At 40.7% G+C, this 72,089-nt stretch overlaps 3 protein-coding genes across 5 annotated transcripts in view; all 3 read left to right on the top strand.

The window, feature by feature from the left end:
- The window catches only part of LOC117767584 (neuronal acetylcholine receptor subunit beta-2-like), a 14,428-nt gene extending 11,832 nt beyond the window's left edge, over nucleotides 1-2,596 (top strand). For all 3 annotated transcript variants that reach the window (XM_034595368.1, XM_034595360.1, XM_034595354.1), the window contains 3 exons: nucleotides 31-521; nucleotides 1,212-1,357; nucleotides 2,349-2,596. In XM_034595368.1, coding sequence (XP_034451259.1) covers nucleotides 31-521; nucleotides 1,212-1,357; nucleotides 2,349-2,364 — 653 coding nt within the window. In that variant the 3' untranslated portion in view covers nucleotides 2,365-2,596. The remainder of the gene's footprint in view (nucleotides 1-30; nucleotides 522-1,211; nucleotides 1,358-2,348) is intronic.
- A 14,173-nt stretch (nucleotides 2,597-16,769) lies between these two features.
- Nucleotides 16,770-38,439, top strand: chrna6 (cholinergic receptor, nicotinic, alpha 6). The gene is made up of 8 exons (XM_034594744.1): nucleotides 16,770-17,146; nucleotides 26,989-27,128; nucleotides 28,131-28,175; nucleotides 30,706-30,815; nucleotides 32,178-32,385; nucleotides 33,403-34,005; nucleotides 35,534-35,800; nucleotides 37,806-38,439. Exons 1-8 carry the CDS (start codon nucleotides 17,089-17,091, stop codon nucleotides 37,929-37,931), a joined length of 1,557 nt encoding a protein of 518 aa, XP_034450635.1. The 5' UTR covers nucleotides 16,770-17,088; the 3' UTR covers nucleotides 37,932-38,439.
- Nucleotides 38,440-59,149: 20,710 nt separating this feature from the next.
- Nucleotides 59,150-72,089, top strand: part of chrnb3a (cholinergic receptor nicotinic beta 3 subunit a) — a 13,876-nt gene continuing 936 nt past the window's right edge. Inside the window, exons 1-7 of the mRNA XM_034594016.1 lie at nucleotides 59,150-59,475; nucleotides 66,107-66,258; nucleotides 68,028-68,072; nucleotides 69,131-69,240; nucleotides 69,362-69,875; nucleotides 71,692-71,882; nucleotides 71,961-72,089. The exon at nucleotides 71,961-72,089 is cut by the window's right edge and continues 73 nt beyond it. Of these exons, the coding sequence (XP_034449907.1) occupies nucleotides 59,412-59,475; nucleotides 66,107-66,258; nucleotides 68,028-68,072; nucleotides 69,131-69,240; nucleotides 69,362-69,875; nucleotides 71,692-71,882; nucleotides 71,961-72,089 (1,205 nt within the window). The 5' untranslated portion in view covers nucleotides 59,150-59,411. The remainder of the gene's footprint in view (nucleotides 59,476-66,106; nucleotides 66,259-68,027; nucleotides 68,073-69,130; nucleotides 69,241-69,361; nucleotides 69,876-71,691; nucleotides 71,883-71,960) is intronic.

Here is a 72,089-nt window from a genome sequence, read left to right as displayed (position 1 = left end):
CTTCTTTCTCTATCTGTCCCCCTCTCCTAGGTAAATACTTGATGTTCACCATGGTTCTGGTCACTTTCTCCACCGTAAGCACCGTCTGCAACCTCAACGTACACCACCGCTCCCCCTCCACCCACCACATGCCCGCCTGGGTTAAACGCCTCTTCTTAATCCAACTGCCCACCTTCCTCTTCATGAGGCGCCCAGGCTCTTCCAACATCCGCAACAAACTCCGTCAGAAGTACGCCGACCGAAGTACCGTCAGGAAAAGCCGGTCCCAGAGCTGCACAGAGAAGAAGCAGTACTCCAACATCAGGCTCGGCGGGATCCCAACAGACAGTGACTCTATCTACGTGAACGAGGAAATGGCCCACAGGTTTTGCTGGGGAGTGGGCGACACCCCAGATGGGGGCGGTGGTTTGTCAGACTTGCAGAGGTCTTTGGATGGTCAATGTGATGCAGATCTGGAGGAAGCAGTGGATGGAGTGAGATACATCTCTGAACATATGAAGACAGAGGACTATGATGAAGGGGTGAGAAGATACACAAAAGAGCCGGAATAGACAGTATCAAAGAATTAAAAATAGAAAATAAAGAATATAGGAGGAAGAGAAGACGCACAAAAAGTAGATTACCGAGATGGATGATGACAAAGATGCAACAGGGAGGGATGATAAGGGAACGATGAGACATCTAACATGCCGCGTCTAAAATCATTAAGCTTTTGCTTTTGTCTCCCTGTGACAGTTTCCCAACCTGTCAGTCATCTCCCTTTTTCTGAAAACATCGGATATCCTCAGAAAACCCTGCACACACACGTACCCACATATGACCACACAGTATTTGAACGCAGCACTAACCCTCACCCCAGAACTGTTCACCCCTGGGCTTCTAAACTTCCACAAGACTCCCACATCTAATAAATATTACAAACAAGTTTTGCGGCTGTAATTGCTTGTGGCAATTTTCATCAAGCTTCCTCCTCTCAGTATCAGCCGGCTGCACTGCAGTTAAAAATATAACCTGATACACACTTTGGTGTCCCAGAAGCTTTGTCGCCACGGCAGCAGTTAATAACACACTTCGGCTTACACGCAAAACTTTAGGAACTCTTTCAAAATGTACGCTCTTTTAGTGATCCGATGATTTCCCTCCACACACATACTTTGTAGACATAACTTAATCTTCTCTTATAATAATTCAACTTGTGGCTTTGCTTTCAGATCATTGAGGACTGGAAGTACGTGGCCATGGTGATAGACCGTCTGTTCCTGTGGATCTTCATCTTGGTGTGTGTGACGGGAACACTGGGGCTCTTCATGCAGCCGCTGTTCCAGAGCTATAACACGCCCACTGCTGACGACACTGAGTGAGTTCACACACCAAAGCGCACTGTTACATGCATCACAGCACTGCAGCTAATAGCCTGACAAAGACTCTTCTTTAAATATGTAAGACTACAAATGAACTGACACTGTGCACACTCTCCATTGTGTCTCCATTGTGTATCAAAGTCATGGTCTTTGTTAAGCCATGGTCAGTATGGAGAACTGGTTCTGAATTAAAGCAGCTCCAAATGTATAGGACCTAGAGATTTAATTTGAAATTTGACATCAACAATTGTATTACACAATCATATTTTAGATTTTTTGGGGTCATTTTCTTTCCTTACTAATATAACATTTTACAAATCAAAGAAAGAAATCATGAGAACAGGAGCCAGGAAGAACTGACTAAGGCTATTACTATAGTATTTTAATCTGCTTTAAATTTTCTTTTCATTTACACAGCTCAAACTTTAAACTTGATATTCCTGCACCTACCAGAATGGCACCGTGAGCGCATCCCTCCCAGCAAGGCCAATCAGTCCCTTTAAATTCATTCAAACTGCACCAAATGTCACATAATCATAGACATCAGTTTCTTGAAGGTGCCTAATTCTTTTCTTGAAGATCCATGAAGTATTCCCTGGGAAAACAGTGATAATGTCTCAAAACACCTTACGTAGCAATGTTAGAGAAAGTGACAAAAAGATTAATCCTGCATCAGACCCCTGATCTAGATCCACGCCACAATTTAATGGATTCTTCCTTCACCACAGTTTCATTGAAATCCATTCAGTTGTTTATGTGCATGTTTTCTCACAAACAACCAAACTAACCAATAAACCCACGAACAAACAAACGGACAGGGGGTGAAAACATAACCTCCTTGGCTGAGGTACCCACTTGTTTAGGTCAAATAGTTTAAATGAACTGTGTATTAGAAAAGCGAACCAAATATATTTGTTTGAAAATGCGACAGAATAAATTCAGTATGTCCTCCCTCATATTAAGCACACTGTGGTTTTCTTTCCGTAGGTTTCGCGATTTCTAGGATTTCTTTGGAACTGAAAAGGAAACAGCTGAGTAAGCATCTCTCATCGGAACTTTGACGGAGAACACCAGCTGAGAGCTGAATCAATGCAGCCGGCTGCACGAGCTGTGTTTGCAGCCGTGGACCTTTAATGCTGGAACACTTTTATTTTTATACTGCATGGTTTATTGTTTTTGGACTATGTATTCATCGAAGCTCCACCATCTTCACAAGCATGACAATCTTAAGATATTTTTTATAACATATAACTTCTATCCAGAGGACATTATTGTCAAGCAAAGACGATGTCTGTGCACAGTTTTAAACACAATATATGAGTATTTTCCTTAGCGTTAACTTTCAAAATGTACAGAACAAACCACAAACCTCAAAACTAGAAAAAAACAGCTGGTAATTCTTATCCTGCTGTCCTCTGCAGGATTGTTCATGTGAAAAATAAGACTTTATAAGAGATTATACCAATTATTCATGTTGGCACAGTACAATGGATCATACGTCTCCTCTTCTCTACACTTCTCAAACTAAGTTTCATCATAACAAAGCAAAGGTACTTTGTTTTCTCCACCTTTTTTCTTCATAAAAATATGAATGCACCTCTCCGTTCTGCTTCAGAGCTTCATGCCTCATTTCCACCATCCGTCTTCAGAGCCGTGTTGTTCCCCTTAATGCGTTGTCTTACATAAAAAAAAGGGCATTCTTTTATTTTTTCCTCACTTGCACTCTCTTATTTAAAAAATGTTTTCGCTGTTTTTTTGCCATATAAAATCAGGAGGCCTGTCGGAAAAACCCAGAGACTCCTCGAAGAAAATGTGATGAAATGAAAATGAAAAACGACAATAATGACGTGAAGATGGAAAAGAAACGTGGATGAAGATGTACACACACATATACATATATACACATATTTATACATATACATTGATCCACATTTCACACTGACTGTACTCTAGGACAACATGATGAATAAAAAGCTGTGAATTTTATGTTGGGCTGTTGCTCTTCTCTCAAACATGAGTTCACTAAGTCTTTCATTGTCTTTTCTGGTTTAGGTCATTTTCACACAGACATGTCATCGTAAGAAAAGCACAGATGTAAATGATAAAATCATGCCATTAATAAAGAGGAGGCCAACTCATTTAATTTGAGGTGGAATGTGTCCAATCATTTCTGTCTATATTGCAACATGGAGTTTCATAAGCTCCTTTTAAAATTATTTATTGTAGCACTGTTTGTGAAAACACTGGCTGCCTTGCAGACTGAAAAAGTAGTCTGCTAACTCCATGTTTAAACCATATTCAGTCTTCTGATTAGATCAGGTATGAACTCCTTTGCCTTCTGATATTGATAGAACATCATACAAACCACAAATTTTCTACAATCAAGTCAATGCAGTTCAAACTAGAATAGCACTCAGTAGAGCACATACAAGGGCCAAGAGTCCCCTCAAATTCAATCTAGAATATTTTTTTCAAATCGAGATCCATGCATTACCCATCCTTCCACCAAGTTTCATTGAAATCAGTTGAGTAGTTTGTGAGTTATCCTATTAACAAACAAACAAAACAACCAACAAACAAACAAATGTGATAATTCTGTTCGGAAAAATACTTATGTCTAAAGCCCAGGATGTGGATTCTGTAAATAGTTATCAATTAGAAAGTGGAAAAATATGTTGCAAAAGTAATTATGGATTTAAGGATGGGGAAGGTTTATTGAAGTGGAATGAAATTATTATATTATTTAACCAAAAAAGAATATCAATTATATATCTATTTATTCATTTATTTAGGTTATCTATTTATTAATTCCTGACTTTGTTTAAGTGGTTGTTGGGGATGCAATAACACTTTCCTTGACAACACACTTTCTCAAAATACCTCTACCGCCACAAATCTTTGTAAAGTTCACGTAAACACAAAGCTTTTTTTCAATGTCACAAACTTGAACCTCTCATACATTTTCTGCCACAGACTCACAAAAAGTCATATTCTACCACAAGCTGTGAAAATATGTTTGTACAAGTTCAGAATCTCTCTGATCCTGTGTAGTCGGAGTGTGTGTAGGATGTGAATGAACCCGTCTGTCCAGAGATGAAATAGCAGGTGTTCGACACAAGTGAATCACTCTCACACAGAGAGAGAGGATAGAGAAACTATTAGTGGAGGAAAAATCTGTGTATTCTTTTTGTGGATGGAATAACTGACATTCTGCAAACACTGAAGCTGAGTCCTGACAGTGAGGGATAAAAAGAAGGTGTTCAGCGTGTGGAGCGGGGCAAGCAGAGTCAGTAGAAAGTGACAAAACTATTTTTATACTTTTCAAAATTTGGCGGAATGACTCTGATGTGTCATATGTTTTATGTGGATGACCTCAAATGCATTTTGAACTTTTCCTTTTTCATGTTTTGATCAAACAGCTCAGATTTCGACATTCAAGCAGTTGTGTGTGTTTTGTGTGAGAGGAGGCTTGTAACAGCTGCTCTGCCACATTCACAAAACAGGCATTTGTCCTGTGAAAATTATTATTGTTTGTGAAAGTCATTGGTGAGATAAAATTAACTAGTGAAATTTATGAGCAAACACACAGTGTAAAAAAAACAGTAGAAAAACAGAGTAAAGTCTGCCAGCAAAAGATCCAAACACTTTAAATAGAAATACAAATGCATCGGAAGTGTATTTTTTAAAACTTTTACATTGAATTCAATAGAATTTCACATTCAAGACCATTAAGCAATTGAATGATACTGTAAAAAAAATCACTACACACAACAATTTTCTTATTTTGATTTACCAATTAAAACTTACATTTCATGGTCAACATTTTTAATAAAAGTAATTTACTCTATTTTTATGACATGTAAAGTTGGTTGTGGGAAAAAAGTAAAATAATGCAGTGAATTTCTGTGAAATGACTTTTCTCACACACAAACACTTATGTTAAAACCATTTTTAGGCTTAAGCTGTGGTCGGTGGCTCAGTTTGTGATGTGGAAAAAGGTTGTATCCACACGCAGGGTCAAATCTTGTTAATGGACATTCTGGCTGTGTGTGTGTATGTCCTCAGCCTGACAAAAGAGGAAATGTGTTCAACACTAATGCACTTCGGTTCCATTGACAATGAATGTGTGTGTGTGCCTGTGCATGTGTGCGCGCGCATGCGCTCCAATTTGTGTACTCCATCTGCCAACAAAAAGGTAATTTTCAGGCTCAGGTGAAAATAACATCACCTTCCAACGGTCAGGAACCCATGAAGACAGACCTCCCTGTTACTTTTTATGTAGCATTGCATGAATGAACGTGCACATATAATAGACTATGATAAGATTTAACTTCCACAAATCCTTTATCTCAGCAAAAGTGAAGCTGCAATTCCTGAAGTCAGCACATCAGCAAAAATTCTCTGCTGTGGTGGACAGCTATCGACAACCTCCCTCCCTCCTGCCTTGTGTGTGTGTGTGTGTGTGTGTGTGTGTGTGTGTGTGTGTGTGTGTGTGTGTGTGTGTGTGTGTGTGTGTCTGCATGTGTGTGTGTATGTGACATTTACCACGTGTCCCTCCCTATCAATATGAGGTTGACTGGAGCATAAAGGTGACAGATGTGATGCCTTTTGTGTCTGGGGGAAAGGAGGAGGACAGAGCGGGCCAGCTGTCATACTGTAGTATTAATGTAATGTAATGTTGTTGTGTACAGCCTTGGTAATACATCAGGTGCACGTTACCAAGGGGTCGTGATTGAATTTGTAAAAAAACAAAAACATCACACATGCACAAGTACAACTTGCAAACTAAATATTTTATACGAGAACACATCGAATCACTTCATATGTGAAGAAGCTGATCAAAGTAAAGTTGTCAGTTCAATTGCGTGAAAAAAGTGTTGAATAAGGGCAAACTTTGCGTTTATCTGCAATGAAGCTGTTGTGCTTCCATGATCAACCAAATTCTGTTGTTGGCCTCAAAGTTTCCTGAAACAGAATTTTTTAACCACTGTTCATGTGTGCAGCTCATATATACATTTCACTGGTGGCTAACATGACATGTTAGCTATTTCACAAGGTAACAACAAAACAAACGTGCTTTTACTTTGAAGACAAAGTACCAAACAGGAAGTGATTCTATGAATGTTGCTACCATGAAGGGGATCAGATATTGACCTGCAGATGCAGTTGTTTATCCGAGGACGTAGAGGAAGACATGTTCAACCCGGTCCACAGACTGAAGGCACGTTGCCCCACCCCCACACACTGTTTGCCTGTATAACCATTTTTCATTGATATTGAACCTATCACGTGTTCAAATTGCATCAAATTCTACATTGCACTTCCTCGGGCCATTAAGAATACACATACCAAGTGTGAAGCCGATAAGATGAGTGGTTTGTGAGCTATGGGTACTACATTCAGTAGGACAAAAGACACTCGCAGACATAGGATTTCTTAATTATTCATTTATATATAACATTTATGATTTATGTTCACATAGGTTATTATTGTGCGACATTATTTGTTTTGAATTAAACAGATTCTTATTTTGCTTCGGTGTGTCATTAAAACATTACTATAACAACATCGCTGTTTTCACTTCTGTACCTACAGTGACTGAAGCAGCATTTTTCCAGGACAGTGCATTTTGAACTGATCTCTTTCCATCTCTCCTTTCTGTGCCATCCTCCACCAGCCACCACTCACGCTCACCTCATCCCACCTCAGCTGACCTTCAGCAGTCAAAATTTAAGTGCTTAGCTTTACCAGCTTTGTATATCAGCAGTTTTTCTTCATCACACACTTGAACACACACTGAGTCTTTAGTCCATTTACTATGACTCAGTAACTGTGGTAACTGAAGTCAATTCCTGGTGTTGCCAGGTATATTGTCATGAACATTTTCTAAATGCTCTCTTCTGAAGAGGCAGGGACCTGCACATTAAGTGGTTGATGCTCTGACCTGAAAAAAGAAAACAATGCCAACGTGTCTGAATGGTGTAAAGTGTTTTATTTTATTTTATGTTAATTTATACACAGTTATATGTGTTTTTCTATGGTTTTTAAAAGGTAACTTTGAAGGTAACCTTTTTGTATCAATCGACCCTAAGTTCCATAATACCCACTATTATTTAAACATTCAGTTTTAGTTTGCCTTCTTCCAACTTCAGAAACATGCCTCTAAGGAAATAGGCCAAATTCACATTTAAGTAAGTATGTAGAATATGATTTCTTTACATTCAAATCATAATGTGTCAAACTTGTGCTTCCCTTAGTTGCCTCCCTCAGCTCCTTCTATGACAGCGTACGTCTCCTCCTTCAGAAGCTAACACTGTGCCTTATGTGGGGATCCCACTGGTTAAACCATGTCATGAATTATTAGCACAACCTCAAAAGACTCAACCATAGCCCTCACACAACGTCAACAAAACCAAGCTTCAATCCTAAAGCTACGAAAGATGCTTAGCTTAGCATAAAGACTGGAAGCAGGTGGAAACAATATATCCAAAGATACACAACCTCCAATAGGGACACAACTAGAAGGCAAAGCTCAGAGTCAGTTGATCCGGACATTTTTACATTTTACTTTGGGCCTGACAGGAGAAGTTTTGAAAACCGTCCGGAGCTGACTTCGACAAATTCTGGAACTTCTCTTGCCAGCCCCTGAATGTAATGTTCAGAACGTTTTAGAATGAGCCCATGTGAGAAAAGAGCAGGACAATTTGGGGAAAAAGTGTGGCTAGTTAATGACCTGCAACAAATGGGAAATTTTAAAAAGTGAGAAAACAAGATTGTAAAAAAATATGTGATTTCCTCAGTGAAATTTGTACATAATCTCCCGCCACCAGTCACCTGATTGTTCCGGACATTTTCCTGTTGTTGTGAACTCATCTGACCCAAACTATTTCTATCTCAGGGCTAGTTTCCCCGTCCCTATCGTCTTTCTGATAGCAGCCAGACGTGAAAGTTCATCAAAACTTTGGCAAGAAGGCGAATAAGTCTGCTACGTTTGACTTGTAAATATACAATACATATATGTAAGACTCTTAATTAAGTGTGCAATGTATGCTACGTTTTCTTTCCATCCATCCATATGCCCATTATCCTTGAGGGTCACGGCGGATTTTTGTGTTTTAGTTTTGTACTGTTTTGCATCCTGAGCACCACTAAACGAAAATTCATGAATCAGCTTTCACCGTCAACACTTTTATCATCTTCTTTACCGACATGAAGTGATGCTTCAGACCACACAACAACCAACAGATTGAATTTTTTATGCCCTGAAACATTTGCCCTGTCTACCTCGTGGTGGAAAATTTGGCACCGTCTGCTGCTGAAGTTTCCTAGGGTTGCTCTCCTAAATAAGCAGGGGTCTGTCAGGCGCCCCAGCAGCCGTCCAGAGGGCTCGTTCTGCTCCATCTCCCCGCTCTGGTGCCTGAGGGCGGAAACATTACTGCTCCACACACACACACTCCACCAAACCTGGACACATGCCAAACTCAATCTCTGTCACCCATTCCTTCTTGCTCTCTCCCTCCTCCTTTTATTAACCTCCATTCCTCTCAGTTTCCTTCCTCCATATCCTTCAGTTATTCCCCACTCTCTTTATTTTTTATTTCTGCGCTCAGATACCCCCCCCCCCCTCCTTCAGTCTTTTGTAGATTGCTCGTGGAGAAATGGGAACTAAAAATACAGCGGTGATAAACCCAATTATCTGTCCTTTTTCACGCTACACGCCCAGATAGCTTAGAACATGGGACAAGCTGTGTGCCAGATACCAGTGTTTGTGTGCCTACACCTGCGTGTGTTGGTATCCAGTGAACTGATTCAAACAGCTTCTACTGGCTGCTGTTGCCAGTGAGGAACTACAGATCAACTGGCCGCAGCATTCTTGCATTAGATATGGCACAATCAAACTGTGTGTTCTTCAGTCCTAAGCAAACACTAACTGAGAGAGAGACAGCCAACACAAAGTTGTACCAGTCCAGCATAAGGCCTCTCCAAAATGACCCTGCACTATTTCACTGTCTGACTTCACATTGTCTTTGTGGGTCCTTCAGATATCGTCTGCGAAGCATGATGGCTTGAGTCAGCTTGTCCCACTGGATAACCCACTTTCAGCAGCACACAATATTTGATCGCTCTGTGCGTCACCTAATGTGTGTGTGTGTAAATACATACGCGTGTGGCCAGAGATGACCAAAAAGGACACCAGCACAGAAACACTGCACTGAGAAATAAATGCAATGTGAAAAACCAATGCCCAACAAATGTCAGAGCCATCTTTGAATATTTAAAACCCTGCTCCGTTCAGACACAGTCTGCTCTGCACTGATGCACTGTTCTCCGTAGTTAACTTTTAATTTGGCTTTTCTGTTCATTTTGTATACCCACCCCATGTAAAAACATCCCCAGTGTTGACAGTACATTTGGGCTCTAATTATACTCCCCTTTCCCTTTCTGCTGCAGCAGCGATGAATTAAAGATACCCAGCTCTGCTGACAGTAATGAGTGCGATGCTCTTAGACAGCACTTATGATGTACTAACAGGGGTTTTGAGCATGTTTAAGTATTCCCCTTGCCTTTGGCTTGAGTGTCAGATACTCCTTCCCTCGCTATCACAAGCTGTAACAGTCAAAGTGTTGCCTGGTGAGCTGCCACGTTTATTTCACATTTATACCCATCGGTTTACGACTCATAATCCACTCACTCAGAGACCTGTGGAACTCAGGGATTTGCCTGAGTGTGTGTGTACTTGTACAGATATCTTTGTGAGGACCATTTTGAGCCTACAACCTAGAGTGAGGACATTTTGGGAAAGTGAGGACATTTTCCTAACTTGACCCACTTTCAAAGAGCTGCTTCGGGGTTAAGACTTTGTATTAGGGTTAGGGTTAGAATTTGGTTCAGGCTAGGGCTAGGGTTAGGGTTAGGTTGAGGCATTTGTGATGGTAAAGCTTAGGGTTAAGATAGATGTAGAAACATGTGTGGGTGTATGCGGGTGTATGGAGGGGTTGGGGGGGGGGCTGGGTGTACGCATACATGTACAGGGACTTTAAACTAGTGAGCTTGGGGGGGGTTATATGTAATTTGGGGCAGAAATTTGCATCCCTAACTCAATTCATTGCAAGAACACTCAGAGGGAGCTAACCCATTTTTGAGCCACATGCACCACACCATATGACATTTTACTGTCCCAGGGGACAAACGATTTGCAAAACCAGCACAAAACCATGTCAGCATGAATGTGCACGTGCTTTCTTTGTGTGCATGTTCACTTTGGCTGGAACCTGCCGGTGACGTAAATCATCCTCATGTAGGTCTGGTGCACACTCAGGTGTGTATACAGTCACAGCATATAAGAGAGTTATAGAGCTCTAAGGTTTATGTGAGGGGAGTCAATCAAATCATTGCGTTGCTTAATCACACAAATGAACAGATGTGTTTGTGTGGGCGTGTGCATGTGTCTGTGCTTCCACCTGTTTTTATCTGTACACATGTGAAATAAGCTGATAATCCTTGGCTCAAAAAGAAGATGATTGCTCCTGTTGGCACACCTTATCAAAAAGAAACAACCTGATATGCAGATGAATAGAAATTAATAAATAGCACTTCATAACATAATTTGAAGTTCTGTGTCTTGCTCAAGTATCCTCCAGCCAGGAATTTACCAACTATAACGCTACAATTAATTTCATTCATTAAAGTTAATTTAAGAATAATATTTTATTTACACTTTCTGTTCGGGACCAAGCAGAAAGGCGAAAGACAAAGGTGTAGAAAGGAATTTCACTGGGTGTATATAAACACAGTTGGACTAGTCCAGACAGGCACACAGGGGAAACCTAATCAAACATTAACTACCCAAATAAACTATCAACATACAAATATAAACAACCTATTATAATAAGTAGATACACAAACAAACCGGATTAACTTTCAACAAATAATTACAAAGTCAAACAAGAAAGTTTCAACCCATTCTCAATCTAATCCCCCCCTCTTCAATCATGCTTCGGCCTCCACTTCATGCAGGCGTAAGGTCCAGGGGAGCTTGATGCAAACAAAAAAAAAAACACAGAATAATTAAAGAAAAAGACAGAATATTGTCCAAACTGTGTGCAACCAACTCAGAACATAAACTGTCCGTTAAATAAAGATGCTATGAACAAAGAACCACGTGTTATTTTTTAAATGAAAGGAAATGTAACACAACTATACTAACACTGAGCTGACGGTGTAACTGTCACACTTTCACAGGTTAGATCTTGTTTACTGTCACTGTGTAAAGAAGTTCAACTCTATTAATTTGCCTACAACATTCTCATCTAGGGCAGCAAACGCAGACCTGTAATTATTCCCCAGCTCTCGAGGAGCACTTTGACGTTCAGTCATTTAAATTATGAACTTTAAAACCAAAGGCAAAGAAATTGTCTTTGAAATGTGTTTTACTACATAATGCTGACCTCAACCAGAATGATGTCAGGAGGCCGGAGAAAGAATTACTATCTATGGATGACAGGCCGGGGTCGCAGCAGTTATTCATAAATCCTTCTCTAAGTCAGCATGTGAAGTCCTTCTTCTATAACCCCTCCGACTCCTGTTCTGAGTGATTTGTGATTACTGCCGTGAAAGCAGATGCAGCTCATGGATCAGCTGCTTTGTCAGAAATACAACAGAGGAGTGCAGCCAAAGCCTGTGTGTCATTTTAATTTAAAAAAAGTACTAAAATCTGCACTAGTTTTCTACACACTAAAAAGATATAGTGATGTCAGTTGAAGGTTTTAAATGTGAAGCAGCAGCAGCAGTAGTGATGCTCTGTTTGCATTTTACAGCAAATTATAAGGATAGTTCACCCAAAAATTTAAATTCATTATCTACCCACCACTATGCAGATGCAGGGGTTGGTGATGTATTTGAGTTTCAGGGGTAAACAGCTTTGCAGCCAAATCCAATATAATTGAAGTAACTGGTGACTCCTTCTTCAAACATAATAAAACAACAGAAAAAAAGCGAATTTGGATGTCGGGGCTCGCGGACACTTGGATGACACCACAGGAGCAGTATGGAGGCATATAATGATTTTTTCTGTTGTTTTTTTTACATTTAAAGAAGTGGTCACCAGTTACTTTTCCAAACTGGATTTCCATTTTTCTGCTGTTTTCCCCTGAAACTCCTAGTGGTGAGTAGATAATGAGTGAATGGTGAGCTAGTTGTCTCTAATAGCTAGCTGCTAGCTCCATCTCTAGTTGTTGGTGCATGGTGCCGTAAAGCAGGTGGAAATGATCCAGCACAGTTCGGAACAGTTAATAGTGCAGTTTCAGGCATCCAGGGGACGTTGTGGCAATGGCAGACATGCCATTCTCCCAATTACAAGTTTGTTTATAATCAAACTTATTTTGTAGTTGTTATTTTAAGGTATAAAAATGTTGCTTTAATGCTGTGAATAAGAGTAAGATTAGATTGTGCTGGATAATAAAACAACTTGTTTCCTGTGAATCACTTGTGCTTGAGCAGGCAACTTGAATATAGCAATGCTACCTCTGTTAATCACATTACTGTACAGAGAGACAATCAGTGGATATAAATTGAACACTGGGTATCTGTTGCAGGAAAAAATGCTGACCATAAACAGTATAAAAAACGAGGTTTGATTTAATGACAATCTTCAGGGTCATAGTTTTAAGCCCTGTGATAAATCCCACCTCTTTGAGAGTTATTGATTTTGTTGAGACTGTGTCAGAAAAGTCTTGATTAAACTCTTACACTTTTCAGTACATCCAATACAAAAGATGCTACACTACATGTTACTTGTATTAAAATCAGGAGAGACTTTCAAAGAAAGAAAGGAAAATTACGAAATTAGAATACATTTAAATTGATTGTGAACAGAGGAATAGACTTTGGTACTTAGACCCCAGCAGGAAGTAGCACACCACGGAAATAGTCCTATGAATTAGGTGCTTTAGGTACGGTGAGGAATTACCTTAGACAATGGTGGTGATGGTGAGGAATGGAGCACGAAGATGGAACGCCTGATGGAGGGCTTCTGGTTAGATGCTTAAAGGGAGATGACCTCCAGAGTTAAGGTGGTGCAGGGTGGAGGTGGGTCACTCATTGATCACAGTACTGAACTGAGCTGAAGGACAGGAGGGAGGGAGAACATTTTAAAAATAAGACAGTTTCTAGGTGATGGGCTCAAAGGGAGCATCTCAGGTTGTGATTGGGTGAAAAGCAAGAATAAACTGGTGGAGCCCAGAGGTAGCAGGAACAATGTATGTAACACAGGAGGCATGCACGAGAACGGAACTTTCACCTAACCTCATTAGATTGCATCAGATGAACTATAGCAACATCTACCTCGTTTCCTCCATGATATAATAAGCTTATGTCATGTGTAGCATCAGGTTATAGCCATTTTCAAAGGGGACAGCTGTCTGGTGAATCTGATTGATGTGATTATCTGGATACAGCAGTAAACCTCTAAAAACCATCCATCTATATTGTAACCCTGACCTCTTTACCAGACTATGCTGCTATTCCTCTTCCTGTCGTATAAAGAACACATGATATCCACATCCCTGCCTGCTGGAAGCTTCCAGAAGCCTCGGATCACCTCCGCTCCATTAAACCCTCCTCAGTGAGACAATCATGCCAGTGAGAATAAAAAAAGAGGGCCATCCAGATTTCATTACTTGGGGTTGAAAATAAAAGCACTTCCATCAGGGTCAGGAGATGTGGTGCAGATATGTGGACGTGAATAATTCAGGATGGTCTAAAAGTTCTAGCGAGGGAGATAGATATTTTTATGTGTTGTGTTTCACTCAAGGCAGAGAGATGGCCCCGGTGTGCGTTGTACGAATGCAAGCAGGTGCAGGGATGGAACCATTCTCTGTCTTAAAGCACACGAAGAGGAACCAAAGCAATAGAAGATAAGGACAAGGATGATAGAGACTGATTGATAAAGAAAGTTGATGTATTGTTTGGGATGACGACCGAAGTGAGAATGGACAGAAAAGAAGACGACACTAATGGCTTTTGGAGTCAGTGCATCCAGCTTTTACAAAAAAACCCGATGAATTAAACATCGCCCAGGGCAGAGCAGCCGGGACAGGCTGTGGTGCATCACCTTAAACAATCCTGGCAGAAACATTGATTCCCACCTAGTTCCTCTACTGAACCGCTTCACTGATGAGGCTGGTGAAGACGAGTGTGTCATGACACCACACGGTGAGCTCGCCACTTGTCAGATGGCGACACCGGCAACAGCAAAACCACATTAGCTACATTGTTGTGCTTATTCAGATTTTCCACATCTGTCATTGTATGCAGTGCTTGTCTGCGGAGACAAACCTCTTCCAGCAACTACACTAAAAAGAAGAAGATTTTCACAATATCGCGAAGTTGAAACGAAGGGATACTGTTTGTTGTGACAACTCTCAGACATTGTGGTGAAGGTGGATGTGTTTATTCTGAGTGAGACGGCCAGAGGCTGAAAGGGTAGTCATGACATACAGTGTGCATGTAAGCACCAGTGTACACACACACACATACTCACCTATATATGGTGGTATTTACATCCCATATGCCACATCTGGCAAGACTTTCCCCTTAGGCAGAAATCAACACTAGTTTATCTGCTTCACTTAAATATTGCAACATTTCATCCGCAGGTCATCACAGTTGGCTTGGTATTTGTTTCCTCCAATCACGCAGGGTTTTCATTATCTAGGTAATTGCAGAAATTTAAAATTTAAAAGGTAATATTAAATTAAACTAAATAAAATAGAACTTTTGATATGTGGCACTGTGGATCAGTGGTTAGTTGCTTTTGCTTTCAATAGATTATACGTCCAATAACCGCAAAACCAATTTTGATCAAATTAAAATACTTCACACTTACATTAATACTTTGTATAACATTAGTAAGTTATTGTGTTATTTAAACACACTGAAAAATACTTAGACTTAGAAATAAAGTGCATCACTGTTCATTTAAATATCTATTTCTCCAGTGATTTCTCTGCAGAACATTTTGTGCCTCTAATCCTTAAATGAACAACTGCACAGCTTTAGTTGCAAACTTCTGTTTATTATTTATCACAAAGATGATTTGAAAAAGTAGTCGGTGTTATTTTGTGAACAGTTGAGCTCATTATGGGATGATGGAGGAGTGGGCTGTCCTGGTAGAAAATAATTGTGTAATTACTTTTGTAACAAGTTTTGTTTTTGTTATATTTTTATCCATGTCTCCCTTAATATATTTGCACAAGGCTTAGTTTGGCCACAAAAAATAACAACAGCAAAATAAGTAGAACTACTCAAATGTATTGGCAGCAGAATAGCTCTGCTTCAAGATAGTAGAACCTGTATCACATATTTCTTTAGTTGCTGGCTTTCTTTTATATTTAATGCTTTAGTATGATGAGTGAACATGAGTATTAGGCTACTAGTATATGTCATAATCTGCCCCTGTTTGTGGGAATAATTCATTAAATAACAATAAGTAATGAAACTATTCATTAACGTGAATATAAACCATTTAACAGGGTGTAATGGAGCCAACAGTTCAAACTTTACTTCAAGAAGCCAAAGTGCCAGTTTATCAGCATGTTGAATGCAGATTGTATATACGTGTGTTAGTGGGATTAAATGTAGAAGGAAATTCAGTCTCTCTCCCTCACATTCTCTCTTGTCTCGGTTCAGCTCAGCTCGGCACAGCTCTGCCATCCTAATTGCTTCGCTTGATGACGTCAAACCAAGCGTGGAGAATGACGGGCTAAAATTAAACTTAATCAGTGCGATCCGGAGGCTGGTAAACAGGCACCCAGGGAGCTCATCACACGAGCAGCGCGTTTCAATGAGGCAGAAACGGACAAACTTTCCTCCTCAGCGCAGGAGCAGCCACAGCGCAGTGCTGCAGTTTAGTGGCTGGGACACGACACAACACGCCGCTCTACACGGTCTAAGCACCAGGATACGATAACATGTGGCACAGAAGGATGCACTTAACTTTCCAGCGCAATACAAACCTAGTCTAAAGTTCTGATAATGTGCGAAATGTCCCTTTATTTGAAGGAGTATTCAGATCGCTCCAGCTCCATGGACAGCGCTCATTGGAACTCATCGGTGCTGTCCGTGGTGCTGAAATCCTCTGCGCCAACTCGGGCAGCACAATGTTCACCACAGCGCAAACATTAGTGAATAGATGAACTGATAAACGGGCTGAGAAGCAACTACCGATTACCGATGTGATATAATACAGTCAGAAGTGTTTATAATTACAAACACACACACACACACACACACACACACACGCACACATACACACACACTACACCACACTGAGTGCAACACTTACAGACGTCAGTGTCAAACGATTCTCCTGATTTTAGACTCATATTCTTATTAAAGCATACACTTTCTGTTCCTGCCACTGATTCGCATTATTGTCCTCCAGAGCCCAGTGTGAGGCGGCAGGTTTTTTTCTTCCCTCCCAGTGTGTGAAGTCCGTGTGGATGCGCCGGAGAGGAGCTCTGCGTTCTGAGGGGAGGAGACGAGCCAAGGCAAGTTCGGATCAGATCAAGAAGGAGCTCACCGGTAGAGCGAGACAGACGGCGCCAGGGGAGAGACGCGTGTTTGTTTGTGGCGATTGACATTATTTTTGTTATCGATTAACGAGACAGCGTTTCTCCAGAAAGAGAAAACAAAAGTGCAGGGGATCCCCAAACGACACGGGGGAGACATGCAGCCGGCGGCCAGACGGACTTTGCTGCTTCTTCTAGTGGGTTTGTTAACGCAAGGTAAGGAGGATTTATCCAGAAAGAGTTATTTATCCTTTTTTTCTGATGCTTCTGGAGAAATGTGATATGTATTTTAATCCCTCGGTTCCGGAGGTGTGAGATCTGCGCGTCAGTGTCAGCACAGGCGACATCGAGATTGTGTGATGGTTCAGTATAAGATATTTTACTCGTAAGTTTGTCTGATTCGTTTAGCTGTGAGAAGTCAGCGTAGGAGTTTCTGTCCCGTGCGTAAAAGCCAAAGAAGCGCTTTATCGTCAATAGTCATATACGTCTCTTAACTTTTTTCAGGTTCGTTATTCTGGAAAAGACAAAACCGAAACAAAGTCAAAAGGATTTGACGCCCAACTGTGAATTCCAGCCTCATGATTTCGCTGCTAAAACGTTGTTCACCACGCAAAGAAAATGTAAATTAACAATAATCCGGGACAAAGTCAATGAATTTTGATGAATACAAATTTTGTTTTGAGGCGAGGAAACCAAAACAGATAATAATTTGTTTACAGGATGCGTTTCCCTGCTCGGTGGCGGAGTTACGCGGGGCCTGTGCTTCACTCAGGCAGAAGGCAGATAGGAGGTTTTCAGTCAGGGGGGATTGGCCGCCTGGAGGCAAATGATAAAATACCCTTTTCCGGAAATGTGCGTCCTTGGATAAGTCTGATAACCTAATTTCGTTCTACCCTAATTATTGCATTAATAAAAAGTTGTGTTGGCTTTTCTTTGATGTGTTTATTCTTGCATTTAAATGGGGGGTGTTTTAAGGTTACAAGCTGTGTTCGGAGTGGATCTGAATCAACATTAATAATGTAATATAGGTGAAAAGCAGGAAAGAAAGAGAGCAGGTTAGTCTGTAGATAATTTAAAATAAGATGACCCTGATTGGATGAGGGAGAAAGAGGAGGAGGGAGGAAGGAAGAAAAGAAGGACAGAAGAGAAGGAAGGAAGGAAGAAAACGAGAGAGGGAGGAAAGATGGTAGGACGGAAGGAAGGAATGAAGGAAGGATGAGAATGAGAGAGGGATGAAAGAATGTAGGAAGGAAGGAAGAAAGGAATTGAAGAAAGGATTTATTATTATTGAAATGCACCCAGTGACTTAATCACTGACCGCAGCAGAGACAGGAGCCTGGATGTGACCTGCAGCAACAGTGTGGAGGAGATGCAGGGTAATTACGCTTCGGCATTTCAAAGCATTAACTTAAACATTTGCTCCAAGGGCACAAATAGCAGCTATCTGATTTATGCAAGGTTGCAGATAGGCTCTTTTATGTCTTATCAGACTCCACACACATCCTCATTCCATGCATGACTCTCTCGGCTGGGAGGTGTCTGTTTGTGTGTTTGTGTTTTCTCTCTCTCTCTTTGTCTGTCTTTCCATTTTCAGAGACGTATATGAAACCAAGTTTGTACCTCAACCATTTTTAAATTGTTAGTGAGTTGTGGACCTATTTTTGAGTCATGTCAAATCGGAGCTGTACTTGAGAACACATTTCAAAATTGAAAGAGATTCACACAATCATATAATAATCATATGTACAAACCATAGTGAAATTTACAAACATCTCCGAGCACATTCAGACAATTGATTGTTTTACATGTATCACATCAAAGTACACCTTAAGATTTGAGTGGGCTTACACACACACACACACACACACACACACACACACACACACACACACACACACACACACACATTCATTTTACAAATTCATATCAAGAAAACATGAATAATGATTGTAATGTTCATCCTGGTTATCTTAACCTCATTAACACTTTACATTTATCCAAACACAAATATTAAACAACACTTAAACTTACAGCACAATGCATGCAAGACGTCAAATTCAAGTAAAAGTGTTAGAGCCCTGCTTTGTTCACCTGGACCCCCCCCTGATCTCTGTGCAGAGTAAATGTATCACACCAGCTGAATTTGAGAAGACATTAGGTGATATGACTGCGGTAGCAATCACTTATCCTCCAAAGCAGATTAGAAATATAAAAACAAGCTTAAAAACAATTTTTCGGGGAGTCAACGTTGCATTAACTAATGTGAGCACAGGCTAACACTCACTGGTCAATAATTCGAGGTAGGGTACCATTACACAGCAGACAAATTCAAGTATGCATTTCCCGTTCCGGTGCCATCTCCAGCCCACACAGGTCATAATCCACATAAGAATACATGAACATACAAACTTATGTAGTGTAAACATATTTTGCTACTAGGCCATTTTTAATGTGCTACTACTAATGTGCTATTTTAGCCTGTAGGTATTTCACAATGTTGTCCCTTGTGTTCAGATACAGGCTGCTCTCTTAATTTTAATGCATGACTGATGATCCAGTCAGTGAGCTGTGTTGATGAGGTGTGTGTGTGTGTTTGTGTGCTTGTAGCTGTGAGGTAACCTCGGCTTATATCACAGTAACATTTATAGAGCAGAACACAGAGCCGAGGGGGCGTGGCGAAACATGAACTGAGTCACAGATAAATAAGTCGAGAAGAACCTCGCACTGTGGCATTCGCCTCACAACACTGTCATCATCCACCTGTTTTCCTCAAGACAAAACCTGCTCACCAGATTTCACAGCCTTCACCAGAATTCCTCTACTGTGGGAGCATTTTCTTAATTTCCATGAAAAACTCATTAGTCACTCATCATTGGAGTAATATTTTGGATTTGCATCACAGGATGACTTTTTAATGCTTTTCCTGAAATTTACTTCAACACAACACACAAACTGTCCAAAAAAGACACATCAATGAAGCTTAAATTTCTCTCTCTGGATGGTGCAAGGTGACATTTTACTGAAACCCTGAGAAAAGTATCCAACCATTTCAGGCTTTTATTTATACCCAATCATTACAAAATGTTAATTTCTACACGAGGAAACCATTGAGATATTGGACTATAAAGGCTCAAAGATTCTCTCACATGAATCATATTCAAATTCATGTAACCCACTTTTTAGGGAGAGCGCCTCAAGGGAATAATGTGGAATTTCTATTTGATCTGTTCTTCTTGAAGGTGAAAAAAGTTCATTTACTGTGTGCGTGAAAATGTGTGGGCACACAGATATGGGTGCAGTGTTGTGTGAATGTCACATGGCTTTTAATAGAGTTATATTGGCCCTGTTTTAGAGGATATGTCGGCTGAAAGAAAGAAAAAATAAGACCAATGGCAAATAAAAGAAAAGAATAAAGAACAGAAGTTGTTACAAGGTTTTGATGAAATTTCGTTGTGGTGAGAAAACAAGCATGAAACATGTCTCTCACCTATTCCATTTGCTGGACACACACACACACACACACACACACACACCACACACACACACACACACACACACACACACACACACACACACACCACACACACCACACACACACACACACACACACACACACACACACACACACACACACACACACACAGTACCCTATCGTCTCTGGCTCTTTGCACCTGCCTCTCATTTTCTCAGTCACCAGTCTCTCAGATTCTGTTGCCGTCATCATCTTTCTACCTCAATTGACTGCGATTAATCTCCGTCCTTTCTGCTCACTCTCTCTCTCTCTCTCTGTCTCTTTCCTTCCCCTCTCATGTTTAATCTCCATCATATGCATTCCACTCATTCCAGCTACTGTTAGAAAAGCAGAAGTACCAGCCGAGCGGCTCACAGCAAAGCAATTACTCCTTTATACAGTGTTTACCATGTGAGCATTATACATAAAGATTTAAAAGTGAAGACGCACTTTTTCTTGCACTCGCTCTTTCTTCATCTTCCTCTCTATCTCTCTCAAACACTCCTTTAAAAGCATTTGCATTCTCCAGGGGGAATGAGGGCTAAATGGCTTTTACAGTATCCTCTCAAACAGCCCCATGAAATGGTCTCCTCTTCTCAATCACTCATTATCTGTCCTTCACTCCTCCCCTGCTTCCTCCCCACACCCACTCTCAATCATCTCCCTCAATGACAGTCATCTCCTGAATATTTTTTCACAGGATACAAGATGACCTCCAAGCCTCATATCTGGGTGCATTAAGTATCTCACGGGATCTGCTGCATGTTTGCAGTAACTTGCTTTCTAAGTGAGTTTTGACTGATTCTGCACTTGTACTTGAATAATTGATACTGTGCTTGTGAGTGCATTAAGCGTACATGCTGCTGATGTTACTGTAATCAGGAATCCTCGTCTTTACTCTAACATTAACTTTAGCTGGCTAAAATCTTTTTCAGAAAGTTCTATCAGAGAGGTTATCTCAACCAATAATAAACAATACCTACAGTCTGCAGCCATGCAAGTGCCATTGGCTCAGAGGAGCTAATAGCTTCGAGCTAAATACTAATGTCATCCTGGAAACAGGGCCATTTTTGTACATGAACTGCAAAATATGTCTGCACAATTGGGCCTGGACTTTCACATATGAAGGACGCAGCAGGAGATTCTCCGCTCAGGCATGTTTACAACAACACAGTGTACACAACATCTGCATTAAGGTGATGGGTGGTTCAGCATGCAGGAGGCAGGAAGTAACGTAGAAATGTATCTGCGTAGATCACGTGTTTTGTTTACAGCGCATTGACACAACCGTTTTCCCTTATCACCAAAAGCTCTCTTGACATTTTCGTCTGTGTATGGCACCACTTTTCATCCTTAAAAACTTCATAAACACACCCACTCGCTCACGGTGAATCCTCCGTAGGATCTCCCTCTGTGTTCTCACATGAGCTTATTCGGACATTATCCAGAGTTTTTACTAGGAGGCTGGCAGGAGAAAGATTGTCCGAGGGCTGTCACTCGGACATTTGCATTCTCACACACAGCCGAGTTCAGTGCATGTCTGAAAGCAGATTATGACAGTGCTAAAATTATGATGTTAACCATCTTTAGAGTGTTTGCATGCTAAGCCTAAGTTCAACTAAGGCTGATGGAAATATCATTAGTTTTGCAGGTACTATTGGGAAGAAAAAAAAGATAAAAACCTAGAACCGATGATGGCACTTTAAATAATGTCAAAGGATCATCAAACTTGTTAAGTTCATAAGTTTGTTTACTAGTGGCAAGACGTGAGGACGCAACGTGATTTAGGAATGCATACTTTGACTTAACTATCCAATAGGATGCAAACACCTACAGGTAACATTGAGAGTGACAGCAATTCTAGCATTTCATGGATGTGCTGTTGGAATGGGTGACGCAAGTAGAGGAAGATATACTGGGATGCTGTGGGAGACATCTTCAGACTTGGGGGTGACAATTGCTCATGTTACTCTGTTAGCGTTTGTATATTGTTCCACCTTCTGGTCTCCTTGATGCATCAAGTCTACATTAAAACCTTTTGCATAAGACATCAGCTGCTGCCTGAGTTCTCCTTTCACCAGCTTCCAGAAGACCTCCATCACACAATTTATAAATATATCAGTTGGGATGTGTGCATTACAAAATTAAAACAGGCTGCAATACACAAACTGGTTAGTACATAGGCATTAGTAAATATTTACAGCCAGTAACTGTGAGGTGTAACTGTTGCGTAGTTTACTGAACCAACTACGAAGTTCAAAACTGGAAGATTTAAATTCCATTCACAATAAAAACACAATATACAAAGATAGAAAACTTTTTCACAGAAACCATTACATCACAGTAGGAAAAGCCCTGTTGTAAATAACACAAGTAACTGATTAGGGTCCTGGTTCATGCTGACTCGCACCAACCACCATGACACTTATATATACCAGAGCTAGTGTTGCTGTTGCTTTTATGACCAGTCAACAAATCTGCTGTGTATATGGTCTCTTATCTGGCTGCTTGTGTTTCTTGCTCCAACTTCTTTTAAGCGACGTTGACATGATTTCAGGAAGTAGTGTGGTGAGTTGAAATGAAAACTGCATCGGTCTCATGTTCTACTTTTGCTAGGAAGCTTTTTAATTAATTTTATCTTTGTGAGTTGATTGAAAGCTTCATTCTACCAACTTCCAAGACACATTTCAACACAACTAATCATAAACTGGACTTTTTTAAAACTGGTATATCCACAGGTTAATACAACTAAATGATCTTTGGCTTCAGAAGTAGTGGTAGATTGTTTCTCTCTGCAGTAACCTAGTTACCCGGACATACTAACGTTTGAAGCTTTAATCCGTTCCTCACACTTTTGCACTTGTGCTGCTCCTATAACAGCAACATGTGCATCCCTTCAACATGCATTTGTTGTTCGGAATAAAAGTGGGTGGAACCTGTGGCTCATTTACCATCATAAGTGGTACCATGTCAAATGGATGTATTCTCACATGCAAGTGTGTGTGTGTGTGTGTGTGTGTGTGTGTGTGTGTGTGTGTGTGTGTGTGTGTGTGTGTGTGTGTGTGTGTGTGTGTGTGTGTGTGTGTGTGTGTGTGTGTGCGTGCATGTGTGCATGTGTTTCATTAAAGGCCTGGTTTAGAGCACATCAGCTCTGCCTTTGTAATTACACTAACAAGTAGATGAAGCACCATGTCTGTTCATTTCAGTCCATCCAATTTCTCCACCTTTTCATCTTTTTATAAAAATTACCTTGTTTTCGCTCTTTTTTTCTATTCCATTTTATTTCTCCTGCGTTTAAAAAAATACTGCCGGCAACATTGTGTATTGAAACGGATCAGATGCATAGTGTTTGGTACCACGTTTCATTTAAACTCTATTTAGCATAGCATTAGCACATGCTAGGCAGCTACCAGACAGAGGGCTGTGAAGTCTGGATTCACATAATCTTCTGAGTGACATCTTAAGAAGGCTTTGCTTTCAATCTGTCTCTGCTTCTTCTCCTCTCCTCTCTTCTCCTGTCTTTGTTTTGGTGGGTGTGTGTTTCTTTCTTCACGTCGTTTTCCTCCAGAGGCCTGTCACCAGGAGTTCAGCACCATCTGGGTTTCTGGTGTCACTGTTGTCTGCATGAAGAGGGTTAGCTCCTACCTTTGAGGGAGGGATCTTGATGTAATAGGGTCAGCAATGTTTCATCCTCCTTCTCCAAAGAAGTCCATATTAATTAAGGGATTTTTCGCTCATCTGTCCCAAGCTTAATTTGACTGGTTTTAGTCAAATGAGGATAGAATACAAAAATTAAAAGTTTAGGGGAAAAATAACAAAGGAACGTACTGGAGTCTCAGGTGGCATTTGTTCTTCAAAGTTCTTTTGAATGGTAGACGTCTTTGTCTCACTGTTTCATTTCATTCTTATCCTTATTTTTCTGTTGCTTTAGTTGTTTCATGCTTTGTCCGTTTTTGTATGGCCTCTCCTTCCCTCCATCCCTCCTACACCCCCTTCTCCATCAAACAACTTGAGACCTGCCCGGCAGAGAAGGACGTGGTGTAGATATGTATAGAAGGTGATAGGGAACAAGCATGGTTTCTGTGTGACATCCCTTTTTCAGACATGAACTCTGGAAAATGTCCGGACCCACCATTGAGTGTTCTTTTCACATATGAAGAACACATCAGGAGATAGTCCAGGTCAGATACATCCACATCAAAAGGTAAATGTCCAGAAGGTTCAGGTGAGGCTTGGCCCCTGAGTAGAGCATTCAGGAGGCATGACGTGATGTGTAGATTCCACTCTGGAGTTGAATAGTTAGAACATTTGTGTGATTGACCCCACTTGGCTGTCATTGCTGTCACTTTCTGCATTACCCACATTCAGCAAGCGATGATATGTAATTCGCCAGCAGTTATCATTCGCCTGCATTCATGTTAGTGTGACCGTGCCCTTAAGGTGAAAATACTCCTCATGGCGCTGACCCAGCATTTAGTTCAAAATATGTATTTTAACATATACGAGGCACAAGGGGGAACAGGGACTAATGGCTCATGGCATAACAGAAGTGCGACTTTTAATTAAGCTTGAGTGTAATGTGTTTTGTCCTTTTCTCTATTTGTGTTTTTGTGAACTGGTGTCTGTGTTTGTTACTTGCACTGTCTTGCATTTTTTTTTGTTACCTGCCTTAAGACGACAGATGTAAATTAGCATTCTTGCTACCTCTGCGTATTTACATTTAGTATTTTTTATATTTATGTTCATGTATGAGCATTGTCCCTATCAAATTAACAAATAAATAAAATGAAAAATATTTGCATTATGACATTAACATTTATTATCATTTAATAACTTAGAACACCTCCGTGTTTTTAAATAACATTGAGAATGTGCTACAAAAATAACTTTCAGCGCATCTCCTCCCGTCCTCAGGCTGCAGTCTGCGTCTCCTCTGCAGTGGGTTAAAATAGCTCGTCATACATTGTTCAGGCAGACATGCTCGATTCGTGCCTCAGGCCTTCTCCTTTCCTTCCTGGATAATTAGTAAATAAGGCCCTTAATATCGTGGCTATGTTTATAACACTTAAGCTGCAGTCTAGCCAAGCACGTACCTATATTTAGGTAAATTAATATAAATCATGTTCACATACAGGGTGAATCCCTGCAACTGCCAACTCCTACCTATCTGCATTTACCAGTAGTCAGGAGAAGAGAAGAGGACATGCTTGTCACAGTGATTCATCTCCATTTAGACCTTGCATTTGATTTGAACTCAAATGAGATTCTATTCTATTCTGGATTGTCTTGGATGTGGTAATATACCACCTGCCCATAATGTTACCTTAACAAGCAGACAGTACGGCCTTTTAATGTGATACTCCAACCAATTAATGCAGGCATTCAGGTCAGATACAATGGTTTCTCATTATGACGATCTCTTCTCAAAGCTCAGTCTCCATCAAAGATTTAATCATGGCCTTGAGGCATAATCGACCATGATTATTTGTGAGCTGATAGCCTGAAGCAAACAGCTTCAGGCTATCAGCTCACAAATAAAGGACCGTCTTGGGTTTAAAAGTGATCACAAACACTTGGTGATTATGTTGAATAGCTTCAAAAATACATTGAACAATCCTGAGGAAAGAAATGGGACATTATTATGTCCCCTCTCCCCCTAACCCTTCTCAAAGGGGAGGAGCATCACTCGCTGTGGATGAAATTTGGGCACACTGATAAAAACAAACGGCTCTCAAGTATGACTCGGTTCCCTTGGTTCCTACCAGAGAGCCGTTGAAAAGGGTCGTTCACGAATGTCGCAACATTAGTTAAACATATGTAATTATGAAATTTTACATTGGTGGTGAATGGTGAATAACTGAGCAGGAGAAGGTCAATAGAGCCATCAGTCAGTTTGACCCTAGAAGGCAGGTCAGGAAACAAGACTTCATGACTGAGGTCTCATGGGTAACTGAACTGAAATTAAAATCAAATGAAGTGGTGAGACTGAAAGACATCATGCCACTCAGCTCAGGGTGAAAGGACAGTGTGAGGCATCAGTGTCTCAGATGGAGTGATGAGCTTTTTTCTTTCCTTTTTCTCATATCCCCTGTGAGAGCTGTAATAAGGAAACACATACTTATGATACAGACATATCATTTCAGAACCGACATGGCTACTGTGGCCTTCTGTAAGAAAACATTCTTCAATTCTCTTACTCTAATTAAACCAGAGAAAACACAGAGAAAAACCCTGAAAGTTATCTCATGCCACAGACTTGTTCAAAGTCGACTCTGATGAACTAAGCAAAGAAGCTCTGATCTAAAGAGACCTCTTTATAGATGGTTTTATCAGAAATCATAAAACATTTACTCCACACACTCAAAGGACTTATTGAAGTGACGCTGCGTCAAAATCAAACGAGGATGACGTCTATTTTTCTCCCAGTTTCTCATGTATGTTCTTTGTAGCGTGACTTGAGTTGATTAGAACTGACTTGGACGATGTGGATGACTTGGACAGTTAAACTTCTACTGAATTTCGTTGATTTTTCCTCTGCCCCCTTCAGACTGCTTCTCATCCAAGGCAGAGGACCGGCTGTTCAAGAAACTGTTCAGAAGATACAACCAGTTCATCAGACCAGTGGAGAACGTCTCCGACCCCGTCACTGTGGAGTTTGAGGTTTCCATCTCGCAGCTGGTCAAAGTTGTAAGCTCACACACACACACACACACACACACACACACACACACACACACACACACACACACACACACACACACACACACACACAAACACATCAACTGAAGACAACATTTTCCCACCATGTTTTGACGTAATTTTTCTCATTCTTTTCATTCAGATCTTTACGCCATGTTATAAAATGATCATTGTGTCTCAACAGTATTTGAGATCCTGTGCCGACAGTGAGACGCATTCCCATGAGCGTCTTTATCACATTTCCTACCTTTGAAAACCGAGAAGCTAAAAGATAAGCCGCGGAACGAGACGAGTGAAAGCGAGAAGTGAATGCAGTCTTTATTTAGTCTGCTCTGATTCCTCGATTCTGAAAACGGTGTTATAAGCTGCTGTTTTGCTTTGGCAGTATGAAGTTTAACAGGGCTGGGGGACGGGGTGGGGTAATGTGTGTATGTGTGTGTGGGTTGTGGGTTGTTGCTGCGTATCACCCGGTGAGAAGAGGTTTTCAGCTCCGAATGGAAATCCTCAGATTAAGAGAAAATTGCCTGCAGGAGCCCTTTTCAGACTGGACTGATATGTTGCTCTATCTGCCTGCTCGGCAAGGTGAGATTAATGTAAAGGTGAGTGTGTGCACGTGCTCGTGTGGGTGTGTTCAATGAATGTGTCGCCATGTGTGTGTCTGCGCACACGTTTTCGGCTTGGGCATAGTCTACGTGGACGATGTGCGTCATGTGGAAGCCTGAAAATATCACAGCCCTGCAAATCAAAACTGAATAAGGGTCATGGGGGAAAGGTGGAGAGGGAGGGACATCTGCAACCTCTCCATCTATTATTAACTCGCTCACGGTCGACCTTTTCAGTTAGTTGGCTCCAGCTGTAGAGGACAAAGATTAGAGGAGGAATTCCATTTCTTTAATTTTTATTCCTGTATTTTCTTTCAACGCTCTGCTTTTTAACACAGAATTCTGCAGGCTAACAGGCAAACGCCCTTTCCTCCATGTGTCTCTGCAGGATGAGGTGAATCAGATCATGGAAACAAACTTATGGCTCAGACACGTAAGTAAACACACACCCACTACTTCATTGACCTGACCTCTTCTTCAGGTCTGCAGAGACAGTGGTAGCCTGAGGGCAGGTCATGTGGGTTAACACATATCTATACATACTAAGCAGACATCAATATGGGATGCCACTCTCTGTTTCTCTCTCTCTCTCTCTCTCTCTCTCTCTCTCTCTCTCTCTCTCTCTCTCTCTCTCTCTCTCTGTCTCTCTCTCTCTCTCTCTCTCTCTCTCTCTCTCTCTCTCTCTCCCTGTGAATGTTAGTGCCTGTGTGTGATGTTTGCATTGGTGGGCATGTGCCTTCCTGTGTTTGTGTGTGAATGGCGTCAGTGAAATGTTAAACACAGTAAGAATAAAGGAGAAAGGACAAGTAAACAAGAACACAAGCCCATCTCACAGACACTTGAATACAATCAGCTGCTGATCAATGTTAGCATTATGGTTGGTCACGCTCCGCCTCTCCTCAGACCGATGGCGATGACCTGTAGCCATAACCTTTCCAGTCTTCCAAACTGTCACCTCTCTGATACCTTATGCTCCCCCCCCCCCTTCCTTTTCTCCCATTCTCTCTCTCTATTTGTCCTACTACAAACGTTATAGACACTGCCAGGGTTTAAATCACTGAGTAACTGCACTACATGGAAAGACCTCAGTTGGATACTGATGCGATTCGGCGTTGGAAAAGATCATTCTGTGATCTCTGAGCTTCCCAATTAAAATTCATTGAAAGGCCTGTATAGGCTGATCTCATGTGCTGTTTGTAATGGCTTTGCTGTTTATTTATAACAAGGCATCACTAATGAGAAGCTGTGTCAACACCATGGTCGCTCATCAAGACTTTGAATCGCAGCCAGTGGGTTTTCAATGGAGGATGTTTCAGAGAGCCCCCCCCCCCCCTTGATGACTATAATGCATCTGTTCTGCAGTTACACTGCAGGGGATTTCATCTCTAACACTTTCTAAATGTCTTCACTCTATACTCTTTAAAACCAAGCTCCACTGCTGACTTTTATGTGAGCGTTAAGAGCACTTAATTTTAACTGGTATTAATGTAGAACGACTTCTTCTTTGTAGTTTTTTCTTCTCTTTCTTCTCCATTTTATTGGTCAGCATGAGGGCAGAACTATGTTTAATGGTTTACCAGTTTCTGTTAAACACTAAATGGGTCACAATTATATTGATATCAAATTAAATGTATTTATAGGTTGATTTAATTAATACAAAAATAAGTAAATTGAAATTTATATCTAATAAGCTACATTCGGTTATAAAATATAAATCAAATAAGAAAATTGCAATTAAATCAATAGGCAATGAAATGAAGAAATGAGCAATTCAATATACATATATACATTTAAGTAATTTATTTAGGTTATTTTGCATGTCATATGTGTAATGGGACAATACTATTGAAATAACACATTTACTGACAAAGGGAAATTAACAAAATTTATGGTAAATACGACAAAATATGCATTCTTGTTATCTCAGCCAGTCCTTCGCTAAAAACAGAAATTAATTAATTCACTGTACTAGCTTATTATAATTGGTAAAAAATAAATGTTATTGTCGGAGTTCCCAAAGACAGACCATCCCTTACATCAAATAAATAAGAATAAATTACATATATATTCAAACTTCTTTTTTTTCTAATCTCCCTATGACATTTATATATTCTGTCACTGACTGTGTGAAAGGAGTGTTAAAATTGTTCATCCATTTGTGAGAATAGTTGATTTGTTGATTATTGTTTGTTTATTATGCTGCATTAAAAAGTAAAGTTCAGATCAAGTACATCATCAGGTTTTTAGTGCCTGTTTGCTTCTCTCATTGCTTGAATGTCATGTCACCTAGAGTACATGTATAATTATTTATATTATATATAAAAATAAGCCGCACTCTTTGACCTATCAGGGATTACATCTCCAGCCAATCATGATATAAACTGCCGGGACAGATAAATGGAAAAGCCAGTGTAGCATGAAGTGGTTAATTTAACAGCTCCCCGGTCGTAACAGGATATTAATCAGCCTTGCTAATGAATGAATTCATCTTGAATGACATGCAAATAACCAAGACTAATGGATCTACGGCTCATGAAATGTTACCCGCAGGTATTTTGACAGAACAGCAAGTGAACGCGTTCATCCTTCATCTCTTTCAATGAGCTATTTACTCACATTCTCCTCTTCTCTCTAAGATGCTCCTCATGCATAAGTGACAATAGTGAATGTGTTTTTATTTACTGCTACAGCTGGATTGAGTCTATTCCCATAAGGAACTGCTTTAAAAATACCATTTTGCACATTTGTTTGTGCAAAAGCAATAAAGAAGCTCAGTGAAACTGAAATCCTTATTTGGCTTTACTGTGTTACTGTTGCCTGCAGTATAAACACGTATTTGAAAATGCTCTCAAGAGGGAGTGTGTCTCCAGTGGCTGATACTGTGTGCAGTGTACAATGCCAACACTAAACAGATGGTTGACTCCACGGTACGTTCAAAATACCTTTCTCTTCCTCTCCCTCAGATATGGAATGACTACAAGCTGCGATGGATGCCGGTTGAGTTTGACGGGATTGAGTTCATTAGAGTTCCATCAAACAAGATCTGGAGACCTGATATTGTGCTCTACAACAAGTGAGCATGTCAACATCATCACAGTTATCTTTTTCATTAGCTTCAAACACCATTATTGGAAGTTGAGGCCATGCAAAACATGAATAATGACTGTCAAGAAGAAAGGCCAGAATGAAATAACGGTGCTATCGGGCCTCAAACCCACTTAAAAAGATGTCAGGTTGGACGATTGGGTAAATGTTGTAATTTGTATCCTCCTCACTGTCAACATTGTTTAGCCCCAAGACTTTGCTCTGACCTGAGAGCTGCACCAGTGAATTTTTTTATAGTAACAATAGGTCTGATGTCTACATCTAATGTCGAAGGCATCAGTCGTGGTGATAAAACCAGAGAGAAATGGAAGTGAGCTCTGAGCGCACATTATTCCGCTAAAGCAATGTTTCCCATTAATTATCACGCAGCCTGCCATATTTTAATTTATCAGTTTCATAACTAACGGAAAACAATTTTTACACTTCATAATAACATAAGATGTCTTTAACTTGGTGTTTCGCTCTGTTGCTGCATTGTATAGCTGTGTGCAGCACTATTTGCAGCGTGCTCTCTCTCGTGCTTTACCATCCACGCAGACAGCCAGACCTCATAGTTTAAGCTGCAGTTGTGCATACTAGAATGTGTACCTGCCACCCGGAATCTGTTTAGCATAAGAGCAGCATTTGTGACAACCAGCAAAGTTGCAAAGTTAGCGCAAAGCTGTTTCCTCAGACTTTGATTATGACCAAAAGTGTAGTATTTCAGGAGCAGGTTTATTTTGCTCCTCTGCCTGGAAATTCATTGTTAACCATTTAGTTTCAAATGACCATGGTCAGAAATTCTCATGTGAGTGAATTTGGAAAACAATGACAAACTATTTTTTGTTCTCATATAAGAATCATCAAAATATGACATTAATGTCCAAATGTTTTAAGCACATTTGTACTTTATACCACCGGTTTCAACTCTGCAACAGATTATATTGTAATCACATTTAGATATGATTGTTTTCCAGGTTCAATTTCCACTGTGACCGCTCCACTTGTTTTATTCTCTTAATCTCAATTCACTTAATTGTGGATTCATGTCTCATTTTTCTTACAATACCAATTCATGATGTTAATCAGAACAGTTTTGCATTTGACAATAGCCTAATTCTCTCTTTCCTACCTCTGTAACCTCACCTTTTTATCTCCTCCCCTCTCTTTTGTTCCTCGCTTCCATTTTCTCCCCATATCTCCTCTCATTGTTTAATGTCTCTGCCTTCCTCTAACCTTTGTGTCCTATTCCACACCCGCGTATGCTTCTATCATATCGCCTCATACCTTTAATGGCATGGAAACACTTTACTCACACACTCACACACACTCACACACACGTCATATACAGCGCTGTAGGTGATTTCCTTGTGGCTGATAAGACCAAGGCTCTGTTGAAGTTTGATGGCACCATCACCTGGGTTCCTCCGGCCATTTTCAAATCCTCCTGCCCCATGGACATCACCTATTTTCCCTTTGACTATCAAAACTGCTCCATGAAGTTTGGCTCCTGGACGTATGACAAAGCCAAGATTGACCTGGTACTTATTGGATCCAAGGTCAGTGTCAGCGTGCATGTGTCCATGTGAAATGTATGGCCAATATCATTAAATTATCGATGTGCTTCAGCTTTTCTTTCTTTCCTCCCCTGTATGTATTCATCGTTAATTATTTTAGGTTTTGGTAAATGTGAACTCCACTTATTTTATGCACAGGTTATCTAATAATGGAGCGCTCTACTCAGTCTGTGAACACAGTTGTACATTGTCTCCTGTAGCTCTGGAGGAAGCCTGAGAAAATAACCTGATGGTGAAATGGAGATGTCGTTAGTGTCAAATATAAGAAAATGTGCTACAAACTGGGAACACAGAGTTAAAAGGAAGTGGGATTCATGAGGCAGAGTGAGTTTAATGGAATATGTTAATGAGTTGCATTGTGGGAGGTGTAGGATCCAGCGTTTTGTTTGACTCATACAATGAGTCAAACTAAATCTCAGCATCTCTGGTGACCTGTCCATTCAGAGTGTACTCTTACAGCATAAATGTACAGAAAATGGATGAGTGGAAGGAGGGATATCTCACAGCCTCTGCTGATTTGATTTGAATTGTTTAAAAAAAAAAGTCTATCTCTGGTGAGTGGTTCATTTTTATGAAAATGTCATGCTAAGTCCTGAAAGTGTCCCTTAACCGTGTTCCCTTTTTAAATGCAGCAAAAGAAGACAAAAGAACAATCCAGATAATTGAAATTTGAAAGTAAAATGTAAAACACAACATTCTGTAGTTTAAACATTTTCTTTTTGCAATTACTTAAAGTGGCTCATCAATGATAATCATTTACATTTTTCTTTTCACTTCCTCTGAGATTTTTCTCAGCTGGTAAGAGCTGTAACATGAATACAGGTTTTGGATGCATGAGGACATACAATCCAGGTGAAAATTGGTTTTAAATTGATTTGCACCCTCGTATACAGCCAAAGTACCAAAACAAAAAAAACAACAACACATTGACATGGTCTTTTTAAGAAGTGATACATTGACCCTGGTCCCGTGTTCACATGATCTTTATCCATCCCCTAGGTGAACCTGAAAGACTTCTGGGAGAGCGGCGAGTGGGAAATCATCGATGCTCCGGGCTACAAGCATGATATCAAGTACAACTGCTGCGAGGAGATCTACCCAGACATCACCTACTCCTTTTACATCCGGCGCCTGCCACTCTTCTACACCATCAACCTCATCATCCCCTGCCTCCTCATCTCTTTCCTCACAGTGCTGGTTTTCTATCTCCCGTCCGACTGTGGAGAGAAGGTCACGCTCTGTATCTCCGTCCTGCTCTCCCTCACTGTGTTCCTGCTCGTTATCACCGAGACCATCCCCTCCACGTCGCTGGTCATCCCGCTCATTGGAGAGTACCTGCTCTTCACAATGATCTTCGTCACCCTCAGCATCGTCATCACCGTGTTCGTGTTGAACGTACACTATCGCACGCCGATGACCCACACCATGCCGGGTTGGGTGCGCTCGGTGTTTCTCAAAGTGCTGCCGAGGATTATGCTGATGCGGAGACCGATTGATGAAGCCAGCAAGGCTGGGGGGTTGGACAGCAGTGGGGAGGTAGGAGGAGCTGGAGGGGGAGGAGGAGGCGGAGGAGGGAAGAAGAAGAAGAAGAATTTAATGCAGGTAAGTGGTCCCTAGATGCTGATTAACCTTCATACTTGTTGACCACTTGATCATAGCTCTGACCTAAGACCTACATTTATAGGACTTGTTTAATAAACCATAGAATTCACCTTGAAGTGGTGATAGTAGGCTTTTATCACCTGAAGGTCAACTAATAATACGGAGTAGTGAAAAAGCTCCCACCCCTACGGTGTACGACAACCTTTTCTTTATGCAAGTGAATATTCTCAGACAAAGTCAGTGAGAGGATAGAACCCTCAGAATCCCACAGGATCAAGAGGTTCTCTGCACACGTTAGTGTACGTGTGTCTGTGGCAAAGAGCATAATGCAGAGGCTAAGTGTTGAGTAGATTTATTAATCGATAATATTTAATGAAAAACTGTGAATCAAGGAAATTGCATTTATATTAGCTAAAGACAAAAATGACAAAAAATGTCATTTTTGCAGTAGTTGAGCGAAAGACCAGTTTGGATACATTAAACAATTTCCATCCTTTTCATTAGAGGTTGTTTTTAGGTTAAGTTGTGAACAGTTGTTGAGCTTTGAGCACAGTGGTGGAGTGATATCAGAACGCTGCACAACACCCAAACTACAACAAATACGTTAGAGATTCCTGAACTTAATGAGGTTTTAATGGGCTTTTGAATAGATGCTTGGTTTAAGATCCATGGTTATCACTAGCTCAAGACATTTTCACATCATATTTTATGAAATAGAAAACATCACTTAATACCTCCACTGTTATTTTTTCAAGCTCTTATAAGTGATAAAAACAGATGTTGTTAATAAATGAGACTGCTGAGGTTGACTTTACACATCATCACACGTCATAAACATGAAAACTAATCCTCTGACTTGTCCGCCTTTACAACCTTGTCTTTATTCTTGTTCTCTTAGAATATATTACCACATTTCTAAGGGGTAAGCAGTAGCATGATTTGTGGTGATGACATTAGAAACCAAGTGTTTGTGACCATTTGATAGCTTGTTTGTTAAATCATAAGAAGTCTTCCCTCTCTGTCTATTATTGGGATACATTTTTAGGATGAGCCCTTTAAATTGAGCCATCTCATTTGCAAGGGGTTCTTACACACAAATATACAGAAAACCCCAAACCATATATAAAACACATCTGCAAAAATACACTCACACACAGACAGAATCTCTACCAGGCCTTACCACTCCCACACCCTCTGGTGGAATACTGAAAAGCCTTGGGATTAAGTTACTTGCTTCCTGAAAGTACAGAGCTAGCTAATGCAATACACGTTTTTTCTCTACTAGTAAAATGTATTTATTCAGCTCCACCACACATACAGAAGTATTCAACAAGTTCGTCATGGTGAGCTCTGAGGAGAAAGAGAAAGTTTTCCCTTGTAGAAGTTGTACTGCCATGATCCCACAGGTGTCTCTCAGAGATCCCACACCTCCAACTCCACTGGAAGTGCGAAACTCTTGCCAGTCAGTGTCTACTTTGAGAGGAAGTAGGATGTGAAGCATGATCTGAACTCTGGCTGTGATCTTCAGCAGGTCGGAGGAGGCTCCCTCAACTGTCTGGAGTTTGGGGACAGTAAGCTGTCCTCCGTGGAGGGCTGCACTGGGAAGAAATGCCCTTGCCCATGCAAGCATGGAAACGAGAGCGCAGAGACTCCAGACAAGATGCCGCGTCAGCTGAGTCCGCAGAGCATCAACACGGTGGTGGCCTTTTCTGTGGTTTCACCTGAGATTAAACAGGCCATAGAGAGCGTCAAGTACATCGCTGAGAACATGAGGAGCCGCAACAAGGCCAAAGAGGTGAGTCCTTCCTTTTTTTAACTGATCACTGAATATCAGTGGATAATATGAAAAAAAGATTTTCTATGTAATTTAAGGTTTTTCATTCGGAGCTGCTGTTGTATTGTAAATGTCCTCAAAAATGCACAGACCACAGATTGTATTAAAGATGGACGACATGAAAGCTCACTAAAAGTGAAGCCAAAGTGTCTCAAATGCCCCCTGGTGGCTGCCTGCATTATAGATCATAAACTCTGTCCTCTACATGTTAGCAGAGGGACATGGGCTAAACTAAAAAGTCAAAATACATCTCAAATACATTTTTCTCAAAGATGTTTTTCATCATTTCAAGTATTTCTTATCACACTGATGTATGTTCAAGTGTTCCTTTCTCCGGTAAGTTTGGTTTTAATTAGTTATGGGTGAAATTTCATGACTGACAGCTGACACTGGCTTGTGATTGGTTGTGAAATGGTGGACCTCGATACCACAGCTCCACACCAGTATAACTGCTGCCCAAATTGACGTTAAAAAGCCAGATGGCAGCGTTCGTATTCAGAATATCTTGGTTTAATTTCTGGATAGTGGGAGGAAGTGGAGACATGTTGTCCATCTCTATATACGATCTATAGCGAAGACAAACCCTCAAAGTTTATAACCAAACCTTTACCAGAGCATTATAACAGTATACTGGTGTCTATTAGTATAGTAGTTTTTTTCTGGTAAAGGCACAAATTCAAGTCATTAAAAGACACTCCTACTTCTGTGTTGATTTTAACTTTAGTTTAACTTGATGACCAAATATTATAAACCTCCAAGGTAGACTTAGCACCACCACAAGAGGTGTTATAGCGACTGCTGTGATTGGTGGAGCTCGCTGTTTGTTTACTGCCACAACTGCAAAAATCATGTTGTCTACGATCGGATGGTTTAGTGTTCTGTTATATGTTTACCACAGAGCAGCAATGATTTCACTTTCTAACATGCTGTGGTTTTTTAGAGATGAATAACAGTCACTACAACAATGGATCATTCACAATGGTTTATGGGATGCGTAGTTCCTTCACTCTTAAACTTTGCCTTTTTTTTGTTTTTCCATCATTTTTTGCTCCAAATCAAAACATTTTTAATGGTCACTATTCATCTCGTAGCTGGTCGGCCTGGTTCCAGACATAAAAAAGTTTTATGTCTGGAACCAGACATAAAAGGTTAGTAACCTTAACAGATTTTCTAAAACGTCAATGGAGAAAAGGAAATTGGAAATTTACTTCTGGAACCAGAGTCGTTCTAAAAGTCGGCGGTACACATTGTTCAGACTGTTAATCTGTAAGTGTAATTTGACTATTTTGAGCTTTACCATTTTAATAAATACAGCTGACGAAACTTCAGAGCTAAGCCTCATGGGAGATATGATATTCTTGTTTTTTTTTAATTTGCATAAATCTACAATCGCTCATAGAAAGCAAACAGAAAAGTGTATTCATGCAAAAACCCTGAGCAGCAGTGGCCTGGGAGAGCTGTGCTGTGATTCGGAGAAGCCCTGCAGCAGATGCTCACCTGCTCCATAAATTAACAATAGTGTAAGTTAGAGGCAAAATAATTTAAGATTTGAGTGGAGAGCTCACCCTCCTCTCTCTGTCAGTTATAAATACTGTGGGTGAAATCTCCCAACGGGGAACAGCAGCCTTTGATATGCAAAACTCGCGCCTCAATCAGACTTTGTCTAAACGCCTGTCACTTCTTTTGACGCTGTGGTTTGAATGTGATTATCATAGTAATTTCCTCATGTGTAAATTATGTATTAATTTTCTGCTGGTTAACAAGAAATATTCAACTCTTTCCTCTCCTCTCGTCCTCTTTTTTTTGGTCTTTCCATCCCACGTGTGTAATCCTCACGTCACCCCATTGGCTCCCACAACCTCCCACCTCTTGAGATTCTGAGTCACCTTCCTTCACCTTCTAATAAAGAAATATCCACTGACACTTTCCTCTGTCTTCTCACACTTCCCCCTTTCCTTGCTCACAGGTGGAGGATGACTGGAAGTACGTTGCCATGGTGATTGATAGAATCTTCCTTTGGGTGTTTGTGACCGTCTGCATCTTGGGAACCACAGGCCTCTTCATCCAGCCGCTTTTTGGCTTCTTCTCATAACCGCTGGCCGATCAGGGTCTGCTGCGACCCTGTGTCGACCAATCCTGAACAAGTGACTAACTCTCAGTTCTCAGTTGACGAATCAGAAAACAGAGTTTTCAGTCCCAAAGCATTATTTGATGTGCTGGTTTTGCTTCTTGCCTTTCGCAGAGAGCAGTGACTACAGGAGCAGGGAAGTTGAGGGGCTATGGTTCTTTTTAGGTTTGCAGGCTGGTCAGTAACGGACACAAAGGATTTGTCAAGCCTTAATTTTAATCTTTTTAGGGCTGCTCATTTTATGAAAATAAAATTGCCACAGAAAAAACACAGATTTCTGCTTCTGGATGACCTCCTTAGAAATCAAGGGGATAATATAATTTCTTCCAATAATAAACAAGTTCTTTCATCTTACTTGTCAATTGAAATTAGTTCAAGGAAATATTCTTTATTATAATTAATAATACAATAAATGTTTGATTTGAATGTGGCTTAACTACACCACATTCCATAGAGTAAATTTCATGCGAGCTGGTGGTCACACTCTTTCTGCTAGTTTCACTACTGTTAGAGTTTAGGCTGTTTTGCTCCATCCTGACTGAAAGGATCTCCTGCCTCATGATGTTATGTGGAATGAATCACTAGACAAAAAAGTGTTCACAAAAAAAGTGTAACAACATTGTACAATCCAGACATGACCAACATCAATAACTGCACCCTGAGCAATAAAAGGGAGCCAAAGCCACGACCTCACATCCAGTCTATAGCCTCTGTTCCAGTAGCTTCAGTAGATCAGTGCAGTTTGTCATTCAGAATTTATTTCATTGGTGTCTGAAAAAAAATGAAGCATGTTCAATGTTCAACCAGTACAATACTCACTTTAACACCAAGTTAAATGATAGTTAGTTTATATAAAAAAACTACATCTCCATTAAAAGGAGACAAACTTGCTCATCATGGCTTCATCTCTTCTGTCAAGCCATAACATTGAGCCTGCAAACTATTGGCTTATGGGAGATGGTGTTCATTGAAGGCTGCTGAAAAGACTAAATACACAATATTAGATTGTTTCAAAGCGTAGTCGTAGTAACATCCATTTCTATTATGTTCTAATGCTGTATTTGTACTTAATAACAGTAAGTGGAATTTTGAATGAGCTTTTATTACTTAAGACACAGAAACCCGTAGTTCCACGTTGGTTCTCTATACACAGCAGTTAACTGTGTTCAGATTAAGCTCCATTTTGTAGCTATACTGCAAATTTTATATGCTATCTCTACAGAAATGATTTCTATGACAGTCATTTTTTTTAAAAACTTTATATGATAAAAAAGATGTCAAACAGACACATTCAGGTCTTATGTTTATTTTGAGTAAGTATTGCTTTTCAGGCCTTGCAGGCAGAGATGGATCGACCGAGGTACGTATGTTAGGCTAGGATCAGAACTGGGCACATCCATTAGTCCTTCAGGACGGGAACCTGAACCTCCCACAGATGTTAGTGAACTCACAACTTTCCACCTCCAGTTGACATGAGACAAACAGTTTTCCCACATTGAACTCAAACCTCCAGCAGCTAGTTTGCTCTGCCCCCTCCATCGAGCTGACGGATGACTGTCGTACCCGCTCCCCGCTCTGATTCATCAAGCCGCTCGCTGTCAGAGCCAATCACGCTCTCTGCTTCTACGTGTCATTTCCAATTAGTGTTCCGATTTCTGGCACATTTGTTAACGCTTTTAACAAACAAGGGCAAGCTGTTCTTCTTTTTGTAATTAGAAACCATGTGTTTATAAATGTTCTGATTAATGTTCCACAAGGTAATTGGTTGGCCTGGTAAACATTGGATTAACTTGTCCTTGATTAGTTGCTCCTGAAATAGCAGCACATTTATTAATTCGCGAGAGGATTCTATCATCCAATTCCATGGCTAATGTATTCTTATTTTTTCTTGTCACTTTTGATTAAGTTTACCATTAAGAGCAAAAATGCAGTGCAGGAAAAATGCATGACGTACATTTTGATTGCTTTGACCACAAAAACATTATTCTCAGATTACAGCACAACAAAGAAACATGTTTGGTTTCATTTATCCCATTTTCGGTTTTATCTGTTATGTCCGGATGCATCTGAAAAAAATCTGCTGATAGGAGCAAACATGTTTGTACAAATGATCTTTGTGGAACTGAAAAATAAATGCAATATTTCTTCACTTTGTCTCCCTGGTAGAGGTTTTAAAATGGTCCTGTTGCCATTACTCTGAAAAACAGCCACCAGAGGTATAATTAAATCTCCAGCTGCAACATCAAATTAAAAACCGGACATTTTAGTGCTATTCAGACATAATTTATAGTGTTAAGATAAAATGCACCATTATCCATGACACTGCCGGATAACCACATTCATCTATCAGAGGGCCAGTCACTCAGCTATAGTCTACATATGGAAAGTTAAGTTGCGTTGGTAGAGACGGTTGCTGCAGGTTACTGTTGGGAACTGTTGGGTTTTCGTTACAAACTTAAAGTCTCGACCTTATTATGTTATGCTTTGGCTCTTAAATTGGACTGAACACAACATCTTTTATTACAATCGATTCTTCATTTTTTCCATGGACTTTTGTGTGAAGCACTACGTAACCTTGTTTAGATGTTAAGTGCTATACAAATAAAGTTATTATTATTGTTTAAATGAATCAGTAATTCTCATATATACATATTTTATAACTGATGATTACATTTACTATTACACTAATGTCTTTTGTTTCTATATTATTTGGGTTATATGTGATATGTAGTATCCCCAGGTTCTACATTATTCTTTATTTTCTCTCCTACACCCCTCTATGCAAATCAAAATCATACAGCATGCAAACATTTAGTCGTAAATAAAAAAGAAGCAAATACTTTTGTGTACTTTTGATATGTCTAAGCTCATTGTACAGGCAAGCACAGGTATAGTGGAACACGTTTTTGTGTCATGACTCAAAGTTTTCATTCAACCTTTACTTTAACTCGGGAACACATTGCGGTAGAGACCTCATTTACATACAGCTGAGTTCAGAAAACAGACAAAACATTTCAAGCCACCAAGAGAAGACAAAGAAGAAACAATTAAATTTACCAAATAATTAAAACAAGAGTCTTAAGAATCAATACAAAACATAATATTAAATTTAAATCGAATCGAATAAAACAAATGAATCAAGGACGGCTGGAGGTAAAATAAGGTGAGATTAAAAACTTGAAAAACCCCGAGGATAAAGATGAGCTGAGGTTTAGATTATGTTGTTCAATGTTGCAAGTGGATGATGAGAAAAACTGGATTTACTGAGCTAATTAAAAACTGTTGGCAATTTGCGTGTTTGATGTAAGAGGTTAAAAACCAATAAGGGCCTTACAAATAAATGTGTCTCCCCGAACAGAGACTCACATTGATAAGTATCGTAGTTCTTACCAGTAATGAATCTTAAAGCTGAGTAAAAACAATCTTCAACTGACACATGCATGAATGAAACGTCACCATAATCTAAAAATTTTTTTTAAAATCCCTCGGTCAGGATAATAATAAACTGTACATTATTAATAGTCCTGTTGTTTATTAAGTGAGATAAGTGAACAGCAAATTAATAAAATCATATAGAGAAAAATGAAATAGTGTTAATAAATAACCACTGTCTGTATCTCCTCATTCAAAGTGCACCTTTATTAAATATTACCAAACAGTGATGCCTGATTCCTCTAATGCTCTGGATGAACGTTGTAGGAAAATTGTTGTTAAAATGTGAAATGATCCAAGTTGACCACTAAAGGTAAAGACATACAGTACATTGCCCACTGACTCTCACACACTGGCACAGAACGTGGGTCATACATCTCTAATGCAGAATAGTTGCATGTGAGAGTAATTCATGGGAGACATGACTACACACACACACACACACACACACACACACACACACACACACACACACAGGGGAGATCAGAGAGCAGTTTGACTCACTGGATAATCTCTTTTATGGTAAGTTATGGTGCCATCAGAGCATGAAACACATGACTGTAGCCCAGAGGCTGCAGAGGCCTCCATGATGCAGTGACAGAGCCAGAGAGTGGGGACAGAGCTAACAAGAAGGCTGCTCTGGAAGAAAACTGCGCACGCTGAGCTCGACAAAATGTGGTAGCATTACACAACTAATTGTTGCCCCATGGACAGACACAGAATAATATACTCAAGTTAAAGGGTTTTTCCTGTTTTGATTCCTGTCGACCCAGACATGTGAGAGATAACACCCTCAGAGAGTTCCACTGTCTCAGTAACTGAGTGGTTCAAAAGCCTCAGGATGCAGCGTGGCCTGTCTACTGGTAATTATCTGCAAATCTGTGAGTCTATGTGTTTGTGACTGTAGCATGAACATGCGCGATGGAGTAACAGCTGAAATAAAGTCTTTACAAAGCAACACAAGATCCACACAACTTAACGCTGAGTGCGTGTTCAATAAGTCAACCAACTGAAATACATACAGGAGGAAAGTAGCACATTCTCCCCGAGTCATGTAGTTGTCATTAAGATAAAAGACCTAACTATATTGATGACATAAATGTTGAAGTGAACTTGAAAATGGCCACAGGAAATATCAAGTACAACATGATCTTGCACAGTGTGATCAGCTTTCACTGCTGAGCAACATCAGTGGGTAACGACACAGACACGCAGGGACGATGTGAAGTCAATGACATTTTTGCACAGCAGAGAGGGAAGAGACAGCTCGGGGATAATGTTCTAATCATTATTACTGTGATATGAATAATTAATTTACTCTGTTTCCCATATCGACATCATACTCTGAATATAAAACGGAGAAAAGACAATGTGTGTGTGTGCTGCCGGCTACAAAAGGGATGACGTGTGTCTGCCTGCACATAAAGTAGCACAAACTCACACACAGACTTTTGTGTTTTTGTCATTTAGGAGGGCATTCCATTGACTAAAGAGACTTAACTTAGCTATAATATACAAAATGCAAACAAATAAAGGAAACATCTTCATGAGTTTGACAATACATTAGTGACAAAAACACACCACAACCAATTATAAAAGTGGTGCACAGAAAATAACAGGTGTCTTCTTCAATTAAAGTAATTTTTCGGGTTTATTTTAACAATAACATTTTTGTCATTGAACGGAAAGTGTGTGTCAGTGGAGTTCGTCACTTTATCGTACCCTGGAAACATATTTTTGTTGTTGTTTTGTTGTCAATTGAAGAAGATGGTTTCTTAATTTGCTTGTATTTGTCAGGGTTTACCAAAAGAACTGGACTAAATGGGCAGCATACAATAGTGAACACACTGAATGCATGTTTCAATTAGTGTTTAATACAAATGATTAAAATGCTGTATTGTGCCATATGCTAACATGTAGGGGGCTGGGTGTATGATCCGTACAGCAGTCACCAGCCACCAGGAGGTGATAGAGATGTTTTGGCTTTACTTTTGGGGATCTGTCATGTTGTCCATCTTTATAATTAGTTGGTATTGAAAGAAATCCTGAAGTTGCAGAATTGTCCCACAGCCACACTTTGTCCTGCTTGGAGCTTGGACCCAAATGCTTGTTTTTTTGTTTACACCCATTTGGCCACAGGGGGCAGTAATGACTATATGTATGGCAGCAAACAAACTTGTACAAGGTGAGAAATATGCTAATTTTTGAATTTTACTTCTCATTTGTGCAAGACTGTATCTTAAATCAGATATTGTGATTGGCTCCGCAAACATCCGTCTGAATCAGTGGTTAGCCTTTTAATGGGATTATTCTGAGACTGTGTCCCATTCCCTGGATGATTGGACGGTCACAAAACAGGCTCGCCTTGCCAAATCTTGGTCTCCAGCTATGACTAAAAACTGAATAGTCTTTGTCTTTTAACTTAATTGTTTATCTTGAGGGGACAAAATGTCTTTGTCCCCATAACAAAGTTTCTGTATAGGGCAGAGAACATTTAGTGAACCAACATTCACCTGCACTTCATGAGTAATACAAGCACAAAGACATAAACACAAACCTCTAAGATTGGATTGATTTTCTTGAATGGAGACACTTAATTGGTCAACACTGACACATTTAAGCTTTTTGGCATTTATAATGGATTTTCTTGTAAGAAACATTGTGTTGAACAAAATCATGGATCTTTAATTGTGCTCTGTCACATGATTTAACAATTTGTGTAGAAGCCTGCAATTTGATTTGGATTTAATAAATTTTAGCTCTATGCTCAAAGGCAGACGATACAAGGAGAAATGAAAAACATTCATGGAGCAGCATAACACGGTACCATGAAGTGCCATCTACAATGGGAGGCTCTTAGTAACGGAGGTCAGAGGAAATTGGAATGTCAGGCCGAATTGGAATTACATTGTTCGGCGTGATTCATTCTCTATTTTCCCCTGGGATTTGCAAAAAGGAACGGAGCTCAATCCTAATGGGAAATATTATCATATGTAATACAAATTCACATCTGAGTCCCAGTAGAAGATTGCCTTTCGGTGCCGTACTGGCATATTAAATCTTGTCGTATGACTTGATTAAAAGCCAAGTTGTGAAAATAGATGACGAAAAAAACAACCACGTGCTTTGTTCAATGTGGCTCGTTTAATATATATTCATTCATTCGTTTATTTTATTAAGAGTTTGTAGAGGATGAATAACAGATCATCTTTGATAAAATGAATTTCAGGGTTTATGGTAATGTTGAAAATTGGTTTAAACGTCATAATTTTTATATTCTAATAAAACATGTATTCAGATGTGTGGCTTCAAACTGTGTTATCTGAAGCTTTGTTGCTTTATGGGACATTGCCCAGACTCATATAGTGGCTGAAAAAAGAAAGAACAGCTCAGTATCAGTTCCTTTCAAAAACAATGCTAATCAGTTAGATTATAGTTTAGTACAGCAACATGTACATAGAGGCACTCAGTATAGCTCATAGCTCCACCAAGGCAACATTCAACTTGCACCAAATTACACACAATCATATAGATATCAGTTTCCTATATGTCTGACTTTTTTCATAAACACCAATGAATTCGTTCCTGGGCAAAAGGTGAAAATGTTAAGGAAATGGATTTTAAAAAAATCTGTATCTGCCCCCTATTCCTGACCCACACTACAATTGAATGGTTTCTTCCCTGACCCATACCACATCCCTCTACCAAGTTTGGTCAAGTTGTATTCTTACTTATAAACAAACCAACATACAAACAAACAAACAGGCAGGGTGGAAAACATAACCTCCTTGGCGGTAGTAAACTCACAAACTCAACACACACACACATACACACACACTCACATACAGGAATCAAGCAGGATAAAAATACACATCTAATATTTACGTGGAATTCTCTTCTCTAGGTTTCTGTAGGACACGTGTATTTAACATGTGCACGGACCTTGTTATTGATTCTGAAAACTTTGTAAGGTGTTTAGTGTGTGGAAATCCTTACCTAACCTTTTACCTCCTGTACTTACGAGGGTGTTGCGGACTTTCCCTTTTTGAGAAATCGGCTTGCTGTGGGATACTGGAGGAGGAGGAGGCAGAGAGGAAAAGTAGAAAGACAGAGATCTGGTCCACCGCAGCAGAGAGGTGTTTCTTTGATGGCTGGCGGAGGCAGGAAATCACACGATTTAATGCTCGATGTTAAATTCGACAGCTCTCCCAGGCACACTTCAGACAGAACAGTGGGAGAGAGATGTACAACAACACAGCACACTGGGGTGGATGTTATGATTTCACTGCAAACATATACTATATTTAGTGATGTTTTCCTACATTGCTATAAAAAGCTCTGTGACAAACACATTGGTTGAAACTAAGTCAGATATTATAAAATAAATGTTTTGCACTTGTTTAAAGCTGAACCACTCAACAGTTTTACATTAACAATGGATCAAATCTGTCTTGTTTCCGCTGCAACCAAACACATATGATTTTTTAATCAAAATAAATTCTAATAAACCCAATGCAGAGCAGGACCACACAGTGCACAAGACAAATGTGTCAACTCGCTGCTGAACAGATATTTTCTTCAGTAGTTGGTGGAGACACAACAGAGCAAAAGGAGAGTAAATAAATAACATCACCAGAGACACAACTGTAAAAGAATGCTAATGTTGCTTCATGGTTCATCATAAACAACTTGTTAAGGTGATAATATGTCAGTGTTTTGTTTGGAGCTTGTTCTGCCTTTAACTGACAAAAAAGTCCAATTAATGCAGCTTAAAGCCTGTTGTAGTTAGACTGGTTTGCTCAGTTTGTTTCTAACTTTGACAATAAGCATCCAAAATGGATTTAGTAAAACCTCTTAAATGGTTTTAACTATTCAAACATGACCACCGATATTCTACTATATTGCAAAAAAGTCTTTTTCCGCAGAGAGGAAGTGGTATGATGTCATCATACGGTCAAGAAAACTGCAAATGGCACCAATAAGGCCATGTATAAGTCATGTGTCTGAGTCCTCCACGAAGCTCCTTGTACAGATCATTCCTCTGTACTCATTGAACCGATTAGTACATTTTACTATTCTGAAAACTTGATTTAAGCATGTGGAGAATTAACAATTAACAAAAAAACTCAAAATTAACTGTATCTTTTTTTTCTGGTTACATCATAAAGATTCTTATTGATTACAAACATGACTAAGACCTGTCCTGTTGTCCCTAACTCTTTAAATGTTTAAATGTGTGTGGATCAGTGCAATTCTATAGTAGCTGTATAGCTACGTCTGTCAGTGTACTTCTCTATGCATGCTTTTAGCATGTTTTCTTGTTTGTTAAATATTTAAAACTCCATCGGTAAAACCTTCCGGCATGTGAGTTTTTGTCTTGGGGATCAGAGACAAGTTTGTTTTTCCATGTCCCAGTTCCCAAAGGCAGTTCCCAAAGGCAGTTCCACACATCAACCTGACATTTCAGCTCCTTGTTTTTCCCCATCTAGACAACAAGATGGAGGGGATGGTGGGGCAGTCATTTGGGATGGGAGATGGGTTGTTATCCCTGTGCATAACAGAAAAGGCTCTTCCAGGGTCAGCAGGGAAATGTTGATACTGCACCATCGGCCACAACATAAAACCAGTTACTGGTGAAAATGTTATGGCTGATCAGTGTATTTTTGCAATATATGGACAGCAAATAGTAGCAGGATGTTTGTTAGGAACAATCTAGTGTGTAGTAGTGTAGTGCAGAATGCAGCAATATTAACATCCAGTCAGACAAGCTGCCTGGAACTAAGGAGGAAGAAACCCCATGTCTCTTAATAATTCATGTTTTGGGACCCATTGAAACCAAGCAGAACTGCTACTCAAACATTTCTGTTATTGATTATATTCAAACAGCTGTGTGAGTAAATTTTATAATGCCAATAATATAATAGTGTTCAGTGATCTGTGGTTCAAAACAACTTGTGTTTTACTCAGTTCTGGGAACATGGCAACATCAAGTCTGGTGGGGTAAGAAAAAGAAGCTGTCAGTTATTCATACATGACAAACCCTCGTGTTAGACTCATTATTTGGAGACGGACATGGTGGTGCACAAACCGACTTCCAGCACGCCTGCTAGCTTGCCAGGAAACAAGGCAGGTCACTTCCCTCCACTACTGTTCTTCAAGAAATAGATACAGCATAACTTCACATTAAACCACAACTTGACATTTTTCTGTATGTGTAACAAATTTGACAAATGAAACTCAACAAGAAAATAGTGAGCTTTAAGTGGGTGGGTTTTTTTTTAACCTTTGAACAGAGCCAGACAAGCTGTCTCCTCTCTCCCGTGATCCTCTCATCTGAAGCTCTGCAAAAAAAACATTAAGTACATTTCCCTAAATGATGAACTACTACTACTATCTACTGTAATTCCATTAACGTCTATCTGTCTGTGGAAAGCATATCTTGTGAACACTTAATCTTTTTGGCCTCACACTTGGTATGTGTATTCTTTTTGGTCCTGGAAGGTGTGGTGTCAAAGCTAAACAGAACAGGCGACCAGCGCTCTGTGGCAGTAAGGTAACTGGGTCAAACAGTGGATCAAAAACACCACCACATCAATTTGATAATTTGATTTTTATTTTACTATATTGGATTGAGATAGATTAAGACGGACTGACCTGCAAAGGGTGCTAATCTCCATCATGGAAACAACATTCACAGAATCACTTTGGCTTCAAAGTAAAAGCACAGCATTCCCTTTGTTGCTGAAGTTGTGAACTTGGGTCAGATGATTGCGTTGATTGCTCAATAGATGTATAAAATAACTGATATGCAATGTATACTTTTTTTTTTACGCTAGTTGGGTAAATCATTCACCCTTTTATAATTGAGTTTAGTTTTAGGAAAAACATTGACGAGAAAACTTCACTGCAAATAAACCAGGTAGGATGAACACAAAATAACTTCACTCTGAACCATAGACTGTTAATGAAAAGCTCTGCACACACATCCAGCACACAAACAATAAAAAAGTGACAGTATATTGTCGAAATGTTTGAGGAAGACTCGTTAATGACGAGGGGTCATTCTGGAGTACCTCTGAAGCTTTAACACAGACCAAGAGAACAGCACATTCCAAACAGGCAGGTTTAGAAACAGACTAGTTCCATTAACATGTGAAAACCAGCAGGTTCAACACTGTAAAACAACACACGTGCTTGTCAAAATCAGTCAAATTTCGGAGTCACAAAGGTGGACAGTATTAAAAATGTTTTTATATGTAGTCTAACTGTGGGAAAATCTGAAAATCGGTGGGAAAACCACAACAGTTTAACATCAATACACTCAGCCACTCATGCTGCTCATTTAGTTGAGTGCTCCCTCAGGCTGCTAGATATCCCTGATACCAAAAGGTCATTTCAGGGAAGTCATGTAATCTACAGGATGATCTGACAACTGACAACTGCAATCACAAGCTCCTCCAGCCCACTGCGGCGGCACAAACTGCTCTGAGAGTACTCATCATAACAGTTCTTTAATGACCCACTCATTAGAAATCTCATCAAAGACCCCGTCTCTGAGAGCTCTACAGCGAACAGGAGTGGGCAGCAAGCGAAATGTTTGCACAATGACACAGCTGATCTTCTCTGAGTATCATCTCCATAATTTCTTATACTTCAGAACAAATGTTGGACACCCACAGTCTGCTCGTAAAGCTATGAAATAACAAGCTGTGTTCACTTAAGTCAGTTTTTTTGCTTCTGTGATCTCCTCCGCTGAGATTTACCAGATTAATCTTCTTCTCTCAGCAACAGATCAAGGTCTGATTTCCCCCAAAAGTATTCCTCATATCCAGTGCGTTAGCTCACTGGAACAAAGATTGCCAATGCTAGTTATTAAATTTGAATTCTCCCGAGAAGGAGACAGTGGAGTGGTTGGTAAAGTGGCAGGATGTGAACACGTTTGTAGGGAACAGGTAATTTAAAAATCCCGTGAAAAATATTCATGACGTATTTATAAATCAAAGCTTTTTTTGTATTTTCAGTGTGAATATAGTAATACCACTCTCTCCCTGTTTGCGTGTGTGTGTGCGTGTGTGTGTGTGTGTGTGTGTGTGTGTGTGTGTGTGTGTGTGTGTGTATTAGAGTATATTAGAGGAAAAAATATTCCATATTAAGACAGGCTGGGTGAATCATTATTCTTTGATAGCTGCCACAGCTTTACCCCCAGGATACTGCAGCGGCTTCAAATACTGGTCTGTTCCACGGTGGTATTATACAGTATATTACAGGGGTCTGTGTATATGCATGCATGTGTGTGTGTGTGTGTGTGTGTGTGTGTGTGTGTGTGTGTGTGTTTGAGAGAGAGAGAGAGAGAAAGAGAGGGAGAGAGAGCCAGAGAAAGAGAAATTGCAAGAGGCTATATGCTGTCAGAAAAACTACAGACAATGACTGCAATCTGAGAGTCTGAGTATCTACACGACAGCTCAATGTGAAGTTTTGTAGTGTATATGTGTGTAGGTGTGTTTTAGTGTGTGGAAGTGGATGTGATGAGCATGCATGCATCAAGATTTGCAGTGTGTGTGTGTATGTGTGTGTGTGTTGCAGTGAACAGAGGGATAAGAAAAAAGAGGAGTCTGGTTGTGTCGTACCTTTAACTCTCAGCCCAGAACATTTTTTTGACAACTTTGGTGGTAGAGGAGCTTGAAGTGTGTTCATCCGTGTGTGTGAGTGTGCATGTGTGTGTGTGTGTGTGTGTGTGTGTGTGTGTTTGTGTGTGTGTTTGCAGATGGAGCATGCATGCGAGTATCAGGGTACACTGCATCCCTGAGTGCAGACAGTGAGTCGCACTGAGTCAGATCTCTGTCTCTCTATCAGAATATCTTTGTGACAGCTTCAGTAGAGAGGAGGCCGAGAGGCAGAGTGGAAATGACAGGCTTGGTTTTACTTAATGCCACTTCCCCTCCCTTCATTTTGACTGTGTGTGTTCACATTGTGTATTCGCTTGTGCATTCTTGTGCGGCAGTTGTTTTTTCACTGACAGGTCCTTTAGTTGTCTTCAGACAACAAACAAAATGTTTGACAAACAAAATGTCAGTTCAACTCTCGACATGTTACAGCACTCAGCAGAGCTGATGTTTCATGACTGACAGGTATAATGAAGTTTTGTGAGGGGTTTTCACTATTAATAACTTCATTCCTGTGTCATATCAGCCCTTCAGACCAATTTCACAACAGTATATACTTGTATCAATAACTTTGTAGAGACATTCAGTAACTCTATCTACTTGGTCCTATCATGGGGACTCACCTGTGGTCCCCACAAGGCTAGTGATTAAAGATTGGAGGTACAACTTGTTTAGGGGTTATGTCAAGGATAGTGGGATAAAGGCAAGAGTCCAGGCACTGGTGCATTGTTCAGAGTTCATATTTAAAATCAAATCAATAAAAAAAAAAACACACACACTTCGCCTGGCAGTTCAGAATGAGGACAATAAACATAAAAACTTGTTGAACAAAACACAGAAATTTCCAAGGTTTTAAACAAAAATGTTTTGTTTTTCAAACAAAATAGAACAGAGTAGAACCCAATAGAGCGCAGACCTCCACAAAGGGCCAACAGCCCTCTTCTTTCAATCAAGCTTCACAAAATTACATTGAGTGTGTACTACAAATAAGTACACACTCATACATTATTTTCATCAATATCCTTGAATTATGCCATAGAATTTATTTATTTTTACTTAAAAAAACACAATATCTCGCATGTTAAAGAGAGTGAAACAAAATACTTCTGTAGCTGTCCCTTGATCCAGATCTGCACCAAAATCCTTCCACCAAGTTTTCTGATAATCTGTCAAGTAGTTTTTGTGTAATGCTGCTAACTAACAGACAAAACAACAAACAAAGGTTGATGAAAACTAACCTCCTCTGCAGCAGTAACAACAGACTTGGAGGAGGATGGCTCATGGATGGCTCATGACTCTCAGTGCTACACACAGTTGAATGTATTCTGGGTTGTGGCTGTTTCTTTTACACAGTGGTCCACATGATGCATTGTGGAGATTTGGGAGGTTGCCCTCTCACCTCCTGTACGAGGCTGAGTGACCTACATTTACCCATACGAGTCTTTGCAGAGGTATAAATGATGTGTCCAACGACATCAACACCTGCATGACATTAAAAGGGGAACATATATCATGAGGTGATGCAGCATTGAATGGTGCATCAACCATTAAATGGTCTATCAACCACTCAGAGAACTTAACAATGTATGTTTCATCCACACATTTAGACACTGATGGGGTCAGTGTCTTGCTCAAGGACACCTCAACATGCTCTCTGGACACTTGCAATTACAAGACAACTGCTCCTGATCCACATATGTCAGATATGCATTATGTTAGTGCACTTCTGCAGGGACCTCATGTGAGACAATATTATTACCTCCTAAGGAACAATAACGTGTGTGTGTGTGTGTGTGTGTGTGTGTGTGAATGTCTTGTCCCTCATGCCTTTAAGCAACTGGTGCACTAATGAAGCCAGCAACATGTCCCCTCACCATTTCTCTCAGTGAAGCCTGCTTCCCCCTCCACTACCCCCCTCTCTTCCGTGGCTCCAGCATGTGCAGGGCAGCGGGCCCGGCAGGATCTTCCTTGCTTTTCCATATCATTGATAATCGACCGGCTCGGGGACTGCAGAAGTGGAACGGCAGAGCGAATGTTACCCTGCCACTGCAGCTGCTCCTGGCTGCCACGGCAACTGGGGCAGAAAATCAGGCTTATCGCTTTGTCATAATCAGCGGCGGATCGCGGTTTCCGATCTCCACGACCCCTCTCTGTCTCTCCCCTAGCTTTTGTTTTTCGTCTGCTTCTTTCGCTGTGCTCTGATGTTTCCATGCTTGGATATGATTTTATACTGAAGTGTCACTTTCATTTTTTAACCCAGCTCCTCTTAAGCATCTGAGACATGCTGTTGCTGTTTGCGTGTAAACATGTGCATGTGCAGACATGCGTACCAGCTCTTTACATAGAGCTCTTCGCCCTGAACTATCCCTTAGCATTACATGGCTTTATAAAGCGCTTCCTCTTGGGAGACTAACAGGGCAGCATGTGCAGAATATGTGGGGTAGCATTGTTTTTGTACTCATTCACGTACCTGTTCTTGCCTGTGTATTTGCTCCAGTATGATAAAACAATGTGAACGAGATAATATTTTTTGCTTGTGTCCTACACATGTTATAGTTAGTTAGGCTTACTGTATGAGATCAGAGACATCACTATTACATTAAACTATTTACTGGCGCACAGGGAAAGACTGGATTTGTTTCGGAACCGTAAAATTCTGATTGAAATCCAAATCTCAGCCCAGGACACTGTCTGTGCTCTCGTTGTTTGTCCATCTCCAACCTTTACACTCTCTGTCTCTCTCTGAGGAAAACCGACTGAGCAGAGGAAGATGTGGCTTAATTCTTCTGGGAGCTGTTCCTCACTGGTCACTCATCCACACTGTATTACCACTGGTGGATGAGGTTTTGCACCAGCCTTTCATTGTCACCTTCTGCTCAAGTGACTGCTTGGATGGGGCTCTTGTGTTTCTGGAGGGGGACACGCACCAAGCAATAGTGTGGGTTTTTAATAGTACTATTTCGCAGATACGCTTGGGAAAATGCATCAATATATCTTTTACATTTTTTTCTCAAGTACATTTTTTCCTGAAATAGGCAGACTGTCTGTTGTAGTGAGGTTGTAAAAAAAAAACAAAGGCCCGAGGCTTCCACACGCGCACACACACAAACACACACACACACACACACACACACAGAGGGGAACACAGGAATACATTTGTGAAAGTAGGAATTCAAGCAAAAGAAGAAACCTCACTATTGAATGAAAGCTTTTTGGAATAAAAATAAAAAAGCAGACTGGTGCAAAAAAGGTGAGACAGGAGGGGGGAAAGGATAACAATGTGACATAATGTGTGACAAATGATATCAGCTGAAGTGTCAGATATTAGCAAATGCAGCATGGATTCATCGTCATGTCATTTGTGTCTTAAGCTCTGGTCTGTTGTGCTTAGCTTAGAGCGCAGCAGAAATACCACAGGGATTCAGCAACATAAAAACGCCGCATTAGGTAATCACGCTTGCACTTTCTTAGACAAACATGGTCAGTGCATTCAGGGACAAATACCGTTTTTTTCTGGAAAATCATGCAAATGTGAAAAGTGAATCCCATGATGTTCTCTGCGACACAGACTTTCCTCTTTCCCGCAATCAAAAGAGAAGAAAAGAAGTGAGAAACAGACTGCTCTGTCACTGCTCTGTTCCAAAAGGCTCAGGAACTTCAGTTTTGCCAAAAAGACTTTTCGCATTTCTTTCATAATTAAGCACAGATCTCCCCTCGGCACTGATGACCTTAATGCAGATTCATTTCCCGGATTAACTTGGATTGGGGGGGGGGGGGGGGGGGGGGGGGGAATAAGACTAATTACTGAAGTAGTTTGCAACTGAAAGACCATCCAGAACTACATTTACCTCCATCGCTGGATAACAAGATTACTGGAGCCCTTGCCGACACGCAGAAGTGGCAGAGTTTGTTAGGGTGTTAGATAAGCAGGGAGGATGTGCCCACTTGATCTTGATCGGTGTGTCAGTGTTTGTGTGTGTGTGTGTGTGTGTACGTGTGTGTACGTGTGTGCGCACACGTGTGTGGATTCCCCCTTGGGCAAGTCTTGGCATCAGCCGAGCAGCGATCAGGTGCCTGAGTAAGGCAACATTTAATGAGATACACAAAGCCAACAAATGCAGCCAAGTGGCAGACTTTCAAGCATGTGATCTGCATGTGTGCAGCAACGAAGTGTGTGCTTATGTTATCTGTGAATGAACCATGAAATCCCATGCATATGTGTGTGTGTGTGTGTGTGTGTGTTTGTGCGTGGGCGCAGAATGATTCACCTTGCAGTTCTTCTTCCAGCTGCTGTTAGCTCAAACTTAATTAGGGGAGGGAGTCCATCTCCTCCGCCATCTCGCCACGAGTTGTTTACGAGTCGACCAACTGCTTATTTTATTTTATTGTCTGAATAGATGACAGAGAGCAAATTAATGCGAGCTCTCTGTTCTCCGTCAGCTGGTCTGGCTGTCGGCCCCTTGCACCTCCATAAATCACTTCCATTCTTCACACCCTCTCTGCTCTCTGCTAGTTGCTGTTTACACAGTGACACAGTGCATTTTATATCACATGTGAGGGAAATAAAACTGCTAAGCTCATTGTAAAACCTGATTATATCCATGTTGCTCCCATTTTCTCTCTGTTACCTCACCATTAACTGTGAGCAGGCGTGAATCAAACCGGAGGAGAAGCACATTTCTCAATTTTCCTGCAGGGTATGGAAACACTCTGCAAGGATCGATAGGTATATCACCTCATCTGCTTGGTTTGCACAGCTGGTAATTAGATAAACTGTGCTAGAGAGAGTCCTCATCCTCGCCACTTTACCTCTTATCAGCGAAAGGCAATAGCACTGCCACAACAACACACACATTCTTTTTTTAAATTGCTCAAGCACCTCCAGTCCTGTGGGTTAATTTGCACGGGAATCAGGCTTTGATCAGGGTTCCCACTCGTCCCACACACCGTACATTATGGGCTCTAATCAGATTTGGTTTCAGGATGCGATGTGTCAGCGTTCTGCCAGTCATCCAGGATCCTCTTTTCACTCAGTGCCCTCATATCATTAGCATGGATTCAAACATCCTTCGTGCTCACAGCCTCACCCTCAGTGTCCCTTGACAGTAAAGAGATTATAGCATGGCCCTTGTTGTACTGCATGGCATGGCATGGCATGGCATTGTATGGCACGACGTGTAAATATGAGTGAGTGTGTGTGTGTGTAGCTGAATGAATGAAGCATCAAATTGCACTCACTGATGATTTACGATAATGTGCACACTCACTGTCTATAAAACAATGTGATGGGCTTCTGAGAGGAAACTTGCAGGTCACCGCTCCCTGAAAGATGATCTGAAGCCATTTATCATAAACTAAAGTGCTTCATGACAACTATAAGTGTTACTCATCAAGCAAAGTAGTGAGTCCTGGAGCTCATCACAATCTCCTGATGTGAAGTTTTGGAACTCGGGCCCTTGATGAAGTCAGTAAAAAATATCAATTCACAATAAAAAATGAAGATATATCTGGCTTCACACCAAAAACTAAACTTTAAACCAACCTAAACATTTCAGAAACTCTTGGGGAAAATTGGGGTGCTTTAAAATTAAGCGTTGACTGAATTTGAGATGACAAGCTGGGGTCATTTATAATGATGAACCCATAACCACGTCAAATCACCATTTCAGTTTTACTTAAATCATTTAGCTAAGTAACCACAGTTCAGTTTAGTTATTTGAAGTCTCTAGTTGATTCAACACAATTTTACAGTTGTTTCCTTTTACATATTCTCTGTTTAAAGAATCAGTTCATTGCATATTGATCTTATAGCTGCAGCTGCTGAAGGCACTTTTTAAAAGAGTCACTTTACATTAGATGAGGCTGATTGTTCAGGACTGACCTCAACACATACCTGTTTTCTTCAGACTACAAAAAGGAGACTTTTAACCACAGACTGTATATGGACGACATGATGGCTCTCTAAAAGTGAAGCAAAAGTGTCTTGATGGCCACCTAGTGGCTGGCTGCAGTGTAGGTCATAAACCCCACATGTGAAAATGGGCCTGGGTTAGGGTTAGGGTTAGGGTTAGGATTCACCTATGAATCTGATGAGTTTGGTTGTAATTCATTATTGATATGCAGAGAAACGTCATGATTGACAGCTGAGACGGACTCACGATTGGTTCGAGTGTGGCGGGAGCTTGATACCACAGCTCCACTCCCAATCACTACTGCGAGTTTGTAATGTTTGTATCTAGGACATTTTAGTATGATTTCTCAATAGTGGGAGGAATCGGATTAGTAACATCTATCTTTACAGTCTATGGTTTCAACCCCCAAGCAATGTCATTATTTGAAGTTAAGAATTCTCAACTCATGTTAACATTTAACTTATTCAGCTTCACTGAGTGGCAAGCCCGTTTTTCATGCTATCATCATCATCATTATTTATTAGTATATTTAGTAGTAGTAGTAGTAGTAGTGGCTCTGACCTTACATGTGAAGAAATCAGGCTGGACCGAGAGCACCTTTGTTCAGTAGTCAAACCATCATTAGACCCCCTGCAGATCTCCAACCAGGCTTAGATTAGAGTGGAAGACCTTTCAGCAGCACAGGGCTGGTATTCACCTGAAGAGACAGGCAGTGCTGTGAGAGTCATGATTTTTGACTTTTCCAATGCATTTAACAGAATACGACCTGCGCTGCTCAGCAGTGAGATATAAACATGCAGGTGGATGCTCCACTGGTGGCCTAGATTACCAACTACCTCACAGGACTGACACAGCATGTCGAGGCTGCAGAACAACACGTCAGACATCATAGTGAGATGCACAGAGGCACCGCAGAGGGGTGGGGGGGGGACATCTGACTTCAGATAGCCTTCTGCTCACAGTCCTGCCACCTACAGAAGTTTTCTGATGACTCTGCCATTGTGGGCTCTATGGAGTGCGGTGGGAAGTGCTGTGGAGCAGTGTGCATCTCAACATCACAAGGAGTTGTTGATGACATTACAGATGTAAAGAACCTGTCTCATGCCAGTCAGCATCAGGGGAACAGAGGAGGACACTGTGGACAAATATCTGAGCCTCCACACAACAAACATAGATGCCCTTTACCTGAAAGGTCAGACTCGCCTGTTTTTTTTCTCTCCGGAGACTTAGTCAGCTGAAACATCAGACACTGAAAACAATAAATACCGTGTGCAATATCAACTTTCAGTACAATATTACTGCTCAACATTATGTGCAATATCGCTCTTTCATTATCATATGTTATTTACACTCAGTTACCTGCAATATCACTTTTATTATTTCACATATAATATCACTTCCATTATTATCATGTACATTATATTAATAATTTGCGATGTATTACTTTGTCGTTTCCAGTTTATTCTTTTACATTTATGTACTTTATATATCTAGGCAGTGGTCCTCTTATACAATTGTTAGTTTGATACTTCACTTTTTTTTAATACTTTATTGCTTCTACTCTTTGTTATTGTAATTTAGGAGCAATATCTGTCACAAGAATGTCCTTCGGGATTAATGAAGTTCTGTCTTATCTAATCTTTGTGTTAGAAGCTGCAGATGGCCACAGACACTGAGTCTGGTTCTGCCAGAGTTTTCCTCCAGTTAATGACGAAGTTTTCTCGCCCCACAGTCGCCAAAGTGCTTGCTCATTGTGGGAACTGTTGAGCTTCTCTATAAATTATAAGGTCTCGACCTTAATATGTTATGATTTGGCGCCAAAAAATTAAACTGAATTTTATATCTTTTATTCATTACTTTTTTTGCCATGTATTTCGTCAAGCACTTTGTAACCTTGTTTAGATAATGTGCAATAAAGTTATTATTATATTATTATTATACCCTGTAGTTCACCAGCATCCAGCAACAGTATACTACTGTGCAATATTGAAATTCCAGGCATTTACCTGCGATATCACTCCCCAACAAAACTGATTCTGGCCCAAAATAATACAAACACGTTATATGGCCATGGATTAAGTGCAGAGTCACTGACTGTTGACCAGGGGCGGATCCTGGGGTGGAGCCAGTGGGCACTGGTCCCAGCTGGAACAATATCAACAGTAAATAGGATCATTTGTTCAGCATTTTAAATTTTTAAGCTTTTTTCAAGTACACATTTATTTTCTAAATATATTCAATGATGTGTGGCTTTGTCTATATGTGCAATGTGGGGCGCCCTCAGAGAACACATATTATTTTCACTAGTTAGTTATTGTAGTTAAAATAATAATTTGTATCTATTAAAATGTTTAAAAGAAATAAACTAATGGTTTGTATCTCCATCATATGTTCATTGCATTGTATAGTCTTGCATAGATATGCAGGATTTTGTTGCTTGCTTTCCAGTAGGTGCGCTCCAAGCAGAACAGTTGGTGAATTGGATCACACTGGCCATGGGAACAGCTTGCTTTTCATTTCGGCACCCATGTTAACAGATTACAGCGGTCACACTAATTGCGCTACAGCCACGCTACTATTTTGGAGATTCTAGGTCTTGTCTACTTTTTCTGCGTATGGCACGCGTTTCACAGCAGAATAAACAGTGAAAATGAACTTTCACCACATTTTCTATGTTTCTCTGTTAAATATATATCACAAACATAAATCTTTGCAATACTTCCTGTACCCGTTTAAAATGAAAATATATTATATTCTTTCACAGGGCTAAAACATTTCTAGCGGTGCCCTTGTGTGCCACTCACTGAATCAGGATTTGTGAGTGGATATTGAACATATAATTGGCCCCTCTGTGGCCCCCTGATTTAGAAAAACCCTGGATCTGCCACATCTGTTATCACATTGTTATTATGTCATCATTGGATGTTGGGCCATGAACACAAAACATCAAAACAGGTATTTATTTAACCTGTAGCCCCCCTTTGTCCTGAACATTTATCATGTGGCGTTTACTATATTCATTTATTTACCTCTGGATGGGGACCATGCACATCTGTCCTCTCCGGACAGAGGTGGACTGGCCCTCCTCTGTGCCGCCCCCTACCCCCACAGTCTGACACAGCACCATCCATCACTGAGAGAGAGAGAGAGAGAGAGAGAGAGAGAGAGAGAGAGAGAGAGGCGACGGATCAGGCTGGGGGGTGGAGGTGGTGGAGGAGGGGGGGGGCACACACGGAGCTGCTGCAGCTGCTCCACAGTGTGGAGGCGGTCCGTGTTGTACAGAGCCACCGTCCCTTCATGCTTCACCAGCAGGAACGATCCTCCGGAGGTCCCGCTCTCCTCCTGCAGGAGCGTGTGAGCCAGTGACATGGTTCGATCCCCAGCCGCGGAAAGCACATCCGTCCGCTTGTGTTGACGACCAGAAGAGGAAGGGAGCGATGAAGTTTGCGGTCGCGGTGTTGTGGTTCCTCTCCCTGGCTCCCGGGAAGCACACTGTGCAAGGTAAGAACCCGTGTTTTTGTAAGAACAAGAAACAGATGAAGAGTTTCAGGATGCGATCAGCTTGTTGGATCCAGCTCGCACTTTTAAGTCGGCAGGGGAAAATGATGGGGGTCAGGTGAGAGGAGCAGGGGCGCTTTGGGGATTTATGAGTGGCTGGGAGCGCAGCGCCCCCCTGGGAGCTGAGGAGAGGCTGCTGAACCAGCTCCAGGAGACAAATGTGGGACCAGAGCACATTTAGTAAAGGGGGGTAAATAAGTCCCTTACATAATAAAGCAGTGATTCAGGTAATGTCTCACAGGCTCTGATGAAAAGTGAGGGATGACATGTTGTGCCACTGTGGTGCTGAGCTACAGAACACTGCTCCAACTGCTGCATCTCTCCCTCTCTCACTCTATTTGTTGATATCAGCTCTACCACTCCAATCACGAGATGGAGTGGCTCTTGGCAGCACATGCTGTGAACCCCCCCTCGCCATGCGTGCCTGTGTAACAGAGCGAAGAAGAGAGAGACACGGGGGCTGGTTGGATGACAAGTTCATGAATTTGATGAATTTATCTTCAGTGACCAATTAGCTGCTGTCCCAGTGTCAGCCCGACACCTAAATACACGAGGAGGCACTTTTTAAACAGACACTAATCTCCTGGCAGAGGGGTTTTAATTAATGACGCTTTGTGGAAGCAGATTGAAAAGAGAAGATTTGATTAGATTTATATGCATATTTTTAAAAAATCTGGTACCACACAGATTTGTGCAGGTCTCCAACAGATAACATTTGGATGTCTTTTCAGATAAATAATAAATAATCAAGAGTCATCACTCACTGTTTTGATGTGTGTTCTCTGCACACGTGTGGTGACCTCTGCTCAGGTGATGTTCAGCATCTTTGACAATATGTGAGCAACCAATTGGCATGTGCGCTCTAACATTCCTCAAGGGTGTCAATGACTGATGCCCCCCCCCCCCCCCCAGAGGCACCTGTCCTGTTGCATTGTGGGTAAACTAGAGCAAGGCTGCAGGTTAGATTGTAAAGCTTGCTTCCCCTCTCTGCTCTCTGTCTATGCTTCTCTTGTCTCTAGAATTAAAAATGTTCCCCGTTGCAAAAAACAAGGTTCAGCTCTTGGTTTCCCACATATGCTATTACCCCGCTCAGTGGTACATCCCACTGTGCATCCACAGTGAACAGATGGTTGCGATGTCAAGTGATCGTACCACTGTGTCGCCAATGGGGTGTTTCAGCTTGAGGAGGAGGTAGGGTGTTTGTTTGTGTGCCGGGTCACCCCTGCGTCTCCATCAATCATCGGAAAACTCAAATTTATCTCTTGAACATGCACATGCACACATGCATATTGTGCGTCCACGCTGTGTGTGTTTTCTTCCCATTTTTCTTTGTAGAAAAGACACACATACACACACTAATGCATCATAATGTCCTCACAGAGAATCAACCCCATCCCCCCAGCCATCCGTCTGTAGGTTCCAATCAATATCATCTCCCCTTCACCTCTGCTCAATCAGCTATACAAGCACGCGCACACACACACACACACACACACACACACACACACACACACACACACACACACACACACACACACACACACACACACACACACACACACACACACACACACACACACACACACACACGCGCGCAGCCTCTATCTGAGGGAGGGAGCAGGCTCTTGTAGAATAATCCATCCCCGCCGTGTTTGACTAGTTTGGCTCCTGTGTTTTTGTTGATGAGGATCTTGAGACAGAGCTGCTTCCTGTAGAGAGGGTAGATAGGATCCAGCTGATGCCCCATTTCAGCCCTTTGCAAACTGAGTGCTGTGCTGGGGTTCTGATGCAATGGGAGGTAATCAGTCTGAACAAGGCTTTTACTTTTAAATTCTGGTTACAAAACTGCCTCTTTAGGAAGGAAAGGCCAAACCTTTTTTTGAGAAAGATTTGCAGGAAAGGCTAAATCTGATCTCCTTTATGACCATGCATACAGTGCACACCTATGCACACAAGCACAAATAAGCAAACATATTTTTTCCTTAATATTCTGTGCTTGTAGAACATTTCATTGATTTTATTCATTCACCATTCCCGAACCCCCTAACGCCTGTCACAAACACCGCATACATGAGACAGCCTGTCTAAAAACCTGTGTACAATCATACCTGGACCATACAGGCCTGTCTGTGGCTAACACTTCATTAGCAACTAAGCATAACACACCTGAGCCTCCAACAAAACTGTGAGATATGGGGACAAGCACCAATTTTGTCAAGGAAAACCTGGTGTCTGTTTCAGCTGCTCCCGTTTTAAAGTTCCACATTGTAGAAAGTGAGATTTCCATGTGTATTTTGACTATTGAGCAGGTCCAGGTGCAAAGTGCTTTATAAATACTGTGAAAGTATCAAAGCACACTATTGGTCAATTTCACATGGACCAGATGTTCAACCTTGCAGGATTATGTGTCTGTTTACCTGAGTTTGTTTTATTCAGTCACTATGGAGGACTCTTATTGCTTTGTTCAGCCTCTCCAAACTCCAAATCTCTCCTCTCTGCAAACCTACGTACCCACAGATAAGTGATGACATCTACCACCTGCAGTTGGCGCTCCGCAAAAAGAATACGCTTCATAACTTTGTCTCTGTACCTGTTGTCCAGACTAAGCATTTCGTGCATGCAGTCATCCCCTCTTGCTGTCTCTGCTGCCTGATCACCACCCTCCCTGATATTCTTGGATTCAGCAAGTTGCCCTTGTCTGGCCCTGATGCACACTGGCACTATAACAGTCCACCCTGACAATCTATAGCAGCCGAGGAAAGTGACCAGCTATCCTCCGTAAGTGAGCTGAAGTCAGGGGCAGTGGGCTCCACAAACAGTTGTCTGTCACCCCAATGCTTTTGGATGAAAGAGCAAGATCCGAGGCACCAGTGAGTCACAAAAAATCCAGTTAGAGCTTTTGTAGTTTGGCAGTCTGTGCGGCTCATTTCAGTGCTGACTGACCAACCCCATTTACTGGTGAGTTTAACCAAGCTAGACTAGTATCCCTTTTCTGCGGTTGTCCTGGTTGTGCATCACCACGTAAACATGAAACCAACCAGTTAGCGAGGCTCGGTACCTTTTGTCCAACATAATTTGCATTTTGGATGATGGATTAGGTCCTTTTCTGTTCAGCATCAAATATTGAATGCATTAAATGCAATATGTAGCCCTGCAGTGAATCTGCTATGCAATGAATAAGGTATGTATGGTGCGTATTCATCCTCAAGCTATTTTACAACCTCAACACATCCCTTCAAAGTTATCCGGTGTTTCCTCACCATGGCCTCTGGCTTACCATCATAATGTTAGCCTTCAAAAAGTTTAAATACTGCTCTGACATAAACTATCTTACCTACCAGTTAAAATCAGCCAATGACAAAAAGCTATTTTACCTAATGTAACTCATTAAAACGTACACTTAACCAAACTGGTGTCAATTTTCACATGGATGTTCGAAAACATAGGGGTAACTCTTTTTGGTAAGTAAAAAAGACCCTTGTGCATTTTAATAGGACATCCTTCATCTTTTCTTACTGCAGCCCTAAACCCAAGTCCCATCCTTGAAATAGCCCCTTGATAAAATGACAACGTAAACCTGAATAAAATTAAATTGTTGTTGTATGATTTCCTTCTTTTGCTGCGTGTTTAAAGGCAGAGACATAATGCTGAAACCACCTCCTCTCTTGGCAGTAACCACAGCAGCAGCAGCAGCAGCAGCGCAGAGATGATCACCGCATGTGTGTCTACAAACATGTGGAATGTGAGGGGATGGGTCGGTCGGTATAAAGCCTCAGTTTAAGAGTCAAGTTGACATGGGAATTTGTTTTCTTCTCGCTGTCTGTTGTCATTCCCCTTGCCGCTGTTAACTTCTGCTCACTGAGCTCCTCTCTGCCTCCTCGCTCCGTCTGCAGGGAATTGCTCCGGGTCGCTCTGTCTCACTCTGTCCCTTATCAGCTCTCTCCACTCTTCTCCTCCAACCCCCATGTTTGAGCAGCCGCTGATTCGAACTTCTCATTTCTGTCTGTCAGCCTCTGTTGCGACACTGCAGCTACAGGCAGAGCCAAATATCGCCCTCTTATGTGGACAAACGCTCGGAGCTCTGAGCTTATTGAGCCGCTGAATTACTGTGGGAGAAGCTTAAGTACAAATACCACATAACGCTCTGAGCATCCAGAGTGACACAGTCAGCTTCAACTTAATTACACACAATGAGTAACAGAGAGAAGGGATAGGTCTTGCTGGAAGTACAATTGGACAGGACATCTGTTCTGTTGCTCTTGACTACTACACCACACCAATTTGGTTTCCCTCAATAGATGCAGCTATAGAGTGGTTCCAACAGTTAAGTGAAGGCTAACCAAACTGAATAGCAAATTATACATTTCTTTCTCTGGGAAAAAGTGTGTTTCCTGTAACCTAGAGACCTGACATCTCCCAGCTGACTGCATTTGAACAGTGGCTGGCGCAGTGAAAGCACGGTCCCTTCGCTGCACTGTCTCCTGCTCGGTGTTAGCGTCACTCTTTAACCGACTATTATGTCTTGTGCCTGACTGCACAAAGAGCTCTGAGCTCAGCTCCTCTCCCCTGGAAATTCATTCTGTCTGAGGTGATCATGTCAACATGATCATTTCGTCAGCCTTGGGAGCTTAGATGCATTCGCTCGGCCATGACCAGCTGTCAAACCAGGGTTGACAGTGTGGGAGTCTGTGTGTGTTTGACTCTTAGGCCCTGACTTAATTTTTCCTTCCACTTCCTTTTTGAGACTCTGGAGAGGTGATTCACTTTGTTCATGCTCGACTGTGTCTCTGCATGTTCAGAAACATGTGAGACTGGGAAGAAGGACACATCTGTCTGTGCATCTGTGCACATGAATATTACATGTATGTGAGCTCACTATAATTAGAGCTACAGCAAACATTTATTTTCATTTTCAAATAACTTTTTTAAAATAAAATAATTTGTCTGATTTATTGTCTGATACAGTTACCAACAGACCAATGTTGTGGCTCCAGATGGCTTTTCCCCCTATTCAATAGAGTCTAAAACACCAACACGTTTAATGTGCAATGATTTAATGACACTTTGGTCCAGACTGAAGTATCTCAAAAACTATTAGATGGTTCGTCAGAACATTTTTGTACATTCTAGATGTACATTGGTGATCCCCTGTTTTCTTTCTCGATGGACTGGTTGATTCCCAAAACAATGTTCCCTAATTATAAGTTTTCTCAAATGCCTCCCTGTGGTAAAAAATTGTGTTTTAAGTGAGATCTCTCAACAGCTTGAGCAAGGCGGGAAATTTGACACATTCATTTCTTGCTCTGGATGAATTGTAGCCATTTTTCTAATCCCTCAATTTTTCATGTGCTGCCATGAGCAGGTCAAAATCTCAATTAATTCAATACTTTGGTTTATGAACAAATACCTGCAAAACTAGTGACAACGCCATCGGCTTAAACGTGTCAACGTCAAGTGATAAAAAGCTAATGATAGCATGCTTCAACCCTTAAAGGTCCAGTGTGTAAGATTTAGGTGATAGGAATCTATTAGCAGAAATTGAATATAAAATAATCCTATTGCTGTTTTCAGTAGTGTGTTTCATCTAACTTGTACAAATTGTTGTTTGCTTTACCCTAAAATGGGCCTTTGATATTTAAATACTTTGAAAGCTACCACAGGTTCTCTTTCAGGTTTTAAAGGGGAGGGTGAGGTGAGGGGGATTCAGCTGCAACATGCAACTTCACCACTAGATATCACTAAATTCTACACACTGAACCTTTAACAAAGATGTGAACACAGTAAGTATTAAAGCTATTGTTGGTAATCCAGGAAATGCTAGCAGGAGCAGGCTACACTTTGAAAAAAAGGCAACTGATACATCCCACCGCCTCCCATCAGCCCTGTCGTCTAAGCAATGCCCCCATAACACATGGATGTGCACTGCCTGAAAACTGCTCCGGTGTATGGCTCTCACCTGTCCGGCTTGTGAAGACTCTGGTCAAACGCAGTGAGAGCACAGGCAGGGTCCCCACAGGTACGACAGCCAATCATTTCATTCGGTCTAAGTGAAATAATGGCCGTGTTTACTACAGTGCTGCGAGGGCCACAGTCACAGGCTTGTTTTCTTTTTTTAGATGACTTTATTGATTAATGGTTATTGTGGCATGAAGAGAATTTCAACAAATAAGATTTAAAAACTTTAGAAACAACTTACCAACTCTACCTGTAAGAGGCGGTTGTTGCTCAGGGGGTCCAGCGGGTCATCCTCGAAACTACAATGACCATCATCCTATCGGCGCCCCCAGTCTGCAAGCCAAAGTGTTTTTGGGAAAGATTCTGTCTGATAGAAAAAGCGTTTGTCTAACAAGTTGTAAGATGTTACAGTTTCAGGGATTATTTCATGCTTGAGTTGAAGATCCTTGTTTTTCTTCAATATAAGTAGATGCCAAAGCAGATCAATTTACCATCACTTAATTACATCTACCAATTTCAGCAAAACTTAAAAGGACAGATATATAATGTTGTTTTTCGTGCCCAGTAACATTTTCTCTCCCATATTTCCTTCTTCTGTCTTCTGTCCTTGTCCCTCCAGCTCAGGAGGACTTTGTGTCGCTGGCTGAGATGGAGGATTTGTTGCTGAGGAACCTTTTCAGGGGTTACCAGAAGTGGGTACGGCCCGTACAACACTCAAACGACACCATCACTGTCCGCTTCGGTCTCAAGATCTCACAGCTGGTCGATGTGGTAAGGAACAAAACTACGATGCATGAACACATAAGCGGGAGGAAGTGTATATAAATGTCAAGTTCTTTTAGGGTTTATTTATATGATGGGTCTTCTAGGTAGCGGCAAGAATATAAAGTTCATCTCTGCTAAAGACGGAGGAGGAAAGTAAGAGAGTGAATCAGTCTTGCATTTGAAAAGCCTCTCAAAAGCAAAATTTTGGTTCATTTATTCGACCATTTACAGGATTTTTGAAATTCTGATGTTATCTGTTCTATCTACCACCTTCAGGAAATTTGGACAAGAAACCAGGAGGATGCGCTAAAAAATTTAAAATCTGACTTAAATATTCAGTGATCTCAACAGTTCAGTTTTACTTGGTGAATTTTCTTCCCAACATGACCGTCTAAATGGTGTTACAAAACCTGCGAGGGGGGAACTTTAATAATTCATTAATTTGTAGGCCGACACGTAGCCAAAACCATATGTTAGTTGTAAATTAGAGGACCTAAACTCTCCAGGTTGTTAAAAATGTACAAAAACAAACTAAAATAAAAATGACTGAGGGAATGACATCAGTTATCTTAATGATGGCACCATTTATTATGTATTATATTAATATTAGATAGATGAGGGTATTTTAACTGTCTGTGCAATTATCACATGCTCAGTGCCCTTGAGCAAACTGGAGCCAGACGAAGAGGCTTTAATGCGTCCAGGAGACCAAACCTGGCACTCAGCGTCATAACACTGTTTGTACCTGTTAAGGAAACTCTCCGCAGAAATTAAAATTGCCTTATGTAACAGAGTTAATACAATTATGTTATGTCCCTCTGAAGGTTTTGTTTTTTAACAAAAGGAGGAAAGGACGGAGGGGAGGAAGTAAAGCTGAACACCACTAACAGGAACAGGAGGAAAAGACAAAGAAGGGTAGAGAGGAGCGGTTATTAGGGGGAGGTCAACGGAGGAACTGTCACACAGAGGACACACACTGAGTGAGAATGACTGTGAGGATAAATTAGTCGGAGGGTGAGGAGCCGTGGGATTTAAGGGGCCGATGACAGGAAAAGAGGGGTGAAGAGAAGAGAGAGGAAGAAAGGTTAAGAGGGAGGTCCAAAGTGGTCCTTCGTAGCAGCAGAGGAATAATGAGGCCATCAGGCTGAGAGGAACCAGATCACATTTATTATTTACACAAGGACACACACACACTCACACACAGCTCATCCTAACTCCACAGAGGGTCACATTTTGACAACATCAGCATTTGATGTTTGTACTCTTGCCATGCAGAAATCATGTTCAGGATAGCACCATCTTGTGGTATTATAGTTAAACTACTGTTATAATCCATAGATCTCTTTGCACAGAGGATGGGTACACAATCAGCACCCCCCCCCCCTTTTCTCTCTTCACCACCGCCACTGTCAGTTATTATTGAACCTTAAATTGTGAAAACCTTATACTGAGCAACAGAAGCAGCAGCACCCATATTAGTTTTGCCAGTGGTGTTGGTCATTGCGTTGTAACTTAAGCATCTCGCTCATTAAATATTGTAGATAAATGCTATAGACACTTAACCCCAGAGTTGTTCATTTCATAGTGGCAACCTAGAGAAGCAATTAACTAAGTTAATTAAGTGCTTTCTAACTAGGCTTAATAAGTATTTTCTTTAATCTCGCTCAACTTTTTGTCTCCAGCTTCTGGTTTGCTCTTCACCTCATCATTAGCCTTTTTTATCATTCGAAACAAGCGCCACAAAGATTTCTAACTTCCACTCTTTCTTCCTGCAGGATGAAAAGAACCAGCTGATGACAACAAACGTCTGGCTCTGGCAGGTAAATGATGAACACTACCAGTATTATTCACAGATACCAGATATTGCATAGGAGCTAGTTTTACTGCTCTGAAAACATTTTGTACCGTAGACAATGTACATTTGTATACTATACAAATATAGCTGATGAATCCACCAGAAATATCCTTTTAAACTTCTAAATATCTTAATTAGAACAAACTGAGAAGATATAAAACTTGGCTCTAACAAGATCTTTCAAACTGAGGTTTAAAACTTGACTTTTCCTTTTATTAAATAGCATTTACATTCTCGGTCTAAAGGCGACTATTGAAATAAGAGCCTCAGGCTCTGAAACACTCTGCAATACCCCGATATATGCCAGGCTTAGTCAGTAGCTTCCTTTCAATCAAAGCTCAAAACTTACTTTTATCGTACCTTTTCCCCTGATTTCACCTAATTCTAGTTCTTATTGTATATAATGGCCATGCTAACATTTCTATCACACATCAAGTGTTTTTTATTATTTTATTTATTCACTTATGACTGTGTATTTATTTGTTTTAATGTTTTAATTGATGTATTTTTATTTTTATTTTTTATTTTTTGAAGCATTTTGTAACTTTGTTTTGAAGTGTGGTTTAAAGATATTGTTATTATTATTATTATTATTATTATTATTATTATTATTATTATTTGTTCATTCATATCATATCAATGCAGCTGCACTGTGATTATTATTCTGTTATTTAATCAGTTTAATAGAATTCTACCAAATTTTTCTATCCTACTCTTTCCGTTTTATGTGTGCTTTTATATTGCCTTGTGTTTCTCTCACTCATGTAATGCACTTTGGACGCCTTCATTGTTGGGAAGTACAAATAAATAAATACAAATTAATTAATTTAGTCAATAAGGTGTTGAATCAAAGATGTCCAAACATGGTTGTGGAAACATATTGGGGAGGATAAACATACCAGAAAAACTACAGATGTTTCCAATGGCTGTCAATTAGTTAATCTGGTGCTGTCCATGGTGCTGAATTTACAAGCCTATTATCGAATCATTCTAAAATGCATTGTTGTGTTTTTCTTTTTTAAGGAGTGGATTGATGTGAAGCTGAAGTGGGACCCAGATGACTATGGAGGTGTTACCTCCATCAGAGTGCCTTCAGAGACAATATGGCTGCCAGACATCGTCCTATATGAAAAGTGAGTTATGCAGCACTTTGCACATATCAGTAGCACTCTCTGAGGTTTGTTAACGTAATCAGTTTTCCTTTCCTCTTTGCTGTCTCTGCCACTTATCCATCTCTTACCCATCTACTCACAGTGCTGATGGTCGCTTTGAGGGTTCCCTGATGACCAAAGCCATTGTGCGCTGGGACGGCACCATAACTTGGACTCCGCCTGCCAGCTACAAGTCCTCCTGCACCATGGACGTCACCTTCTTCCCATTCGACCGACAGAACTGCTCCATGAAGTTCGGCTCCTGGACATACGATGGAAACATGGTGGACCTGGTCCTGGTTGATCACTATGTGGACCGCAAAGATTTCTTCGATAACGGCGAGTGGCAGATCCTCAACGCCACAGGGATGAGAGGGAGCAGGAGGGATGAGGTGTACTGGTACCCGTTTGTCACCTACTCCTTCATCCTTAAGAGGTTGCCCTTGTTCTACACCCTCTTCCTCATCATCCCGTGCCTCGGCCTGTCCTTTCTCACTGTGCTGGTGTTTTATTTGCCATCAGACGAAGGAGAGAAACTGTCACTTTCCACATCTGTGCTAGTGTCGCTCACTGTGTTCCTCCTGGTCATAGAGGAAATCATCCCTTCATCCTCAAAGGTGGGTAGTCTGAACGGTTGTTCTGTTGAGAGATAAGTTCATTCCAAAGTTTCTACTGTGCTGTGTGTTTTTTTTTATCTTCCCTGCTTTATCCTAATTATAATCTTAATTACAACATGTCCTAATTAACACAGATCACAGCCACAGTCCTATCAATTACCTGCAGCTTACACTAAATGTCAACCCAATTAACATGCTATTGACTTGAGTCCAATAGAGATCTCTGTGGAAAAAGGGGGCTTAAAAAAACTGTTCAAATTCACTGACTTTTTACGACAAAGCAAGTCTCATTATGGAGCCCAAATTCTCTATTATGGATTATTTATTGTTATTATAGAGGACACAGATTAAGATTATAGCAGTAAAGTGGGACATTAACACAGATAAAGTACAGGTTACTGCCTTAGGAGAGTAAACAATGATAATAATAATGACGATATATATTCACCTTTCAAAACAAACTTACCATGCTTTGTAAATATAACTAGAAATTAAAACAAATCTGCATTAGCGTTTGAAAAGGAACCATCGTATAAAAAATGTGAATAAAATTGCCTAAAATACCTGAAAGAATTCATTGAATAAATTTGAATTAAATCAAATAACTTTATAAAATAGTGACTGTATTATATAGATATTAATACAGGACTGATTCTACAGCCTCTGAACCTTGTCCTTTGTTTTTTCAACCCTGTTTTTAAACTGTCCACATGACTGAACTGTCACTATGCCAAAACTAGAATGGCATTCAGTAGAGCTCATACCTCCACACAGGCCCCACAGTCCCCTTAAATTCAATCAAGCTGCACTAAATTTCTCATCGAGACCATCTCCCTGAATTGAGTTTTTCATAAAGTTCTTCCCTGGGAAAACTGTGAAAATGTTGAAAAATGGCCTCTCTCGCAATGTTAAATTAAGTGAAAAATAAATGTGGATCTGCATCAAAATTGTTGGGGTTCTTCCCTTAAGGTTCTTCCCTTACCCATACTGCATCCTTCCACCTGGTTTTGTGGTAGTGCAACGAGTAACTTTTGTATCATCTTACTGACAATAATAAACAAGCCAGCAAACGGACAGGGGTGAAAACAAAACCTTCTTGGTTGAAGGATCAACAGGCAGCTATATAACCCTCACCGTGAAGCCACGATGGCCAATCAGCAGCCTGGAAAAGTTATTAGCAGCTCTGACAGGCAATGATTTTAAAAGGGTTTTCAAAATTACCCATGTACTTATGGACAAGACATCAGACAGGGGGTTCTAGAGTTGAGGGGCTCTGACAGCAAAAGGGTCTGAGGAACAACCAGAGACACCCTGCCATTGATCTGAAGCTGTGCTCTGGCTCTAGGGCTGCAGCAATTCACCAACGTAATTAGGAGCTGAGATACGAAGTGATCAGTAAAATCTAAAAATGAACTTCAGAGCTGACTGGTAAGAGAGTGATAAGAGGAAAGAAAAGGAATTGTGTAATTGTGTCTCTTATCATTAGTCAAAGATGAGCAGGAGTGTTTTGACCTAATTGTATCGTGACATCGATTTATGGCTGACGTCTGATCGTAGAGAAATGCAATAATTAAGACGAGATGATTTATGAGCTTGGATGACCTTCTCAAGATCAGTATGAGAAAGGAGCGACCTACGTTTAAAGATGTTCCTCAATCACAGGAATGTCTGCACAACCCTTCTGATGGATATCCAATGCAGCCAATGTCTTATTTAGATGAATAGTGCTGGTGTAATTCTACAACACACACAATAATAAAGTATGTTTTCAAGTAGACGATAACAAAATATACCTCTGTCCTTTTTTCTGTCCCAGGTAATCCCTCTCATTGGAGAGTACCTGCTCTTTATCATGATTTTTGTCACCTTCTCCATCATCGTTACCGTCTTCGTCATTAACGTCCACCACCGCTCCTCTGCCAGCTACCACCCCATGGCCCCCTGGGTAAAGAGCCTCTTCCTTCAGAAACTGCCCAGACTCCTGTGTATGAGGGGCCACACTGACAGGTACTACAGATAATACAGGATAGACTATATTCAATATCTGAAAAGTATTTGAACTGTAACTGTTTCCATTTTTTGCAGATACCACTATCCAGATATGGAGATGACCAGCCCGGAGCCGAAGCCCAAGAAAGGCGCAGGAAGGAAGGGGGTCCCTGGCCACAGTGGCAGTCAACAGAGGAAGGAGGACGAGAACCAAGCCTGGCTGGC

Source organism: Hippoglossus hippoglossus, chromosome 1, assembly GCF_009819705.1.
Source record: "Hippoglossus hippoglossus isolate fHipHip1 chromosome 1, fHipHip1.pri, whole genome shotgun sequence".
Classification (NCBI taxonomy): Eukaryota; Metazoa; Chordata; class Actinopteri; order Pleuronectiformes; family Pleuronectidae; genus Hippoglossus; species Hippoglossus hippoglossus.
This window is presented reverse-complemented; position numbering and strand designations above follow the sequence as displayed.

Excerpts from the sequence above, each read along its gene's own strand:
- chrna6 (XM_034594744.1), top strand. The coding sequence starts at position 17,089 with ATGCAGCCGGCGGCCAGACGGACTTTGCTGCTTCTTCTAGTGGGTTTG. Across the intron at positions 17,147-26,988 it reads AGTGGGTTTGTTAACGCAAG|ACTGCTTCTCATCCAAGGCA; the intron begins GTAAGGAGGATT and ends TGCCCCCTTCAG. Across the intron at positions 32,386-33,402 it reads TGGTACTTATTGGATCCAAG|GTGAACCTGAAAGACTTCTG; the intron begins GTCAGTGTCAGC and ends TCCATCCCCTAG.